At 44.8% G+C, this 69,180-nt stretch overlaps 6 protein-coding genes and 2 long non-coding RNA genes across 13 annotated transcripts in view; 1 reads left to right on the top strand and 7 right to left on the bottom strand.

Annotated features, from left to right (window-relative positions):
* Positions 1-9,008: 9,008 nt before the first annotated feature.
* On the bottom strand, positions 9,009-17,159 carry noc3l (NOC3-like DNA replication regulator). The gene is made up of 21 exons (XM_030339896.1): positions 16,993-17,159; positions 16,496-16,700; positions 16,268-16,400; positions 15,819-15,976; positions 15,322-15,381; positions 14,995-15,125; positions 14,655-14,816; positions 14,418-14,511; positions 13,885-14,060; positions 13,541-13,669; positions 12,778-12,909; positions 12,553-12,633; positions 11,968-12,068; positions 11,768-11,840; positions 11,611-11,674; positions 11,252-11,323; positions 10,969-11,150; positions 10,433-10,561; positions 10,082-10,179; positions 9,725-9,809; positions 9,009-9,370 (listed from the first exon to the last, which is right to left on the bottom strand). The coding sequence occupies exons 1-21, from the start codon at positions 16,999-17,001 to the stop codon at positions 9,236-9,238; spliced, it is 2,409 nt and encodes an 802-aa protein (XP_030195756.1). The 5' UTR covers positions 17,002-17,159; the 3' UTR covers positions 9,009-9,235.
* A 65-nt stretch (positions 17,160-17,224) lies between these two features.
* LOC115530985 (TBC1 domain family member 12) lies at positions 17,225-32,827 on the bottom strand. Of its 2 annotated transcripts, XM_030339893.1 has the most exons (15): positions 31,065-32,827; positions 28,824-28,938; positions 26,594-26,650; positions 25,029-25,159; positions 24,297-24,379; positions 23,800-23,917; positions 23,396-23,502; positions 23,054-23,134; positions 22,684-22,775; positions 22,400-22,471; positions 22,000-22,128; positions 21,684-21,793; positions 20,931-21,088; positions 20,501-20,604; positions 17,225-19,486 (listed from the first exon to the last, which is right to left on the bottom strand). In XM_030339893.1, the coding sequence occupies exons 1-15, from the start codon at positions 32,519-32,521 to the stop codon at positions 19,418-19,420; spliced, it is 2,883 nt and encodes a 960-aa protein (XP_030195753.1). In that variant the 5' UTR covers positions 32,522-32,827; the 3' UTR covers positions 17,225-19,417. The 2 variants fall into 2 exon arrangements, with proteins under 2 accessions (XP_030195753.1, XP_030195755.1); XM_030339895.1 differs by lacking the exon at positions 26,594-26,650 and having other exon boundaries at positions 31,065-32,826.
* Positions 32,828-33,727: 900 nt separating this feature from the next.
* Positions 33,728-35,265, top strand: drd6b (dopamine receptor D6b). Its single transcript, XM_030340953.1, has one exon. It carries the CDS (start codon positions 33,728-33,730, stop codon positions 35,144-35,146), a length of 1,419 nt encoding a protein of 472 aa, XP_030196813.1. The 3' UTR covers positions 35,147-35,265.
* Positions 35,266-38,988: 3,723 nt separating this feature from the next.
* LOC115530987 (uncharacterized) lies at positions 38,989-41,847 on the bottom strand. Of its 3 annotated transcripts, none has more exons than XM_030339899.1 (4): positions 41,763-41,847; positions 41,570-41,666; positions 40,026-41,278; positions 38,989-39,955 (listed from the first exon to the last, which is right to left on the bottom strand). In XM_030339899.1, exon 3 carries the CDS (start codon positions 41,142-41,144, stop codon positions 40,035-40,037), a length of 1,110 nt encoding a protein of 369 aa, XP_030195759.1. In that variant the 5' UTR covers positions 41,145-41,278; positions 41,570-41,666; positions 41,763-41,847; the 3' UTR covers positions 38,989-39,955; positions 40,026-40,034. The 3 variants fall into 3 exon arrangements, with proteins under 3 accessions (XP_030195759.1, XP_030195757.1, XP_030195758.1); XM_030339897.1 differs by having other exon boundaries at positions 39,301-39,955; positions 41,605-41,666; XM_030339898.1 differs by having other exon boundaries at positions 39,878-39,955; positions 40,031-41,278; positions 41,605-41,666.
* A 1,606-nt stretch (positions 41,848-43,453) lies between these two features.
* LOC115530666 (uncharacterized) lies at positions 43,454-44,563 on the bottom strand. The gene is made up of 4 exons (XR_003973760.1): positions 44,453-44,563; positions 44,299-44,360; positions 43,615-44,109; positions 43,454-43,544 (listed from the first exon to the last, which is right to left on the bottom strand). It is a non-coding gene; the product is annotated as an uncharacterized LOC115530666 (long non-coding RNA).
* A 2,155-nt stretch (positions 44,564-46,718) lies between these two features.
* LOC115530664 (uncharacterized) lies at positions 46,719-48,838 on the bottom strand. Of its 2 annotated transcripts, none has more exons than XM_030339356.1 (4): positions 48,698-48,838; positions 48,505-48,601; positions 47,010-48,211; positions 46,719-46,939 (listed from the first exon to the last, which is right to left on the bottom strand). In XM_030339356.1, exon 3 carries the CDS (start codon positions 48,075-48,077, stop codon positions 47,019-47,021), a length of 1,059 nt encoding a protein of 352 aa, XP_030195216.1. In that variant the 5' UTR covers positions 48,078-48,211; positions 48,505-48,601; positions 48,698-48,838; the 3' UTR covers positions 46,719-46,939; positions 47,010-47,018. The 2 variants fall into 2 exon arrangements, with proteins under 2 accessions (XP_030195216.1, XP_030195215.1); XM_030339355.1 differs by having other exon boundaries at positions 46,723-46,939; positions 48,540-48,601; positions 48,698-48,834.
* A 1,550-nt stretch (positions 48,839-50,388) lies between these two features.
* Positions 50,389-51,503, bottom strand: LOC115530665 (uncharacterized). Its single transcript, XR_003973759.1, has 4 exons — positions 51,393-51,503; positions 51,239-51,300; positions 50,550-51,044; positions 50,389-50,479 (listed from the first exon to the last, which is right to left on the bottom strand). It is a non-coding gene; the product is annotated as an uncharacterized LOC115530665 (long non-coding RNA).
* A 3,457-nt stretch (positions 51,504-54,960) lies between these two features.
* Positions 54,961-69,180, bottom strand: part of LOC115531075 (poly [ADP-ribose] polymerase tankyrase-2) — a 23,154-nt gene continuing 8,934 nt past the window's right edge. The window contains exons 13-29 of one of the 2 annotated variants that reach the window (XM_030340094.1): positions 69,080-69,158; positions 68,456-68,627; positions 67,780-67,859; positions 67,298-67,443; positions 66,851-67,016; positions 66,221-66,440; positions 65,963-66,072; positions 62,953-63,141; positions 62,206-62,629; positions 60,749-60,819; positions 60,350-60,470; positions 60,059-60,156; positions 59,597-59,671; positions 59,301-59,406; positions 58,723-58,909; positions 58,458-58,614; positions 54,961-57,001 (exon numbers count right to left, since the gene is read on the bottom strand). In XM_030340094.1, coding sequence (XP_030195954.1) covers positions 56,939-57,001; positions 58,458-58,614; positions 58,723-58,909; positions 59,301-59,406; positions 59,597-59,671; positions 60,059-60,156; positions 60,350-60,470; positions 60,749-60,819; positions 62,206-62,629; positions 62,953-63,141; positions 65,963-66,072; positions 66,221-66,440; positions 66,851-67,016; positions 67,298-67,443; positions 67,780-67,859; positions 68,456-68,627; positions 69,080-69,158 — 2,464 coding nt within the window. In that variant the 3' untranslated portion in view covers positions 54,961-56,938. Of the gene's footprint in view, positions 57,002-58,457; positions 58,615-58,722; positions 58,910-59,300; positions 59,407-59,596; positions 59,672-60,058; positions 60,157-60,349; positions 60,471-60,748; positions 60,820-62,181; positions 62,630-62,952; positions 63,142-65,962; positions 66,073-66,220; positions 66,441-66,850; positions 67,017-67,297; positions 67,444-67,779; positions 67,860-68,455; positions 68,628-69,079; positions 69,159-69,180 lie in introns of both variants that reach the window. The other variant, XM_030340093.1, reaches the window with a different exon arrangement.

The following is a 69,180-nucleotide window of genomic DNA, read 5'->3' on the forward strand; positions in this document are numbered from 1 at the left end:
TGGTGCATTGATAAGTTCGGAGGTTAACACTCTAAACAGCTCATGTTAGGATCCTCGCAAAAATGTAGACAGGGGTACCACTGTTGTTTTTTATTGGTCGTCATGAAAAAAAACATAAGGGGTAACACTGTTGTTTTTTATTGGTCGTCATGAAAAAAAACATAAGGGAAATAATAGAAATACACACATACATTTTAATGTCATGTATATCCTCTTTATTGATGATTGATTATTGTGTATTGTCATTGCCTCAGTGGTGCAGTGGAGTGCACTCTGCCTAACCCCCTGGAGACCGCAGCTCAAATTCTGTGGAAGACACTATCTTTAATTTAAAACGAAATGCTATCATGTCTATTGCATTGTCATATATTATCTCAGACATTTTTAAATTACAAGTCTCAGTGCGAAGTGGAGAGAGCTGTGAGTTAACCCCCTGGAGACCGGAGTTCAAGTCCGGTTGATGTCGTCTTTTGGAAGACTCTTATCTCTGTTTCATGCGAATTATAAAGTCAAGTTTAACCATTGTGTTGACCTTATTTGGCGTCATGTTGGTGCATTGATAAGTTTGGAAGTTAATACTCTAAACAGCTCAGGTTCGGATCACCTCAAAAACAGAGACAGGGGTACCACTGTCTATTTTTATTGGTCAACATGGAAAAAACATGAGGGGTATGTCTGTCGTTTTTTATCGGCCGTCATGAAATAAACATAAGGGGTAACACTGTCGATATTTATCAAATAAAACATAGGGGGTAACACTGTTATTTTTCTTTGGTCGTCATGAAAAAAAACATAAGGGGTAACACTGTTGTTTTTTATTGGTCGTCATGAAAAAAAACACAAGGGGTAAAACAGTTGTTTTTTATTGGTAGTCATGGAAAAAAAAACATAAGGGATAACACTGTTATCATTTATTGGTCGTCATGAAAAAAAACATAAGGGGTAACACTGTTGTTTTTTATTGGTCATCATGAAAAAAAATCATAAGGGGTAACACTGTCGATATTTATCGAATAAAACATGGGGGGTAACACTGTTATTTTTCTTTGGTCGTCATGAAATAAAACATGGGGGGTAACACTGTTGTTTTTTATTGGTCGTCATGAAAAAAAACATAAGGGGTAACACTGTTATTTTTTATTGGTCGTCATGAAAAAAAACATAAGGGGTAACAATGTTGTTTTTTATTGGTCGTCATGAAAAAAAACATAAGGGAAATAATAGAAATACACACATACATTTTAATGTCATGTATATCCTCTTTATTGATGATTGATTATTGTGTATTGTCATTGCCTCAGTGGTGCAGTGGAGTGCACTCTGCCTAACCCCCGGAGACCGCAGCTCAAATTCTGTGGAAAACACTATCTTTAATTTAAAACGAAATGCTATCATGTCTATTGCATTGTCATATATTATCTCAGACATTTTTAAATTACAAGTCTCAGTGCGAAGTGGAGAGAGCTGTGAGTTAACCCCCTGGAGACCGGAGTTCAAGTCCGGTTGATGTCCTCTTTTGGAAGACTCTTATCTCTGTTTCATGCGAATTATAAAGTCAAGTTTAACCATTGTGCTGACTTTATTCGGTGTCATGTTGGTGCATTGATAAGTTTGGAAGTTAATACTCTAAACAGCTCAGGTTCTGATCACCGCAAAAACGGAGACAGGGGTACCACTGTCTATTTTTATTGGTCAACATGGAAAAAACATGAGGGGTATGTCTGTCGTTTTTTATCGGCCGTCATGAAATAAACATAAGGGGTAACACTGTCGATATTTATCAAATAAAACATAGGGGGTAACACTGTTATTTCTCTTTGGTCATCATGAAAAAAAACATAAGGGGTAACACTGTTGTTTTTTATTGGTCGTCATGAAAAAAAACACAAGGGGTAAAACAGTTGTTTTTTAGTCATGAAAAAAAACATAAGGGATAACACTGTTGTTTTTTATTTGTCGTCATGAAAAAAATCATGAGGGGTAACATTGTCGATATTTATCGAATAAAACATGGGGGGTAACACTGTTATTTTTCTTTGGTCGTCATGAAAAAAAACATAAGGGGTAACACTGTTGTTTTTTATTGGTCGTCATGAAAAAAAACATAAGGGGTAACACTGTTATTTTTTATTGGTCGTCATGAAAAAAAACATAAGGGGTAACACTGTTGTTTTTTATTGGTCGTCATGAAAAAAAACATGAGGGGTAACAGTGTTGTTTTTTATTGGTCGTCATGAAAAAAAACATAAGGGAAATAATAGAAATACACACATACATTTTAATGTCATGTATATCCTCTTTATTGATGATTGATTATTGTGTATTGTCATTGCCTCAGTGGTGCAGTGGAGTGCACTCTGCCTAACCCCCTGGAGACCGCGGCTCAAGTTCTGTGGAAAACACAATATCTATAATTTAAAACGAAATGCTATCATGTCTATTGCATTGTCATATATTATCTCAGACATATTTAAATTACAAGTCTCAGTGGGAAGTGGAGAGAGCTGTGAGTTAACCCCCTGGAGACCGGAGTTCAAGTCTGGTTGATGTCCTCATTTGGAAGACTCTTATCTCTGTTTCATGTGAATTATAAAGTCAAGTTTGACCATTGTGTTAACTTTATTCGCTGTCATGTTGGTGCATTGATAAGTTTGGAAGTTAATACTCTAAACAGCTCAGGTTCGGATCACCGCAAAAACGTAGACAGCGGTACCACTGTCAATTTTTATTGGTCAACATGGAAAAAACATGAGGGGTAACTCTGTCATTTTTTATCGGCCGTCATGAAATAAACATAAGGGGTAACACTGTCGATATTTATCAAATAAAACATAGGGGGTAACACTGTTATTTTTCTTTGGTCGTCATGAAAAAAAACATAAGGGGTAACACTGTTGTTTTTTATTGGTCGTCATGAAAAAAAACACAAGGGGTAAAACTGTTGTTTTTTATTGGTAGTCATGAAAAAAAACATAAGGGATAACACTGTTATTTTTTATTGGTCGTCATGAAAAAAAACATAAGGGGTAACACTGTTGTTTTTTATTGGTCGTCATGAAAAAAAACATAAGGGGTAACACTGTTGTTTTTTATTGGTCGTCATGAAAAAAAACATGAAGGGTAACACTGTTGTCTTTGTCAAATAAAATATAAGGGGTAACACTGTCGTTTTTTATTGGTCGTCATGAAAAAAAACATAAGGGAAATAATAGAAATACACACATACATTTTAATGTCATGTATATCCTCTTCATTGATGATTGATTATTGTGTATTGTCATTGCCTCAGAGGTGCAGTGGAATGCACTCTATCTAACCCACTGGAGACCGCGGCTCAATTTCTGTGGAAAACACAATATTTTTAATTTAAAACAAAATGCTATCATGTCTACTGCACTGTCATATATAACCTCCGACATAATTGAATTATTAATCTCAGTGGGAAGTGGAAAGAGCTGTGAGCTAACCCACTGGAGACTGGGGTTCAAGGCCGGTTGATGTCTTCTGTTGGAAGACTCTTATCTCTATTTCATGCGAATTATAAAATCAAGTATAACCTTTGTGATGACCTTCTCCGGTAACTTGATGGTGCATTGTTAAGTTCGGAGGTTAACACTCGAAACAGCTTATGTTCGGATCCCCGCAATAATGTTGACAGGGGTACCACTGTCGTTATTTATTGGTCAACATGGAAAAAACATGAAGTAACTCTGTCGTTGTATATCATCAGTCATGAAATAAATATAAGGGGTAACACTGTCGATATTTATCAAATGAAACATAGGGGGTGACACTGTTGTTTTTCCTTGGACGTCACACCCAGAATTACATCTGGAAGCTTACACCACAATTACATCTGAATCCTTACTCCAGAATTACATCTGGATCCTTAGTCCAGATCCTTAAGTATGCCCAGGTTTCTGCTTTTTAGGTCCTACCGAGGTCCTATTCAGATAGAAGAGAGCTTTGAATAATTCTAGCATTTCCAATAATTTGGAAAATGCTTTCAATTGGACCGAGGCCAGATCGATCTGCAGAAATAAAAGAGAATATGAACTTTAGATCAGGATGCATTCAGGCGGCTACTACATGGATACCGTTATGGTTTATCTTGACCACACCTCAACCCTGGTGGTTGTGTGCTCAGAATATGAACACCTGTCTGCATGGGCTCAAAAGTGAGATATAGAATAAGATATTTCAACCATCTTGTTGAAGTCTTGTCAATGTCTCTCCTTGTAGCTGTTAAAGTAAAATATGTAAGAATACTTTATGGTGGCTGAGATCAAATCTTTGACAGCAGTGAACATTAGTGTGTCACTGCATGAATAGTCTGAACATTAGCAAAAATTACTTGACCAGGGCTGGCCATCTTTGAAAAAAATACCAGGCAGAAGTTCTGGCTAATACGGGAAAGACCGAAAATTGGTCCAAAAATAATTTGGGTGGAGAAAGTTATTTAAATAGCCATGAAAATAAAACGTTTTGGCACAGAAAAATGCTTTTGGGTCCCATACTTTGGTCTGCTTTAACACTTAAACAGTCAGCCGACATAAATCTCTCCCCCCCCCCCATGTGCTCAACCGCATTTCTGCTGAGGCAGCACAACTTTAGCACCCTTTTCTTCACTATGCGTGGCTATTTCTGCAACGTATAACCAGGAAAACAAAAGGTTAGTCTCTTGAAGAACCCAGGGGGAGCCAACGGGATGAGCGGTGTGGTCTGTCCGCCGTCATTCAGCCTCATACTTATGGTTACGACGCTGCAATTATTGGGTACACTTTGACACAATTCGCCAATTACCCCCTCAACACTGGGCTGCCACTTAACTCTGCTGTGGGAGATTGGGTTTTGAAGCCACACTGCAGGGCTTTCTGCTCAATCAGAAATGATTCTCTCGGGGGGAAACATGAAGGCGTAGAGCTCTCTCTGGCATCGTAGCGCTCTGACTACCGGGAAGGCAGTGATGCCTTTGACACACATCAGTCACCCGAACATGTGGGTGAATGGATGGATGGATGACGGGGGGTTGGAAGGAGGGATGGATGGATGAAAGGATGAAATGATGGGTGGGATAATGGATCAAATTGGTTGATGTATGGAAAGGTGAGTGGGTGGATTGGTGGTTTGTTGGGTCGATAGACAGATGGATGATGGATGGATGACAGGTGGATGGATGAAAAGAATGGGGGGCCGGATAGGTGAATGGATTTATATATTGATGGATGTGCACAGTTCTACATCTACATTCAATAACATGCCTTATGTAAAGCCAAACTTAGGAAGTCTGAAGTGTACATTTCAGTTGGGTTTCTGAGCCTCTTTTCCTCCGTAGTGCCAGCGATCGTCTGCCGCATAAACAGCGTAATTAAAGAGCTCAGTACTCAGGTGACTGAGTGAGACCCCTCAGCCTCGGGTCCCTATTTACACAGATAGCGCGACACAAAGACAGACCACTCGGAAACACAGAACCCGATACCCGCTCTGGAGTCGGCCAGGTGTGACTGATGGCCAGGTTGCCATAGCAACCATCAATCAACCGACAGGTAGAATGTAAACACTATGGGACGAGAGCAAACCGGGAAAGGAGCGAGGTGATGGACCGGAATAGACAGCAATGGAACGAGAACAACTCAGGATTATAGAACAATAAAGACTCAAATCTAAAAGTGGAATTTAAATCTCTATGTTTGTACTACTGGTCAGCCAGAAAACTAAAATGCACTGTAATTCACTGTCACTCAATTTTCTCTGGCACAAATCATCTCTGGTTGTCTGTGTATATGTGTGTGTGTGTGTGTGTGTGTGTGTGTGTGTGTGTGTGTGTGTGTGTGTGTGTGTGTGTGTGTGTGTGTGTGTGTGTGTGTGTGTGTGTGTGTGTGTGCGCGTGTGTGTGCATGTGTGAGGGAGAGTGTGTGTTTGTATATGTGTATGCAGGCTATGTTTTGTGTGTGTGTATGGTGGAGGATTGTATAGTTGTGAGCCTGTGTGGGAACTTAAAGGCTAGGAGGGTATACATTACCAAAACATCAAAGACAGAGGAAGGAGAGACCTTACATACACTTAAGTGTTCAACCTGCCAAACAGACAAAGTGCGGGCTGGATACAGACAGAGAGAAACACAGCGCGGGAGGAACCAAAAGAGAAATAAGACTCAAGGCGAGATAAATAATTGAAGATGAACAGAGGCAGAATTAGAGCCTTAGAAAGGTGTTTTTTAAAGTAATTATTGTTATGGGCTTTTTTTACCTGTGTATTTGCAGCATTTTCCCCCACTCGCTCATGTCCCCTCATCTGCTTACCTTAAACCTCAGACAACTCAGCTTTGAAGGCGATGGATTTGCTCAGCTGTGCCTGAACTCCCTATGAGGGGCCTTGTGGCCCCTGATAAAAAAAGAAGGGGCCGACCTGGTGATGGTGGTGAGGGGTGTTGGTTATTTTTCTTAGGTGGTGTAGGTATTTAACAAGACTGAATGGACCCCAGCATGGACCCCAGCGGGACTCCAGGTGCTCACTTTGATACGCGAGGGCACCCCCCCACCCTCTGCTGGCGAACCCATAATGTCCCATTAGCCCGGGACAAAGGCCTCCCTAGGGTCTAGACAACGCCTTGGGGAGGGCGTTTGGATAAAGTCAATCTCATCCGCATTTTTACGGCTGGCCTCGTCGCATTCGGCGCCGGAGGCTTTGATGTGGGGGCGATGACGACGTGACGATGTGTCTCTATCTCCCCCGTCTTTCAGCTGTCTGAGGGACTCTCATTCTCTCTGTCTGTCGCTCGCTCTCTCTCTCTCCTTCTTATCTGTCTTCCTGTTTACCCTGTCGCCACTTCGGCTTTTGAAACAGAGATGGACACAGAGGGAAGAGGAGGGGCACGGGGTCAGACTATGTATTTAAATCTCTAGCTCACTGATTATTGCAGGCAAAGGCTCATTAAGACTATGATTATTCCATTCATTTTATTGAATTACTGAGCTCATAGCAGTTGGACTTCCTGAAGCAATACAGCTGTGCTGGGGCACATTCATATTTAATAATCCTGATTGATCATTTTAATTGTGCATGTCATTCTAAATAGGATCATTAAAATAAATCTCCCACTATGATTACCATTTAACAACTGTAAGTAGGATGCATCACATCTTTCAGAGTGGATGTGTATGTCCAGTATGGTGAGGTTCAACTTGTGAGTTTAACTAATATTATCTCGGAGAATGTAGGAACGGAGCCAAGTTCTGCTGGGCTTCGAAGTAGACAGCCTACAGCTTGGACAGTAGGTCGAAATCAATTCTTCGATTTGCATTGTGATTCCATCTTTCACATTGAAGTCTGAAACCTCCTCCAACACATTCAGTGGAGAGAACAGGGTACCTGATGGTTACATGTTTTTAAGCTAAATGTATTAAATGATAATAATAATAATAATAATAATGAGCGAACAGCCATCCGGGGAGGCCCAATGTGGGCTTCCTGCACTCCACATAAATTGTGTGAACACAGGTCACACAAGGTATCCACTGTACACACCCATGGGTCCTCATGAAAAACATATCGACTTTGTTGATACGCTGTAAAACCAAAATTTGAATCCACATCGTGTGTCGCCTTGTGGGGTTTGAGCGCAGTCCCCAAAAGACAGCAGCTCTCATGGTGGTCAAAGGACAGAAAAGGTCAGCAGGATCAAACAATGGGCTTGGTTCCCAATTGGCACAAGGAAGTCAATTTGCAAAGTTATATTGTAACAGATGTTAAAGTGAGGCCAGGAGAGACAATTGTGATTGTTTGATCACACACACTGAAATTGTCCTTTAACCAATACACCCAGAGTGCGGCCAACTCATGGATGTAAACAACCAGGTATTAGTGGGCTTGCTCCACAGAGAGGTGTGTTTATGCATGTTGGGGGAACACACACCGTGTGTGTGTTTGCCTAACTCTTCTGGTGAACACATATCTTGGCACGTAAATATATGGCCTGTATAAAAACTCTGCGGCTGTAGGTTTGTTTTCCTACACAGTCTAATGACATGAAGATGACGACTTGCCGGCTTGTTGACGTCGCCATGAAGGCCAGGTTGGCGGACCGAGATGTGGGTGTGAGCCTGTCAGCATGTATTTTCTTTCCATTGAACTCTTTCCACGCTAAGACAAACAAATAGCTATTTATACATGTTTGCCATGTTTAGTCTGCCGGGCGAATGAATATTCAGCCTTGTAACTCTGCGTTTGAGAGAGCCCAACTCTGGTGTACTTTGGGAAGAAACCCTTGGCCTCAGACTGAATTTGGCATCAACACAGGGTGTTCATTAACCTAATGCCCATTAGTGTGGTTAACAAGTGATGTATGGTGCATCTCAGTGATGATGACAGCTGTTTCAGATGTCGGCCAGCTGCCTCCCACTCGGGTAGAAAATGAACGGTCGCTGGTGGTACAGCCTGGTCTGGCCCATTAGACATGTGTACAAAGACGCAGACTTGGCTTTGACTTTTGGCTTGTGCGTCAACGTGGCAGCCATATTAGAAAGGCAGACTGGCCTGTAAACAAATACAAGAAAACGGGGGAGCTACCACTGTTCTGTATAAATAGCACTAGAAGGGTGACAATTATCAGACAAAATGACTCATTGGAATCAATTGACAAATGAAAAAGCTACCGTGCTTTTCATCCCCAAAACACAGTTCCACTGTTTACTTGTATGTGTTTACATGCCTCTCCAACATGGCAGTGACATTCACCTGTGCAGCATCGGGTTGACATTAAATGCAGCGTTCAGCGTGCAGATCTATGATATAAACAAATGTTGACATAGGATCACTAAAACCATACCCTATACTGGCTGATTTTTTGTTTTTTTACCAATTCTAAACATAGGTACCATAGGTCTGCATCGCTAAAACGATTTAGATTGTAATAACTGATGCACTACAACCTCAAATAAACAAATGTTTATTTGAGGTTAAACATATGGTGACAACTCATTTTAAAACAGAATTTGAGACAATAAAAATTCAGTTCATAGGAAAACTCTTTTATTTGATAACTATATTTGTTTACAGGATTAGGATTCATAAAAAACAGACATTTCTGGAGTTCTTTCTTGGGTAGTTGAGCTGAAGACATCCAAACCCTATGGTAATCAGTCTTTGCCATGCGCATCTTCTCAGGCCATACTGCTGTGGATTAGTCGACGTATGCGTGTATGCGCAGATTTGTGGGCGTGTGTGTACGGCCTCGTTACGTCGAGGTCTGTGTCAAGGCCTGAGAGAAGTCCAGTGAGGTGTCGTCGTCTTCGTCGGGAACAGACAGAACCTTGTCCACCTGTTTCTTCAGCTCTTGGTCCAACAAGCAATGTCCTATTGTGAAGTGATCCTGTGGCGCAGAAAACCTCATAAGAATCAGTCTCAAGTAGCACTGCTTGACACTCAGCCACTAGAGGGCGCAGTAGTTGGCCAGGCCCATAGAGCGTGACCATACGAAAACAAAGTCTGAATACATCCAGGACGTCGTCCCTTTATGTTACGTTTAATTCATATTATAAATTAAAGATATGGAAAGTTGTGCCCATAAACAGTGCCACAGGTCATCACATACAACTACGGTTTAGAGACGGGAAAACACAAGACCAATATTTGTTTTTAGCGAGAGAAAAAGACAGCACGATGTGAGGGACATACGAGTATCTTTTAAATTAATGAGAAACTAAAGTGGACATTTGCATCTTACCCTTTTCTTGGTGGTGGGCGCGCCGACGGGAGGGTTAAAGGTCATGTCTCTGAAACTGTAGTCTGCGAACAGCTGCCCGGGTGATCTGCGAAGGAAACGCAGCATTTAGCCAAAGCAACTTACAGTGAAGACGTATGCATGGCATTTAAGCAGCAGGTACGGGTTGGGGCATATTGCTCATGGATGCCTACAGGTAGACTGTGGACATGGGGGATGACTCCAGAGACCTTCCACTGGGAGTCGCAAACCCTTAACCACGACAGTGTTTTGGTTTAAAAGTGTAAATGGTTGTTGTGCCAATGTTGTTATAATTAGCAGGTCACGTAATGTTTTGGTTCCGAGTGAGTGAGTGAGTACCTCCTGCTGAGGTTCACACCGAGGGCTCCGGAACCGTCGCTGGGGGCCCCATGGCTGAGATGGGCTGCAAACTTCCTCACAATGGGCTGGTAATGACGCTGGAACACATAAACACACCCATCATCAACAGATAAAAACACACAAAGCCAATCTTCCACTGGGGTCACAACACATACTTTGTCAACATTGTCCTATCGCATTATTTTGAAACGTGCTAATATATACAGTTAAACATCATCTCATATTTCCATCAAAATACATTTTAAGGAAATATAAAGGTCGGTAGACATTTCTCATCTCACCATTACAGATTGTTTGTGGGCATGCATCAGTGTGTGTGTGATGACCTACCATTAGTGTGGGTAGTTCCCACAGGCTTGTGTTCTGGGGGTTGCAATACTCTGGTTCGTCCAGCTCGGGGAGGTACACCCCGCTGCCCTGGCCGTCGTTATCCAGGAGCAGGTCACACTTCGGGAAGGCCTGCACAGATTTCCCATAAAATCTTCCATCATTTTGGGTTGAAAGGAACACTTTATCTTACAGTCTATGATTGCTTGAAAACAGATCAGGGTGTTTTCTATTCAAAACCGCTGAACCTGCTGTCGTGCTTTTTCACTACAGCCATAACCCTTGAGAGGATTGGAAGTCACGAATGTCTAAACAATTAAACCAACCCACAGTTCAATCCACCATGAGATGTTTACTCACACACTAATTCTGTCTGTGAAGAAAGTGGTTGGTAGAAAAAAAGCCAAGACTGCAGTGAAAAACATACCTAGTGCGTGTTTCACTGCGGAGAAGAAAAAGGCAGCTAAACCCCAAACGTTCCAGAACACGTCTGACAAATCAAAAGAGGGAGAAGTTCCCCGTGAAGTTCTAGTACTCACGTGAAAGACGGCGCGGCTGGCGGCCATGATGCCTATGCTGGCGTTGGGAAGCACGTGCATACTGAGCGTGCACAGCCGCTTGACGAACGCCATCGCCCTCTGCAGGGTCACCTGCTTCCTGCGCTTGGTCAGCATCACGTCCAGGCACTGCAGCACGATGATGATGTCATCATTCGGCGCCCCTGAGGAGAGAGAGAGAGAGAGAGAGAGAGAGTTAAGTATCGGACTACAGATACATAATGCAGTTCATGCTGCCGTTTTAAATGGTCTGACGGTAAGTCACCTGCGTGGAGACAGAGGAGGGTCTTGTACAGATGAGTGTAGAACTTCAGCGGGTCGATGTTAAGGACGTCTCCTAAGAAAGAAATGTAAAAAATAATAATTGATTACCGTTGTTGGAATAGCGTTTCATAGGAAGAGAGACGACAAACAGGAGAACATGGTGACAATGTCTCACTTCTGCTTGGTAGAAAACCATACATTCATCTTTGTTGGCGGCAGAATCTTTAGCATTTCAACCCTTTGTAACAAAAACACATTTGTACAATATCGCCTCAAAGCTCGCAATAGTCATACATTTTGCATGATCCAATCAAATCATGAGGTTATTATTTGGAATCCTGTTAAACGTCGGACACTAACCTTGTCCAGAGAGGATGTTGAAGGCGGTCTGTATGCAGTGGAGGCTCTCTCGATTGGTCAGATCCTACAGAGGGACAATCACATCAGCCAAAACGGTTAAGGAGCTGAATGACGCCATGGATACTGTGTGGGGAATGCAGTGCTGGGATACACTCACCCCTGATCGGATGAGGTTCTGCAGAACGTTCAGCAGGTCGTCAAAGAACTCCAAATTGATTAGATGAGCAAATCTAAAGACAAATGCAGCCTCATTAAATGGATGCAAAACGATCGCGATAGAGTTTTCCAACCTCAAGGAGGTTAGCTGTCTGAGAGAAAGAGAAAGCGAGAGCGAGAGCGAGAGAGTGTGTGTCTTACTTGGCCAGTCCCTCCAGAACTGCGGGCAGCAGCACAGACTTCTGGGCCTTCTTGAGGATCCTGAAGTAGATCAGGAAAACGATGTCGAGAGTCTCTGTGTGCTGGTGTAGAGAAAAAATAAATAAATGGAGTCAGCAAAACATTATATACATGTGCATCAAGGGGTTTTGAGGAATAGGAAAAATACCAACCGGTTAGCCAATAGGGAAACAGAATACATGTTCTTATTGTTAGACATTATTTAACTAGTCGTGTGCCATCGTTTCATATGGAGGTAGTGGAATAGAGGCCTCTACGTCCCTTAGAATCGGATGGACTGTCGCTCTATCCCGTTAGCATAGCCAAACATCTGTATGGAGTCAGATGAGCAGCAGTAAAACAGGAACTGAAGACATCTAAAATATGTATTTGATGCATTTTTTTGAACATATTTGACCCAACATTCTGCTTAAAATAGCGTCAAAAAATATAAATGAAACCGTTATTTGATTTACTCTCCCTTAAATCGATTCAGTTTTTGTGGAAATAGGCAAGAAAAGCCAACTGTGGTATAATGGCGTGTTAGCAATAGGCTGTACATCCTACCAGTTTGATCTTCTTGTCTTTGTTGTCTGAAGCCTCAGCCTCCAGCAGCTCCTTCTCCAACTTCTCCTCGGCTTTCTTCCACTGGGGTAAGAAAACACACACACACACACATTCTGTCCAAAGAATTCCCGAAATATGCAAACATACATTCATAGTGATAAATATACACAAACGATGCTTAAAGATCATGTACCTCACACACACAAACACACAACAAACACACACCTTTCTCTGCATCCTGGAGAGGCTCTTTCTCCTCTCCTTGTTGTTCATGAACCTCTTCTTTGGCGCGGTTTCGTCCGTGTCTCTCTTCAGGTCCACCTCCCTGATCCTCAGCCACATCAGGGTCTTCAGCAGCTGGGGGGGGGGGGGGAGAGACGTGGAGAGGTTGAGGACAAAGCATGAAGAATGTAGGATCAAACAAGAACCCATCTGACCCGTCTTCAAGTTTTGAGCATGTAGCTGAGCCACAGTGGTTCGGACCTACAAGCGTCCTGGGAGGAACTACATGACCAATGGGATGGACAAATGGTCCAACCACTAACATGAAAAGTATGTTTTGAAAGTGCTTCCCAACAGTTTAAAGGCCAACATTCCAGATGGCTTTTTGTAATAAACCAGCAGGCGCACCAGGTTATAAAATAATGCCCCTTGAAATTAAATTAGTTTGATCAGAATCTTGGTAAAGGATTTAAAGTCGCAATGTCAATAATGTTAGCAATAAAATCAAATCCAATAAATTACATATTCTACAAATGTAAACACTGCCCAGGCCGTACCTAAACTCTCTTTGTTTAAAATAATCAAACTATCGAGACTCCTAAAGTCCCGCGACTCAGTGGGTGGATGAACTTGATTCATCCTCCCAAAAAGAAAGAAATAAAAAACAGTTTTGGTTTGAGAGTTTTTTTAACTCTTTAATCTCGTGCTAGTCCTTTCTAGTCCTGGACCCTCATTGGCTACAGGTGTGGGTGCTCTCCCTGCTCACCTCTGGCCTGACGTTGAAGTGGCGGCCCTTGATCATCCCGGAGAGGACCTTGACGGCCCCCAGAGAGGCGTAGCCCAGCCGGTCCTCCCTGAAGAGCGTCTTCATGGCCTCGCAGCACATGTCTGACACCTGGGCCGTACACACATCGTCAATCACTCAAGAACCACAACGAAAAGTTAACACTTTTTATTGAGTGATAACCAAGGTATCAATAACAAAACATGGATATATTTTAACATGGCACAAAATTAAAAGACAATATTATATCCTATAAAACGAACATCACCTTCTAAATTATTAAATATAACGATGCAGCAGGAGACACACACAGACACACACGTTACCTTTCTTGACGAGTCGTTCATCAGCGGCACCAGCATGACGATGATGTTGTTGTGGAAGTTGAAGTGCGGCAGCGCCACCAGCAGCTCACACACGCAGCGGATGGCCACCTCGGCCAGGCCGCGGTACGCCTGCAGGGCCACCGCCTGTGAGCGCTTCAGCTTCTTCTGCTTCCAGTCTGGAGCGGGACGGGACGGGACAGAGACAGAGACAGAATCAGAGAGGGGAAGAGGGGGGGACAGGGGGAGAGAGAGCAGAGACAGAGAGACCGAGTCAGAGAGGGGGATGAGGGAGTAGAGAGAGCGGGAGAGGAGACAGAGTCAGAAAGGGAAAGAGCAAGAGAGAAAGGAAGAGAAAAGAGGGAAGAGGGAGCGAGAGAGAGAGAGACAGAAACAGAATGAGACGGGGTACAATCGGAATGCGGTAGGTCAGAGCCTCTAGCTCTGAAGTTGCAATATAGTTCTCAATTTACGTTCCTGTTACATGGAAGTCCTTGGAGGTACGGAAGGTAAGTTGAAGTCAACCAGGTACACACCTTTGATGGTTTGCTCCAGGTTCTCCAGGTAGAACTTGTACTGACTGACCAGACCCTCCTCAAACTCCCTCAACTGCTGGGTATCCCTTTTCACCTGGAGACCAGAACACGCACATAGGATCACATGATGCAATACAGAGTTCCTACTCGTTTAAGCTTATCAGGGATGGAAAACAACTTGTTTAAATGCAAACACAAAGTAATTCATAATTGAGTGAATGTAGCGGTGGGCGTTACCTTGGCGTTCTTCTCCTCCTCGGTGAGGGGTCTGATCCGGAAGGCGGGAACGATGTCCTTGAAGATCTCCATGAGCGACACCATCACCAGCTTACGCACCGTCACCGCCACCAAAGAGTCCGTCTCCATCAGCATGCCACGCAGCTCTTTCAACTTCTTGATCTGAACACGGACGGAGCGACGCCATCGGTACAGCCAATGTTAGGGGCTATGGACTCAAGTTCATTGTGCTTTATTGAATGTGTTATAATTTGACAAATATGGGGGAAGGTTACTCTGGGAAAAACAACTGGATACATTTCTGTTGTGAGCACAGAGCCGCAGAAAAGGTAAACTTTACATTGTTGTTAGGGTCTGAGATGATGGCCGACCCCAGCATAGCGATACAAAGCTTCTTCTCCGTCAGTTTCTTGGCTCTGAGAGTCTCCCGCTCCTCTGCTGTCAGTGGTAAGGCCTCTTCTAGCTCCTCCTCTGGTGGAGTGGGACACATTGCAGCCATTAATAATGATCACCAGGGGCCACCCCATTGATACAGGAGTACAATGTTTTCATGCACACACTTTGGCAGTATTGGCTAATACATTATAGAGCATTGTATGAGTGCATTGTTCCCATGGTTGTGTTAGGAGTGCACTTAACACAAACTAAGTCCACTAGGAGTCCATACCGTTTGCTGATAGTTCAGCGTCCTCATAATCCTCTTCATCGTCTTCCACTTTTTGTTCAACTAAAGAAACAAAAACACAAGAAGGGGAAATTTCTCGCCCAATCAACACATGCCACAACACTTCAACACACCATAAAATACAACGGTTTAGGGTAAAGGAGGGTTATCGTCATCAAATTGTGTCATTTAATATTATCCGGTAATTTGCTTTTCATATACTTAAAAAAAGGAGAATGTGGAGCGCAGTTTCATATTCGTGAAGCCAAGGTAGTACCAGTATTACTTGGCTTTGCTGTAGTTACTATGACTAAGTGTTCTCTTTACGATCAGTAATTGCATGCATCTGTACAATGTATATGTAGGTCTACCAGCGCAATGACACGACACTAACAAATCTGAGCAACACTGGGATCAACATATTTCACAGAGAAGACACCGAGCGAATACTAACGACCAACCCCTGCCGGTAACCCGACCAGCGCTGGACCTCCTCTCACCTGGCTTCTCCATGCTCTGCGGTATGATCCTGCTCTTGTCTTTGATGGGCAGCAGGTGGATGACCTCCTTCTGCTCCTCCTTCCTCATCTTCCTGGGATGTTTCTCGTAGCTCTCCGCACTCTGTTCCCCCTTCCTCTTCTTGCTGTGGATCGGCTCGCTGCCACACCAAACAACAACAGGTTAAACCATCGCCGGGCAACAACCCAATAGTCAGCACAATACTGAAAAGTCCAAAGGGGAAATGTAATGTGGGGAGGAGAAACTGAAGTAGACCATGTACAGGCTCTGCAGAAGGCCATGATATTTTCCCTATTCGGTCCCAGACAGCACAGTCATTGCCTTTCAACTGATTCATGTTTATCTATAAAAGGTGTACCCAGAAGCTCATTCCCACCATTAGATGCACTGACAAAATGAGAAGAGGGGTGAGGGGGTTGTCAAGCGTTACCTTGATGACAGGTCCCTGGTAACAAAGGATGCCTTTCGGGCCATGGCTTTAATCTGCTCCAGGTCTTCATCCTCCATCATGTCTGTAGGAAGGCTCTCCAGAAACTCCTCATCTTCATCTTCCAACTCCTCCTCTGTCGTCACACATTGACACATTTGTTATTATATACTTCAACTGTGAGTTTGTATGTGAACCTGTCAACACATTCACCCTCCATCCCTCGCTCACCCGGCCTCTTCTTGTAGACCTCCAGCGGCCGTGGAGCCCGTGAGGCGGAATCCTTGAGCGCATTCCTCAACTTCCTCTGCTCTTTGCGGTGTTTCTTGTCGGCGTTTTCAGCTTTGAACCGTCGGTTCTTCGTCTTGTTTTCGATTTTCACACTGCTGGTCTTCAGAAGACGCCGAAAGGTCGGCTTCCTTTTCTTTGACTTCGGCTTGGGGAGCGAACGAGAAACACAGACACAAAACGTTGCCGTGATGCTTGATAGAGATCTAACTAAAGACCCGAACGGGCAATAACCTTAAGTAGTTTAACTTTAGACGTAAGCACAATAGGCTAGTATTTAGAATAGTTTCAAGGAATGCGATGTTCGTACGGATAAAGCATGTTCAGATCGTATATAGAAAGATTATCAACAGTACGTACTCTAAATTATAGAACCATAAAAACGTATTTTAAAAAGTAACCGTTACTTTGTCGCATGAGTTAGATGGGCAATAACTTACCGGCCCCATGGTGGAAGATGAATACTATATCCGATATGAATCTATCGTTTTGGAAACGGAATTAAATGAAATGTATATGCATACACTAGCCAGGAACAGTACCCGGTTGTCAACACACGTGTAATCCTGAAGCAAACCAAACCGGAAGTAAATAGAACATGCCCATGCTCCCGAAATAGCGCCACCTTGGGGTCTGGCGGTGAGGTGCAAGTTCACAGTTATAAGGCAGTTGTAAAATGCTCTTATTGTTCATTTATTCACAGGATTCTTAATTTCAGTTGTTGAACATTGTAACAAGGGTAAATCAATTTACAAAGTATGTACATCTACTTTTCGTGTACCCGAATAGTTATTCTTGTGAAAACTATACAGAAGTCAAAGAATAGGAAAAGAGAAGCTGGAGATACATTTTACAGCCATACAATATAATACAATAAACATCATATTTCATCCACTCGATGAAGATACTATACTAGCTGCGGAGGAATATTTTGCATATTAGCATGGCAAATTCATGATCAATGGTGTTTCCCGATAAACATATTAAAACGAAATGTTTGGACAAATATTTGTTTTAAAGGTATTACAGATATTTAGAATATGTGTTATGAAATTGTCCCATGTGAAAATGTTACAAAATTATTTAGAAAATTCTTAAAAAGGTCTGTAACAGATAAACACATTTTGACAAGTTTTTCAAAACAGTACATATTGTGAAAATGTTGCATGTGAAAATGTAACAATATTATTTCAAATATGCAGAGATATTTATACTCAGGTCTCTAAGACTTGTTTCATTGCACTTAAATTTCCATTAAATCAGTCATATATATATATATATGGTCATATAACTTTTGTTGTTGAGAAATTGTCCTCAATTCTAATAACTAATGTAACTTTAATCATATTTCAGAATTTATATAAACAAATATATAATGAAAACAAAACACCTTTTACCTAAGAAACACTAGACATTTTAAAACATTTCAAGGCCCTATTTTAAGAGCATTATAACTCTTGGTCCAAGATACACTTAAGTGTAGAATCCATTTTTGGAGTGCACTTCCACACAAATACAGTACACCCTATACTGTATTTATGATGGAATATTTCACAGGTTTAAACTGCAGGAGATCCTGCCTCGACATTCCCCTCTCAAGTGCTACACAACGATCACATGACCACCATGAAATTGGAACCAGAAAGCTGTGACCTAATTGTGGCAGACATACTGGAAACAGACACACAAGGTTCCCTTTAAACAGGTGGAGTAAAGCAACAAAGTCCAGCTGGCTGATTGAAGTCATACTTGGTTTCAATCTATTGGATGACGTAAAACAATGGATTTGCTATATGATCATTTTACCCACATAGTGTCAAATGGTGTTGAGGTCGTATCTTACCAAATACATTTTTTTAGATATTCAATTAAGACAAAGGATTATAATTTGATCCTTCTGGGTTAGATTTGATCAAGCCAGCAGGAAAAAACCATTGTATAGCCCATTTGCAGCTTTTATAGGAGTTGGAGTGGAAACATGGATTGATCTTATCATTGCACAAAGAGTTCAGTTGAGGATGTGACATGGATCAGACTTGGATGGTTTCATATTTCAAATATCAAAATAAAAAACATTATGTTGAGCAACAAATAGGACTGATGTCACATTTCGAACAAGTGAACAATACTATCACTGAAAGACTTTGTCCATATTGCCCCGGTCTTAAGGAATGTTAAAACACCCACAAAAACACATAAACACAAACAAAGTGACAGAGCTATCATTTAGGTATCCTATGGGGATAGAATTACCTTAACTTCAACAATACTATCTTAAACAATGCACTTCATGCTTAGACTTTTCATTAAGATATGCCTAAACACTTGTATTAACATTGCTCAGTCCATACACAGCTTTTCCACTGCAATGTCAGTTATGTGGTTTAGCTGTCACTGTTAGTGTACATCTTCCACTATAACCGTTCACTTTGTTTCTTCTTCTCTATATTTTGTTATTTTATTGTCCAAAATGTTGCTTGGTGGAAAACATGATTTAGGCAACACATAATTGACACACAAACCATTTAGATCCGTCTCTACTAGCTATGATATTATTAAAACTTCATTAGTAATAATGATTTTTTTTTCCATTCAAGTCTGTAATTAAATGTAATTTCACTTAATATCTCCTCCCTTATGCCTCCACTCATGCCAGCATCATTATCGTCTCATACCAGAGGATGACCATCAAAACTCTACCCTCCTCCTACTATCAAACTTGAAAGAATCGAAGAATCTCATTTCTTTTTAAAATTGAACCAGGAGTTCTGATCAAGATGGCCGACTCTTCCCTCAACCAAACCTGGAAGACGTTAAAAAGGGTTATCGATAACAGGCAGGTCTCATTGTGAATGAGGTCAGAGGTCAGCTTCTCTGCATCATGCCCCCACTCTTCTCTGTCTCTTTAGGATCCTTCATCAATGAGGTGAACACCTGTGGGGAGAGCCAGACACAGACAGAGACAGAGAAAGGGGGAAAGAAAGAGAGAGAGAGAGAAAGAGAAAGAGAAAGAGAAAGAGAAAGAGAAAGAGAGAGAGACATGTTTCAACAATTAGCATGAGTTTATGTCTTATTTATTTTTATTGAGAACCTTCTGATATGATGATGTATGAAGGCTTGAGAAAGAGAAATACATTTCTAATTAATAATATAATCTCAAACAAATCACACACAGGAGGCCATTTGTCTGTGTGACAGGCAGAGCAGAGGGTTTTGACTACAAAACAGCAATCACAGAATGAGACACCAGAGGGCGCTGTGGGTACTGGGAATGAATCCATGTGCGTTTACTGAGGTTTACTCTCATCTAAACTCATGTTTGGATGGTAATAAACATTGGAAAGGCCAAGAGAGAGAGATCATGAGAAAGGAAACTTCAAACTGCCACTGTGTTTTCTAAATAAACATCGTCTCATTCTTTATGATATGACGTTTACTCCTTGTGTCACAACTGCTGGTTGAAATGAGATATGGCCCTTTAGGAATCAGCTTATGACTTCCTCAAGGCTTATTTTACCGTCACCTAGCTACCATATGCTCCATATTTTAAATGCTGGCTGCATGTGTGTGTAGTACACATTGTCCCATGAGACAATATGTACAAAACAGTGGTGCTGTTTCAGAGCACCACTGTAGTTAGGAAAGTAGTCCTCTGTTTAGGTTATAGACAGACTGTATGTAAATATCGTCTCTCCAACTATGTGCTTCCTACCCTATAATCCAGGAATTGGACTCTGAAATCTGGGTCACTACAGCAGACGTGGTTGTAGGCGGCCCAGCAAATCTCAGTGTTTGCTTAAGACTGCTTGAAGCTTGGAAGGTTAGGTTGCAGACCACTCCGCTAAATAAACATGACCTTTCCAGAAAGAAAACAACTCCAAAGGCTCTTGGCCCTCGGTGGACTGGTTTGAGAGTTCCATTTTAGACCGAGCGGACACAGGAATTTACCTGGTTCCACTTCCTGTTGCCGCTCAGCATGGGCGTCGCTGCGATGCAGGAGAACAGCCTATCAGAGAGAAGGTCTTCATCAGGGAGGCGGGCCAGGAACTGAGCTGGAACGGAAGAGAATAACAGAGAAGGTCAGTATAGACCAAATGAGAAGTCAGAGCTATCTATTCATTTAGCAGACACTTTTACCCAAAGCTTGTAACAGTGAATACCGATATATTAGGGATCAGTTAGGGTTGAGCTACTTGCTCAAGTATGCCTTCAGGCAGGCTGTGAGGATCAAACCCACATATTATTCCTGGTGATCCAACCCCCTGGCCACTATACCATCCAAAGTGATTCCCACAGGGGGCTAGCTGAAGAGCACGTTAGCAGCCAAGACCGCAAGAGAAAGACTGAAGGAGAGGGGGGAGAAGTCTTGAGTGCAGACCTATGTGGATGAAGTCCATCTGGAGCAGGATGTCCTGGTAGAGGCGGAGGATGCCCAGGCCCACCCGGAAGAGGAACTCCTCCCCGTCCCGGCAGAAGACGTCCCAGACCCGGCAAGCCACGTCTAGGGGGAAGGGCTTGGTGTACAGGGAGAAGATCCTGGGGGGGGGGGGGGGGGGGCCGGAGGGAGAGCAGATGGAGAGGGGAGAGTGGGGGATTTCTTTAACAAAATATTAAATCACAGCGTTTTGAGCTTCGCTTTCTTCTCATCTAGCGGGCCTGGTGTGTCAACCAAATGAAGCTCTCCACAGGTTCTTGTCATCTTTATGTTGTCCTTCTAAAAATAAACACGTCGGTTCCCTTGTTTAACACTTTATATTACAGTTTAACACGAGACGCGCTAGATGAATAAAGTTGGGTTGATTGAAAGCTACTTCAAACAGTCTATGATTGTATGGATGAAACGGGTGGAGGAGGTGGAGGCAGAAGTGATTGAGGACACAGCCATTTCTAATTGTGAAGGATCTAATGTAACCCTGTTGAAGAGCTTCGTTAAAGCTCAATCCTCGTATAGCAGAAATCCACATAGATGCTTTAAAGAAAAAAATCCTGAATCTATTACAAATTATCGTACAGTTTCTCACGTTGCCGATTGCCCCACACAGTGGAGCGGAACATAGAATAATAATTTAGAGAACAGTGTACTTGTGCCTTCACTTTCTCTTTCCCTTCTCAAAGATTATTGAACGCTCACCAGTCGATGAGGTAGAGGTCAGGGGTCAGGTTCGAGGAGAGGAAGTGGTTGAAAAGACGAGGCAGGTTCTCCTCAAAGAACACCTCAAACGCCCCAAAGTACTTCAGCATCTGCCGGGGGGATTCAAACACGAGAACAGAAGAAGAAGACGGAGGCAAATAAATGAGATGGAAAGAGGAGGGGAGGTGAAATGGGATTTGTGCGATTTTCCTTTTAGGGCAACTATTTTTTGTGTCATTTGTTGTGTCCATTATAATGTATGTGTATGCTTGTGTTCGTGCTTGTGTGTGTATGCTACTTGTGTGTGTGTGCCCACCAGCTCGTGATCCACTCTGAAGAAGGTCATCTGACACGGCTTGTTGATGAGGTTGGCGAAGGAGATGAATGCGTCAGCCTCTTCCATGTTCAGTATGAGCACAGCCGCTATGAAGGACATGCCCTGGACCTAGTGAGAGAGACAGAGAGAGAATACATAGAGAACACAGAGAGCGACACAGAGGGAATACACACACACAGAGACAAGACACAGAGAAAGTCATAGAGAGTAAGAGTACGAGAAATAGAGAAGAAAAACAAAAAGAAGCAGGAAGAGAAAAGAGGAAGGGAGCAGAGGGTTATCACACTAGAATGAATTGAAACACCTTAAATAAACTCAATTTATACAGTCTGTGTGTGTGTGTGTGTGGTGCGTGTGTTTGTGTGAGTGTGAGACTCACGTATCCGATGTCGGGCCTGTAACAGGTGTAGGCTCCCAGAATGCTGTGCAGCAGGTTATGATAAGGCCCATCCTGTGTCGGAAAGCAGAACGGCGTGACATTGAAGACAATTTACTCCAGTGGCTGAGTTGATCCACATAGGGTAAAGGTTACTAGTAAAACAATTAGTAGTAACCTTTGAGTGAGTGAGACACACACACACACACACACACACACACACACACACGCACACACACACACACACACACACGCACACACACACACACACACACACAGTGTGATACCTTCTGGAAGATGTAGAGTGAAGGGAAGGTTCTGGAGATGTCCAGCTTGATGAGCTCCAGGCTGGACTCTCGGTCCGCCAGCGACGCTCCGTCTGCACCCCAGAGACACGGACACGCTTTCATTTGACAGAACAACAACCAGGTCAACGCCTTCACTTTCAAAAAAACAAGAACCAAGCCCTTTATTTTACAAAGTAAGAACTTTAGCCTGAGAGCATGTTCTCCAGACACGGGTTGGAGAATCAAATCACAATAAGTGTTGAACGTAACAATGCACCATTGTATTCACGTAAAGGAGGTCTGTCTTCAAAGAGTTTCATTCATCTTTAGATTATTTTGATTAAAAATAAAGGCGGGCAGGTTGGAATACCGTCTGCGTCGCTCTCCGAAGGGCTCTCATCGAAGGTCCTCCACTTCTCCATCGCCCTGGACAGGAAGATCTCATACAGCTCTGAGGAGAGGAGGAGGGGAAACACAAAGGATGTCGGAGGGGGGTTCATTATAGTGTTCAAATAGAGGAATTGGAGAAAGTGTACATGTGTGTTTCCTGTGTGTGTGTGTGTGTGTGTGTGTGTGTGTGTGTGTGTGTGTGTGTGTGTGTGTGTGTGTGTGTGTGTGTGTGTGTGTGTGTGTGTGTGTGTGTGTGTGTGTGTGTGTGTGTGTGTGTGTGTGTGTTTGCTTCCTGTGTGTCTGTGTCTTCCTGTGTGTGTACCTGGGGTGATGTTGAGCTCGTTGCCGATGGCCAGGCTCCAGACTCGGCCCCTGACGTTTGGAGGGAGGCCCTGCCACCACAGGTCCCTGGCCCTGCGGCTGGCCCTCCTGCAATACACACACACACAGTTACAAAATACACTCAACACACACACTGCGGTTACAAACACACTCAACAGCGGTTCCAATGCACACACACTGCAGTTACAGCACTCACTCAATAGACATATTGCTGTTTTCATACACCTAATCATAGACATCAAAAATACTCATATACAAACAAACACACGCACACAGGGGTGGGCAAACACTTACACACACCCAAGCATGAACAAATACAATAAAAACCACACACACACACACACACACACACACACACACACACACACACAGCGTGGTGCCTACATGGAGTCCCAGTGGGGCAGGATGTCGTTGTTCCAGACCACCATGGCGTTGGCGATGCTCTCCTCCTGCTTCAACCTCTCCCTCACCTGCTTCTGCCTCTTCTGGGCCTCCTTGAGCTCTGGACAGACACAACACTCAGAGCGTGACCCACCTCCCCCGTCTTCCTTTACTCCGTTGTGTGTAGCAAGGAGCCCGCTTTGGGCGTTTGTCCCCTCTTCTCAAAGTATAACATTGGCATTCTGTATGATGTGTATCCTAGACTATCCTCATTGACTGTCGAGAGCTACCCTCATGCTGTCTTTAGATTTTGAACTTTTATAAGACAGGGAAAAAAAGAAAAAAAATGGAATAAAGTATTAATTATTAAAAACTGCCTCTGTACAAAGGGTACAGAGAGGTGATAAGGCGCTGGAGGTGCTGGAGGCGGTGGCATCACGTCAGACCCATGACATCCAGGAGATCAGTTGACCCTCGGGGGGGGGGGCGCCTCTCCTTACCTCTCTTTTTGGCCTCGGCCACAATCTCGTTGTACTGCTGCCGGTGTCTCTGGGCCTCCTCCAGGGACTTGGCCGGCAGGTTCCTGCACAGGAAGGCCCAGTTTCCTCACATGTATATACAAAACAAGGCAACCGGGGATCCAGTATGGCGGCAGCGAGGTGTGCTCACTATACAGCCACAGAGCCGCTGCCTGAAGGGGCCGGTGGGTTTGCTTTGGCGACCGTATGCACATCCAGGGTTAACAGTGGGAGATATCCCAGGGCTCTTACTGAAAACCAACGTGAAAGGTGAAGGCGAAATTTTGGCAGTTGAACTCCTACACAGTGATGATATTGTTGATGGTATTGCTGCTTTTTCTGTGTTATATTCTATTTTAGATACTTTATTTTGTTTTAACATTGATAGTGGTTTGTTTTCTGGTTTTTAATGTATGTTTCATAGTTGGTGGGAGCCTATAGTATCGTGAGTTTCAATGGCCATTCACAGCCTTGGATGAATAAAAGATGTTGACTTCTGCAGGGTCCAGCAATGATTAGGAAAAACACTTTAACCTTTCTCAAAGTTAGCATGAATTCATCAAATCATCTACGAGAAGGAAGGATATAAGTGTTGAAGAAGCAGAGAAAGAGCAGCAGTTTGAATGAAGTGTGGGACGCTGTACGACATGAGTAATCAACATGCAGATGCGAGTGATGCAGATGTGGGTGAACCCAGCGTGGGTCTTGACTCACGCGGGTCGGTCCTCCAGGATCAAGGCAGTGGTGGACAGAGGCTCAAACTCCAGGTTCTTCCTACTGCGCCCCATGGCATGCTGGGTAGGGGAGGAGCCTGCCGACGCCCTGCCTTGCCGCACTTCATATTCCTGCAACAACATCACACAGCTGAATCACCACGGTAACACCGGAAAACACTGCCAACACACACACACGCAGAGAACACCGCGTGAGAATGATGGATTTGGAATAAGAGTGTGTGTGTGTGTGTGTGTGTGTGTGTGTGTGTGTGTGTGTGTGTGTGTGTTTTTATATTTGAGCATGTGTTTGCCAGATTAGATATGCATGCACGTCTTGAGGCTATGACTTGCGCGTGCGTGTGTGTGTGTGTGTGTGTGTGTGTGTGTGTGTGTGTGTGTGTGTGTGTGTGTGTGTGTGTGTGTGTGTGTGTGTGTGTGTGTGTGTGTGTGTGTGTGTGTGTGTGTCAAAGGAGTGATCATATGAGGTCCTTCAGGCAGTCACAAGGAACCAGAGGATCTAGTGGTGGAGTCACGGTGGATGGAGGGATGACTCTCAGTAAGAGCCCACAGAGACCACCTCAGAGTGGTTTGGCTGTGTGAGATGGTGATAGGGATGGTGGCGGTGATGGTCATGATGTGGAGGGTAATGATGGTGGTGCTGCTGCTGCAATAGCCACAATGATGTCAGTGCAAGACTTCCTAGTTGTTCTGAGTCATTTCAGAAAACCTCACCCACTATATACAATCAATGTTTCTATTTGGAAGAAATTCAAAGGGAGGTGCTGACCTAAACAGCTTCCGAAACAAAGTATTTAGATCTGCTGTATATTAAATAGTAAAGTAATACCGTCTTTCGGTATTAAACATTGTAAAAATCCAAACTAAAAACCAAACAAACAAGGTTCCCAACCCATTATTTTGGATAGAGACTACATTTCCCATCAGCCTCTGTTGTTTTACGGTGGGGATGTTGTGGAGTACCTTCATTTTGACGAGGAGAGTGAGATGCATAGAAGTGGTTTCGGGAAGTGCAGGGAGGAAGTGCGATGATTTAGGCTGTGAGATGTAACGTTGGTCCAGAATAACAGGATATTTGGTTTGGTCTCATAGTGGCCATGGAGGCTCAGTTGACCTTCCTGGTCTGTAGTAGATCTTTTCCTCTATCAGATTCTAACTGTGTTTTGTTTCAGCATTTAGAATAGTGGTTGAAAAACCAACTTTTTATTTTTATGTATTTTACTGATCATCATTGACTTGTGACGATAGCACGGAACCATTTGAACATCAGGTATGAAACAGCTCTGAAACCTCACTGGGATTTACAGCTTCAGCGTGATGAATGATGGATGAATGAAGGTGGGCTGAACAAACAGTGAAACCACAAAGAAATACAAAGAAATACAATTCAAAAGTCCAAAAGAGCTCATTGATGAGACAAGGCTTAGGAGAAAGAACATCCAAGCGATGAGGAGGACAGTGAAGAACGAAAGATCGGAGGAATGGGGAGGAATAGGGAGGAAGAATGGTGGTTGGAATGAGAAGGAGAGAAGGAAAGAGCCGTACCCCGGAGGTCAAGAGATCAGGAGTGGACACAGAGGTCATGCCCCCTGGGTGGCTTTCCTGGAGGAACAAACGACAGATTGGAACTACAGATTTATATTTCAATACAAGTATAGGAATGGGAACGTAGGGCACAAGATTGGAGTGCCAGCGAAACACAATCCGATTGTTCTTCCCTTTTCAATGATAATAGAAACAGAAAGCTGATGCAACAGATCAACACATGCAGAATGGTGAGTTGAACCTTGAGCTTAGAGGCTCTGCAGCTTGTAATATGAAACATAGAAACACACAAAAATACTTTGTATGGGTTTTAAGATTAACACATTATAATACAATAGAAACATTTGAACCCTCACCAAAAAGTCCCCTTTGTGAGACACAAACTGCCAATGTTAACATATGCTCAAGTAATCCTGGGAATAATTTCCAAAGAAATAATAATAAAGAGATAAAATAACTGTTTCCTTTCAGAAAGCACATATGTGGCTTCATCTCCATGGAAAGAAAGAACATAAGAAGAGAAGGGCAAAAGCACGGAAGAATGGAGCAACAAAGGAAAGAAAGGACGAAAGAAACAAAGAACGTAAGAACAACAACAATGTAGGCCTATATAGTCAGAAACGTTGGCTTTGACTCTGGATCTCAGACCAGATTTCAATCTAGGATCCGGTCCAAGTCATTGACGAAATCTGTCTCTGGGTCAGAGAACAGCCAACCGGGCTCTGTGGGCTCGCATCCAGTTACCATCTGGACCAGAGTGTCTGAACAGATGCTGGAGCAGACAGGCCAAAGTTTGTGCTGCCAAAACCTGGCTGACGTGGTTGTAAATCCGTCTCACTCCCTCTCCCTCTCTCCTTCTTCCCCCGTCATTCTCTCACTCCCTTTTCCTTTGTCTTTACCCCTCTTCTATCATCTCTCAACTCATCTCTCTCCTTCACTCCCCCTCCCTTTTCCTTTGTCCCTCCTCCTCACCTCTCTTCCCCTCTCCCTCCTTCTTGTATTATCTCTCCATTTTCCTCTCTCCTTTGATCTCCCTCCCACTCCTTCCTGTCTCGCTTTAGGTGAAGTCCTGAATACGAATCACTGTGTAATTTCAGACACTATCATCCAGGAGGTCAAACTGGAACTACCTTCCGGAATGCCCTTTTATCGTCAAGGTGCTAAAAAACACTCCCTGCCCAAACATCACAAGTAGGATCCCATCCTCTCATTGTGCTCTGCACGTTTAATGATGCAGAGAGAATCTGGTAGGCTGATTCAACCCTCTGATGGCTAGTGGCTCCTGCCCAGTGACATCGCTAATACCCATATGAAACACTGGATGACTGGAACCTGACTGTTACAGTGTAACGGTAAGCGAGTTGAGCTGGAAGACCAGTTAATAATAGCATAGCTCTCCAACAATAAATAACTCCGTTATGTACCTAAAGCCTGTCCAATGCTAGCCAACCAGGTCTCACAGGGATAAGGGTAGCATTGCCTAGCAGTCAGAGAGACCGAAAGAGATAGAGTTTAAACACCTGCTCTCTGTTCATCTCTTTGAAATGCTAAGAATTTGGAACAGTTTGCAAGCTAGTTAAACTAGCGATATGCCAGTAATGTAAACACTGTGGTGGACGTAGGCTGAATGTTTGCCTAACATTCACTGAAGCAGCGATCTGATACTGAAATAGAAGCAGGAATACAACATATAACCAGGGATAATTCATTCAAGCGTTGAGGCCTGTGAGTACAGGCACGTATGTAAGCCTTGGTCCATTAACAAATTGTAATGTATCATTATAATAATCATCAGGGAATTTAACAGTGCATTGTTATGACAGATCATATCCCTATTCATTAAGTCATTACGCATCACCAACCACAATCACTGCTCGTTTTGTCACCATATGACAGCACTTTCACTATTTCACATTAAATGACAGTTCTTATAGCCAGGCACCAGGCAGAATTAATGCAAATCAAGGGGGGGGGGGGGCTGTCATTTTGTGTGTCCCTCGCTATGCATAATCCATTCATCACTCTGATCCACAAACACAAAGGCGTCATCACTTTAGTATGTGAACGACTCCTCTCTTCAACCACAAGGCTCTCTAAGAGCCCCCCCCCCCCCCCACGATCAAGAATCTTGTGTGGGGGGCCGGAGAACCTGAGCCGGAGCTGTTCGGGGTTGCGTTTGTGAAACCTAAGTGTGAAGGTCAGGTGACGGCGGCGCTCCGAGACGACGTACCTGCTGGATGGTCCGGGCGTTCTTGGTGGGGCTCTCCTTGAGAGGGACTTTACCAAACAGCTTCCAGCCCGGGGCACTCTGGCTGGAGGGCCGCTGCTTCCTGGAGAAGAGGCCCCTGGGGGCAAGACATGGAAACAAACAATGTTGAATTTGAAAGACATGGTGGGTTTCTATAATGAGGCCGTCTTCTGTTATCTTTGATACATCCCCTAGTTTTGTCCCGTGCCAGTATTCTTGTGACTAATGTGACTTGGACTTTCGTCGCACTACAGAAGTGAAATATGCTTCTAATGACTTTCCATCTTCTTTAACAGGATTAGCTTGTGGTTTATTATTAGTTGGTGAGGAAAAAACGTGACACGATGACGAATCAGTCTGCACAAACTATGTTAACATGTGTGTGTGTGTGTGTGTGTGTGCTTCCATCAGCATTATAAAGTGATGAGTGGGTTTATTGGGCAATGAAGGACGTCTGCATGTTTGTGAGTCATGTCTTTGTGATCCAAAGGACCAATATACTGCACGTTGGCAGGAACTTTGTGTGTCTGTCTGTCTGTCTGCACATATTTGCCTTGTGTGTGCATGCATGTCTTTCTGCATGCATAAGTGTGTGTGTGTCTGATATGCATGTGTGTGCGAATGCATGTGTACATGCATATACTTGCATGTCTGGGTGAACGTTTTCTATGCAGGTATACGTTTGTGGTGAATACTAGTGTGTGTGCATATTTGTAAGTGTGCGTGTGCATATGATTGTGCATGTGCGTATTTGTGTGTGTGTGTGTGTGTGTGTGTGTGTGTGTTCATGCTTATGTGTATGTGTGTATCTGCATATGTGCATGCGTGCGTGCGTATCTGCATAGTGCATACGTATGTGTGTGCATACGTGTGTGTGTGTGTGTGTGTGTGTGTGTGTGTGTGTGTGTGTGTGTGTGTGTGTGTGTGTGTGTGTGTGTGTGTGTGTGTGTGTGTGTGTACATGAGTGAGTTCTCCATCGCCACGGTTACCGTAACAGGGAAGGGTTTCTGGTTTAACCCAGGGCTTTGTGTTCTGCTGCCCGGGCCCAGTGCGCTAAATGTTGAATGAGGGCCAGTCTTCAGCCTTGCACCCCAGACTGCTGCCCAGCAAGGCTGGTGTTACACACACCCCCCCCCCCCCCACCTCTCAGATACCTAGACCCAGCCTGAAGGACTGCAGAGAACCCTTCCTCACCGCTTACCCACCCACCCACCCGCACGCACACACACACACCCCAGGCCGCTGCAATGAGGAGGCTGCAGGAAGCTAGCTCATGATGGTAAGCAGCATAGTATGTGTTTGAAGGTACTTTGGCTCTTGGTGGATGATCAATCCAAAACGCTGCGATTTTTCACCCAATGAGCCAAATCCAATCCCAACAACCCCGGTCGAAGTGAGTCTGTATAATTACTGTGTCACAGCTCCATGATTTGTAGCAGCTCAATGAAAAGTGCTCCACTGTTTATCTATTGTTGTCATCAGTTTCTCATTCACTCTGTTCTTCCAGTAAATCTTGCTCAGTGTTATCATTTATTCTCTCTCTCTCCCTGTGTGTGCGTGTGTGTGTGTGTGTGTGTGCGTGCGTGCGTGCGTGCATGCGTGCGTGCGTTTGTGAGAGTGTAGTTGTGTGTGCGCCTGCCTGCCTGCACCAACAATAGCCTTCTGTGTATTCACAATGTCTCCACACAGTGAGTACAGACCGTCACATTAATCCATGCCGTGTAATCTTGGAGTGAATCACATCCTCATAGGCATTTCCCAGTTATGATATCATGTGTCCTTGTCAGATACATCTGCCTGTCAGGCAGTAATTGGAATACTCTCTCTGTGTGTGTCAACATTCTTGTGTTACTTTCTCTACAGTATGTTTTTCCATCTTGCCTTGGTTTAAGGACTTAGCATGGGCATATTTTGGGCTAAGGATGGCAGAGAAATTGGACGGCGGATCTGACCTTAGCCCTACTTCTGATTGATAAAAAGAAGTAAACAAACCATCAACTTCAAGATGTACCATGTGTCCCGAACCCTAAATAAATGATATAAGATATATTTGCAAGCCCTTGGCAAAGTGGAATCGCAATTGGATGTGAGCTCTTTACTGTGTTTGTGTTCGAAATATAAACAAAATGACAAACCACGGAACCTATCCCACCTTATCAGGTGAAGTCGTCAACGGAAACTCTCTCGTCACTTTGACCACACTCCGAAAATAACAGTTTTTACCTGCCAAAGTAGTCGGCCAGCCCGGGCCTCCTGGACTGGAGGGTGGCGTCCGTGTTTGTCTCCCCCGCCCCGGGCTCCTCGCTCTTGGCCAGCTCCCCCGGGGCGCTTTGTCTCCGGCTGGAGGCGTAAGTGTTCCGGGGCCCCAGGGTGACGCCGGGCCCCAGACGCTCGTTCTCCTCCGATTCGTAGTCAAAGGTGTCTTCAGGCTCAGCCTCGTCGGGGTCTGCCTCCGGTCTGGACCCGGGGCTGACGGGGGCAGACTCACAGCTCGTACTACAGGAGAGGAAGTCCGGGGCTGGGGAGCCGCAGTAGGAAAGTCGCAGGCCCGAGGAGGCCTCCAATGCCTCTGCTTCTACAAGGTCCTCCCTCTCTTCCTTGGACTGTTGTGGGCTAGGGGTACCCAGGGGCACAGCGGCCCCTGAGGGCCCTATGGGAGTGTCTTGGGTGGAGCTAGGCGGCAGTGTTCTTACAGTAGAGGCCAGAGAGGTTCCAGAAAAGTTATCCTGTGAGTTCGTCTGAGAGGGGAGAGGGCTCTCAACTACAATTACCGTAGGAAATAAGGAGGTAGACTTCTCTCCCGAATGAAAAGCTAGGTTCGAATCCCCATCGACTCCCCCCATATAGCAACCGTCAACTGTCGCCAATGCACCGTTTGGGAGCTCAGCATCCGTCCCCGCAACAACTTCACCTCCGTCCTGCGTTAGATTAAGGTCTGCAGGTTGGCAGCTACCGTTTGACAACGAGCCCTGCTCCATGTGGGACCCTTCGCCATGGCTCGTGCTTATGCAACACTTGAACTCTAACTCCTTTGCGTTTGCAGGCATACCTTGAAAGTTCAATACATTCTGATTCTCCGTGCAGGAATCTCCATCTGTCTTATCTGCCAGATTAGTTTGAGTCTCCCTAACGTCTTCATGGGACGAATGGGAGGAATTGTGAATTGTGTGAGGCGTTTTACCCGGGCTATCGGCGTGTCTGCTTGTGTCAGCAGCAGCAGGATCAGAACAGGAGGCTGTGTGCCCATCCATACACGTGCCCGCCATCACCCCGGGGTGGGAGTGGGGTGCGATGCAGCTCCCTTGCCCACGGCAATCGCTCAAGACGACCTCAGAGCCGGTCTTACGGTTATAAGTGCATGCGGGGGACATTTCTGCCCCTGTGGCTAAATCCAGCATTGTTGCCCCGGTGCAAACACATTGAATTACAGCATTGCATCCAGACGGGCACGCCCCGTGCTGTACATCCACGGGGTCACCAGAAAGGGTTGACCCGTGAGGATTCCGGTCGCCGGTTCGATTCTGGGAGATCTCGTCTGCTAAGCGGTGGTTGTCACAGTAATGACCGGAGAGCACAGCAGACGGCTCGTTATTACCTGTAGGCGGCCGGCAGCTGCAGCACGATCCCTCTTTGTCGTTTGTAATCTCTGGTTGAGAAGAGCCGTCCCCGGTCGTGTCCATGTCAGTTACCCCCAGATCTCACATCCTTTACATCCGATCACAGGAGACCCAACGCGAAACGCCGCTCCGGCTCGAGCAACATCCGAAGGCTCCGCGTCATCTTGGAAAACTACCGTTCTACGAAAGCACCACGAGATCACTCAGTGACACATTGTGTCGCGGTCCGTTTATCATTCACAAATCTGCTGACCAGAGACCGAAACGTTATCTCGGTCTTGGTATAATATTATCATTCTTGACAGGCGTTCTCTCCTCTGTCAGTGGAGAGTGGCCATTTTGACATTCCAGTGACGTAGCCGGGAAAGCGGGGATAGTCTGCAGGAGGGTGTTAGAGAGTCTGGGACCAAGCGCCCTCTGCTGGCGTCATGGCTGCAACTGCGGGCTGCGGGTTCATCCATGGTCATTGGTAGATCGAAGCTTCCAATCGTACAGTAGGCGGTGCCCAGCTCCGTCACTTACCAATCGTTGAGCTAAAATGACGATGAACAGTAGCTCTGATTGGTTGGGAACCGAGTGAGGAGCCGGCCGTAACGCCCACTGTACGTTCGGACCCTTGGATCTGATCAACTGCTTTCAGGAAGGCATGGATTTAAAAAAAAAAGTAAAGTAGGCTGTAGCGGTGAGATTTGAACGCATCGATGCGACACATCGTTTGAGCCTTAACCAAAGAGTCGAGTCAATATGTTATTAATGAGTTTTTGGGGCTGACAATTAATAAAAAGTATCTCTTATTTTTATTGGAACTTTTAGGTAGGATTTCAACTCCCCCACTTCGCGTATAGGGCAGGCTGTGCAGAACTCTCTTCAGCACCTCGGACAGCGCGCACAAGTGCAACACATCCGCTAAAGAGAAAATAACCTTAATGCTTTTATGAAGTTCTACATTGAATTGTGAGACTGAAACTTATAATTCAAACCAAACGCAGGGTGTGCAGTTGACGGTGTAACAGGTTGTGCGTCGCTATGCTTCGAATTATGAGCGCGAGGCGATGGGCGCGCAGAGCGCTACCAATCCTCCACAGACACGAGACCACTGACGCGTCGCGGCTGCTCGGACGCGTTCAACTGATCCGCCGGCCTCTAAGAACTGGATACAGACCGCTGGCTTTGGTTTTTATAGAGTTGCGTTTGGCTTGGATGTTACAAGGACACGTGCACTTCCACAAAGACTAAACTTAGTGAATGCACGCAATTGGGAGACGGTCAATGGAGAGTTTTCACAACGACAGCCAAGACCACCATCAGCACCAGCACCAACACCATCACCAAGTCGTCACCACAGAAACCGACCCCGAGGCAGACCAGGACGGAGCGGCGGGCGGCGGGGGGGTCGGCAGCGTCCGCGCGCTCACCGGCTGCGTCCTGTTCGTCCTGATCGTGTCCACGCTGCTGGGCAACACGCTTGTGTGCGCCGCCGTCATCAAGTTCCGTCACCTCCGCTCCAAAGTCACCAACTTCTTCGTGATCTCCCTCGCCGTGTCGGACCTGTTCGTGGCCGTGCTGGTGATGCCCTGGAAGGCGGTCTCCGAGGTGGCCGGCTGCTGGACCTTCGGCCGCTTCTGCGACACCTGGATCGCCTTTGACATCATGTGCTCCACGGCGTCCATCCTCAACCTGTGCATCATCAGCATGGACCGCTACTGGGCCATCTCCAGCCCGTTCCGCTACGAGCGCAAGATGACCCAGAGGTTCGCCTTCGTGATGATCGGCGTGGCGTGGACCCTCTCCGTACTCATCTCCTTCATCCCCGTGCAGCTCAACTGGCACAAGGCGGCGGTGGACAACGATACCGCGGAGGACAACAACGCGGAGGACTGCAACGCGAGCCTCAACCGCACTTACGCCATCTCCTCCTCGTTGATTAGCTTCTACATCCCGGTGGTGATCATGGTGGGGACCTACACGCGCATTTTCCGGATCGCCCAGACCCAGATCCGGAGGATATCGTCGTTGGAGAGAGCGGCGGGCCACAGCGCGCAAAACAACAACCACGTGGAGAGTTCCCTCAAGACGTCGTTCAAGAAGGAGACCAAAGTTTTGAAGACCCTCTCCATCATCATGGGCGTGTTTGTGTTCTGCTGGCTGCCCTTTTTCGTGCTCAACTGCGTGGTGCCCTTCTGCGACCTCAACACCCTGGGCGACCCGCTGTGCGTCAGTGACACCACCTTCAACATCTTCGTGTGGTTCGGCTGGGCCAACTCTTCGCTCAACCCCGTTATCTACGCGTTCAACGCCGACTTCAGGAAGGCCTTCTCCACCATCCTGGGCTGCAACAAATACTGCTCGAGCTCCACGGTGGAGGCGGTGGATTTCAGCAACGAGCTGGTGTCCTATCACCACGACACCACCCTCCAGAAGGAGGCCACCCTGCCCGGCGGCGGTGGCGGTGGAGGAGGCGGCGGCGCGCAGAGGCTCCCGTGCATCGGCGCGCATGACGCGGAGGACTTGGAGGAGTGCTTCGATAAGGTGTCCGTGGTATCGGACCCCTCACGGAACCGGGGACGTATGCTGCTGCCGGCCATCCTGCAGTTTGAGTGCGAAGCGGAGATTTCGTTGCACCTGATGCCGTTCAATTCCTCTGGACACGTGGAATGTTATGCCCTCCCGGGTCAAACCCAGGACTAGTCCCGCAGGACGCCAGGATCAACCAGTCTCGGGTCTTATCGAGGACTTTAGTGGCCGGCTGCACTTGACTCTTTAATGCGGGGTTTTATTGGGAGCGCGAGGGAGATCCTGTAGATTGATGAGGGTGAGATACATTTTGAGTTTTTTTATTATAATGTTCGAGTATAATAGCAAAACATAAAATGGAAAACATTTTTTTGTTAATATCATAATAATGATAATAACAATCATTATTATTATTATTATTATTATTATTATTATTATTAGGTAATTTCTTGGAACTTTAATAGTTAATTAGGCCTACAACTAAATCTGACTTGTTGAATCATCGAATTTCACAGCAATATTCGTGCACAGTCAACAGAACGAAAATTCTTATTTTTTCAACTATTGCACCAACACGAATTCCACCACAGGGTCATATAGGTGAATACATTCTTCCTATATTCTCTTGGGAAGGTCGCGCCTCATGGTGTGCGCTTCCCTTCGTGAATATTTCTTGTCAGCAATGGACGATGTCAAACATACAAATATTTCTCCACCAAATGTAGGACGTAGTGGAAAGTAAAGAAAGCTTTTAAAAATTGCGTAGAGCTCCAGTTTATTAAAACGCAAGGACTGTGATAGCACTTTGGTTCAGCCTATTGCATTAAGTTAGGTAGTATTGAGCAGGGGCACATGCCTCGCATACTGATTGCCGGAGAGGGCGAGATACACAAACAAGAGAAGAGACATTTTTGGGCGAAGCATTCAAGATCTGACACGTCGCAATTGCATTTTTGGCAAAAAAAGAAATCCTCAAAAGTGATTTGTCAATCCGTAACATTTAATAAATACATCCTTAATATCAAGACGATTGTTGAATATTATATAAATGTTGTATTTATTTTGTACATTAGCCCGGGCTAATGTAGGAAAATAATTATCTTTGATGTATTTTTTCTGTGGCTTGAGCAGTTGCCAGTGTTGAAGCTCTGCTGTACAGGAGTCTGCAGCCACACACAGTGTCTGTGCGTGTGTGAGCGTGTGTGTTTGAGCGAGTGTGTTTGAGCGTGTGAGCGTGTGTGTTTGAGCGAGTGTGTGTGAGCGTGTGTTAGCGTGTGCGCGAGCGTGTGTGTGTGTGAGCGAATGTGTGAGAGCGTGTGTGTGTGTGTGTGTGTGAGTGAGCGAGTGTGTGCGAGCGAGTGTGTGCATGCGTGCGTGCATGAGCGAGTGTGTGCGTGCGCGACTGCGTGTGAGCAAGTGAGTGTGTCAGCCACATGAAATGGCCCCACTGCCACCGGCGACGACTCCCCCTACCCCTCCACCGGCAGACACCGCCGCCCAGGGTCCGGTTCATTGACCAGGGTCCAGGTGGTGGGGGTCGCCCCGGAGAGCAGAGGCACACTTTGAAATGCAACCGGTTGCCAGACAACCGGCCCACCGAGACAGGCTCAGGACCCGCCCCACAATGCCGGAGATATTGGTGCTGAAGCAAAGGACGAAAACAAACCAGAAGACACAATGAAAGAAAGAAAGGAAAGGGAACAGAAACGGTTAATCTGGCCTCCGGATACAGACTCATCAGTTGGATTTAACAGAGCGGGAGGTGATAGCCCTCATCTCTCATAGCGCTTATGCGCACACTTTAGCATGCACATCAAGGTTGAAGGACTGACACCATTCCTAATGAAACCATCTGCCGCCCCTCGGCCACACATAATTCAGCTCCTTCTTCTTGAGGTTGAGCCCTTTGTCAAATGCCAGCTGCGTCAGAACACGCCGGCTGATGACTGCTGTAGTAAAAAGTGTTGCGTATCCTCTATTCTTTCATTGTCAACGGGTTTATTCACACAGCCACCCCACAAGCAGGCAAGATTTGCTTGACTTCTGCTGAATTGATCGACTGAGGACCTGAAGGCGTTTGGCCTTGCTCAAGGACATTGGCAAGGGAGACAATTTGTATTACATGATTGGATTGGTATCACCAAAAACGTTTCATGTCTAAATAGCCATTTCCTTTCTTTTCACAGAACAAAGGATTAGCGAAGCGATCACAAATCATGCATACGGAAAGACATTTACTTTCACATAAACAAGTGTGTGTGTGTGTGTGTGTGTGTGTGTGTGTGTGTGTGTGTGTGTGTGTGTGTGTGTGTGTGTGTGTGTGTGTGTGTGTGTGTGTGTGTGTGTGTGTGTGTGGCAAGCAAACAAACACAGCTCTTCACTCACTGAACATGAATCCATAATACTTTGAAAGTCACGCATGTGCACTCGCAGTAGCTACATCAGGCATGGCCAAGCAGCTGTGAGACCTGCTCTTTTTTACTTGCTTTGATACCGACCCAGGTTACCAAGCAGTGCTGGAGCAGACAATAGGCTGCAGTCATACATGCTGGCTGTTAAGGGGCCAGCTGAGCATATCAGTAGCCTCCGCCTGTTTTTTGAACACTGAAAAAGGTTTCCTGGCGGCAGTATGGCATGGAGGTCAGAAATAAGCCATAGAAAGACAGAGTTACGTCAATAGAGATAGGTAGACGTGGCTTGTGTAGCTACAGATATTGACACACACACATGCGCACACACATACACCTTTCTGTAATCATGATAATTATTGAATTATTGATAGTATTTGTGTTGCTTCAGCTCTAGTCTTAGTCATCCAGACCGAGCCAAGGGCTCTGAATCCATCAACAACAGTAATGTGTGGCAAAGAAACTGCAGTGGATTCAGCCACCAACACCAAATGTGCAGCAAATATAACGTTCAATGGGGTGCCAAAGCTACCCATCATAGGTGTTGAAATCTAGTGGGCAGTCTAGTTAATCTACGTAGGACCTCCACTATGAAAGCATTCTACTGACAAGGAAATCATATCAAGATCCACAGTGTAGGGCCGGTCTCCATTTTGGAGCAGGAGGGGGTTACAGGTGCCTTTTCTGGAGGACACTACTGGAGGACAACTACTCCCCTACATCGACAATTTAGTGTAACAGTCGGGACTCGAACTGGCCGCCCTCCGGTTACCAGTCTATCTCCTTAACCAGTAGCCCACGGATGTGAAATGAGGTGAATTAAACAATGCATATAGCAGGTCATGAGTACGCACAAAGATGTACCCCCTTTATTTAGTCTATGATAAACTGGTCCAGGAATATACAGTGCGACAAAGGGGTTATAAAATAAGTCCAAGAAGACTAAGCGGTAACACAACTATAAGGATTTCCCGCTTCCTTTCAGTATACATGACAAGAATAAGCAACCACCTTATTTACGGCTAACAAGAGTAGAATAAGTAACTTACGAGACTAGACATGTAATGTCCCATAAGCATGCTTTATCTTTACACCCACTCCCCATATTAAGATCAATACCTTATCTCTACCAAAAAAAGAATGCTAATCATTTAGCTTGGCAATGTAGAGGTCGGATCCAGAATCAATACTTCATCAATACCAATACACATTCCCTAAGCTTAGCAATGTAACCATCAGATCCAGAATCAATACTTCATCCAAACCAAAATATGAATATATATATTCACTCAGGTGTGCAATGTAGTAATCACTGAATCAATATTGCAATACTATGATAAAATGCCTCAACAGCACTCCCAAAGGACACTCCTCTCTGCAATCATTATTTAAAATCTGCCACATATTAGATAATGGTGGTGATTTCCTCAATAAAACCTCAATAAAACTCAGACTGCAATATGACATTACCGAGTCTTGAGATTGACAAAATAGGCCAAATTTTTTTAACTACCTCCATGGATTATATTGATCAATATCCTCCAGCCTATATTTATTAGACAGTCTTCACAAATGTAGACCATCAGCAATCATAAAAAACGTTGTGACAACTGGAGGTAGATTAGGAAGAATCTCTTGAGGTAAAAAGTATTTTATTGGCATGGCCGGAATGGTGAAGATGCCACACCTATAGGGTTAGATTTTCACCCGTGATTCAGTGAAATCGAATGTCTTTCTGAAAAGGCCAAGAGGTTATGCTGTGGACCTCGAACGCAGTTTCCTGACAAATTCATTGTCTTTTACCCCCTATAGAATGATCCGTTTAACTCATCTCTATTTATGGATCCACAGCCATGTGTCACTTTCTGATCTCCTGACCGACCTTCCTGGTCATTTGATCAGAGAACAGAGTTATGGTCCCAAGAGTATGTTCGGAACCAGATCTTATTTCATAATTTAAAGTCTATGAAAAATACAAGTCAACTCGGGCTCATTGTAATCATACAATTACCCATTTTACGTCTTCCTGCATCTACGCTAGGGAGGTGCCCAGAAAAGCCACAGGTGGCGTGCAGCAATTAACATTTTAATTATAGTTTGATAGGTTCAGCTCAACCTAAACCTTTGATAGGTTTAGACCAACAAAAACTACTGCAACACTACATTAATGCCAGTCTTGAAAAAGAGGCAGAATTTTCTAAAAAGGTCAATGATAGCCATAGGGTAATGTGCCCAGACAACCAAATTTGTGGAACCCTCCCTACAATACTTTCCAACCAATATTTGCTAGCAACACTTGTCATACATTGACTATCAGCGAACGTAAAACCATGGTGAACCACATGGGGGGGCGGGGGGTCCTCGAACAGTAGCAAACAGAACAAAAGATTACCACAGGTATTCCTTAAAGGAGATATATAAGGGAACTACAAAGTATATACTAGTGACCATAAGGGCACAATGAAGAGTCCTGCATGGTAGAGTTACGACCACAAACTTTGTGTTGAATTACTTTACTGAAAACCCGGCAAGAAATGTTTGTAGGGCGTTTCCAAGGGAAATGCTCAGAGTTCACCTAGAAGAGATGGAGAAAAGATTAAGCATTGAAGGGTCAAAATGGTGAATCTTTTGATTGTACTACTTACATTACATGATCACTTGATAGAGCTTGGCATCTGGTAGTTGTCCCAGTCTTCAGGATAAATCCCAAATGCCTCAGGACCTTGGTTGAGGGAGTATTGGTCTGAGGTGGCACTCAGTCTGGACCGTTGGTAGCCACTCCCGATCTGGATAATGAAGCTGGGTGGATAAGGCTCACTGACGCCTGATGGAAGCTCCTGCATGTCAGAGTGTTCAGAACCGTCACCCAAAGGCTCAATGACTCCTTGTTGAAGCTCCTGCATGTCAAAGACTTCAGAACCATCACCCAAAGGCTCAATGACTCCTTGTTGAAGCTCCTGCATGTCAGAGCCTTCAGAACCATCACCCAAAGGCTCAATGACTCCTTGTTGAAGCTCCTGCATGTCAGAGACTTCAGACCCGTCATCCTGCTGGTAAAAGGCTGCCAACGCAGAGTCATATTCATTGCTCGGTGAATAGCCTTCCATGTTCCAGGCGGTCAGGTAGTTCGATAGGTCTTTTGCCTCAAGCTCAGGAACCTCCCAAACACCTGCTCCACCAGAGCCCTGTTTGGACATGGAGGAAGCTTGGCTAAGAGCATGGCACCTCTTCTGTTCCCTGGGCTCACTGACGCCTTGTTGAGGCTCCTGCAGGTCAGAGACTTCAAACTGAGGCAGAAGAGCTTCAAAGCCTTCACCCTGCTGGTAGAAGGCGGACACCTCAGAGTCAACTTCATTGCTCGGTGAATAGGCTTGTCTGGTCCAGTCGGAGAGTTCTTGAGAGGTCCCCGAGCTCAGTTGATGAGCACCGGCTACAACTGCAGACACTCCCTTTCCCTGTGGTGCCTCTTGGTTGGGCGCACCTGCTCCACCGGAGCCCTGTTGCAAGGGATTTAATGGCAGTATGGAGCCTTCTTTGGACATCGAGACCGAGGGGGAGGCTTTGGCGGGAGACTTCTTGAGGGCCCTGGGCTCAATGAGATGTCCCTCGTTTTCTGGCACATCTTCGCTGGGACCACCAGAAGAAGCTCTCTGGTCCACCAACCCGGTCATGGACAGTTCCTGAGGTTTGGTGAAATATTCAAGGGGTTTATCAGGGTCCTGAAGCGCAAGATAATATGAAGGTATGGAGCCCTGCTTGTACATGCCAGAGGCCCAAAGGGACAAAGCTTGGTCAAGAGAACCAGATTTCCTGCTTGATGCTCTCGGCGCCCTGGGCTCTTCGAGATATTCAAGGCTAGACGAGTCTTGGTTCAGTTCATCTTCCCTGGATGATGAGCCTGTGAATCCGAGGGACAGATGCGATTTTGTTAAGATGACTTTGAAGTTGCAACTGAAATGCTACCATAAATAAAAAATTGAAAAAAATTATTGTTCCTACTAGCCATTTTAATTAGAAAATGAAATGTTTGATCTTAATAGAAACAGTTCAATGGCAGCGTAATGGGTGTCGCAGGAGGAGAAATAGCCGTCATTGTACAAGAATTGAACCTACCAAGACAAAACATTTAGTAAAAACTAAGGGCAATTTGATGCTGCATTAAACAGATCTTGGATCAAGAACCACCCACATGTTTCAACACAGATTCAACAGTGAATTCCATACCACTTCTAGCTAATGGAGCAGAAGTCCCACTGCTAAACAGGAAAAGGCAAATCCAATAAACCCTGAAACAGAAATTCAAACAACTCCAGTTATGGCTTCAACAGATACTACCAACATTTAAAAAACTCATTGACAGCATAAACAGGGATTAGACACACCTTAAAAGGCTGACAAGGGCCATGTCAAAAAAAAAGATTGCCACAGAATAACACAAGTACTAAATACAAACCCCCAGCTAGACAGTGGAGTGCTAGTTCTACTCTAGATTGTCCTTATATTGGTTTTTAAAAAAACACCTTGTTAATGCTTATTGAGGACAGCTGGTATATGAACAACCAGAAAGGGCCCTCCCTCGAATTAGAGTCTTACATGAACTCAATATATGTTTTTCATCCAAATAGGCAGACACTGAAATTGATCTAAGATTTAATTTTAAGATGCCAAATTAGGTTATGCCGGTTGTGGTTGGATGATGGCTGGTTTAGGCAGCCTCACCTGGCCGCAAGGGTGATCTCCTGCATGGCACACCAGTGTCATGTAGCATTGTCCTACGAATTCTACAATAAAGTGGTTTAAAACTTAATCCTGATGGAGGAGCCCAGAAGAGCAGACTATGTGGCCATTGTTGAGCCTCATTTACATGTATGGGGCAAGGAAGGCTCTGCGTTAGCGCGTCCATTGTTTTCTTTCGGGCAGAGCTCTTAGCCAACTATGCGGTGGACTACCTTTGGCGTCGTGCACCGTGCAAAATTGGCAGAAATGTATGCTAGCACAGAGCTTCTTTTGCGCCCAAAATTCAAATTATTCCAAATTTAACTATTTTTGCACACTGAGATATCAGCTGTATGTGACAGAGCAAGATGACCGAATGGATGAAAATCAAGTACTCTGTCTGAGTTGCTGAACCACAGCCCTAAAAATTTATCAAATTACAAAAACAATTACGAACAGTGAACTCTGAGCAGTAATATGGGGCCGGTTTGTGAATAGGGATATCATTTATGATGTAGCTAAATGAAAGATAGCTATATGTCACTATGGGGTTGCTACACCAGGCAGTCAGCCTAGAAAATTAGCTTGGAAAAAACATTGAAGCTCTGCAATAATATATTGGTCTGTCATTCCATCTTCATAAACCCCTACTGATGAAGTGTACCTGCATTGCGGAATGGGGCTGAAAGCACCATCCTTTAGTTTTTGCCATGATCATGTAGGGTCAAATGGGCTTTACTTTTTTCCAGGACAGATGACTTTTACCAGCCAAGTATTGGACCTCAACACAATTCAAAAGACTACACAGCATTAACAGCTCTTGAGAATGTAGCAAACAAATGAAAAGGGGTTCAGAAAACCTTTGAGGATTTCAGCCTACATGGATTGACTGCGCAGAGTCTCCATCCTAGAATTCTAAGCAAGTCTTCATGATCAAAAATAAAATTGGCATGGAGGTGGTTCAAGCAGCATTCCTTGAAGCCAAATCAAATTAAACCATCTGGGCAGAATTGTAAATCAGTCACGATTGAAGGGTCCGAATCACCCACGTCCTTGAGTCTGCAGCGTGATGATGCCACGCCTTTAGGGTCCAATATATCTCAGAAGCACACAACTTTATATGACGTCGTCTTGTCCACTCTTTTTAAGCATAACCTGTCAGAACTGGTGTTGGTACTACAAATTGAGGCACCAATACAGGCTTAAATATCCTACGATTATTAAATGATGTCACTCAAGCAAGATGATTTACAGAGTTAACAGTAGCAATCAGAACATAAGATGACTACAGGGTATTCCTTAAGGTTGATAGAAGGGTGTAGTGACTGCAAGTGCACAATAATGAGTACTACATGGATGAGTTACATCTCACTTTATGTGTTGAACAATATTGAAAACAGGCAAGACATTTTTGCAGGACGTTGCCGAGGGAAAGGTTTTCCGCCCACCTAGAAGAGATTGAGAAATGATTAAGCAATGAAGGGTCAAAAAGTTGAAACTTTGGATTGTACAACTTACATTTCAAAATCTGATCCTTGGTAGAGCTTGACATCTAGAAGTCTTCAGGATTAATACCATATTCCTCAAGACCTTTGATGAGGGAGTATTCGTCTGCGATGCCACTCAGTCTGGACCGTTTGTATCCACTGCTGGTCTGGACAATGAAACTTGGTGAATAAGGCTCACTAACTTCTTGTGGAAGCTCCTGCATGTCAGAGCCTTCAAACCCGTCAGCCTGCTGGTAAACAGCTGCCATCTCAGACTCTCCTCCCATGTTCCAGCCGGTCTGGTCCTGAGATTGAGTGTTTCCTCCGCTTGAAGCAAAAGACCAATCTCCAACATTAGATACTCCCTTTCCTTGTGGTGCATCTGCCTCACTGGATCCCTGTTGGGACATGGAGGCCGAGGAGGAAGCTTGGGCGAGAGCAGACATCTTGTTTGCCCTTGGCTCAATGAGGTATCCAAGGTTGGACCAGTATTGGTCCAGAGCATCGTCACTAGATGATGGATAGCCTGTGGAGCCAAGAGACTGTTGGGACTTGTGGAAAGAGGCAATTTTGTGTTCTCAGTAGCATAAACCATGCAAGTTTGATTCAGGTACCCGTACAAGAATCAAACTACTCATCACCTAGTACCATAAAGAGAAAATGTAGCCGCTACCGGGTTCCGGTGTTTTAACAAAAGGTTCAGTGAAATACATACCATATCTTGCAAGTGGAACCCCCATCCCACTGCTAATCAAGAAGATGCTAATCAAGTAAACACTGTAACAGACACAGGGTTTTTGTCAAAACTTTTCAAAAACAAAAAGACACTTCCTAATATCATACCAATTATCAACTATGCTTAAACATACCTTAAAGAGGAGACAACTGCCATGGTAGACGATATTTACAACAGCTTAACACACGCTGTAACTATGACCGACCAGCTTACAGACAGGAGAGACCTGGTACTATGCTTGCTTTGCTAGATTGTCTTTATATTGGTTTTGAAAAACACCTCATTAATGCTTATGGAGGACAGCTGGTATCTCCACAATCAAAAAACACCTTCCTCCAATGAGGGCTTGACAGGAAGTCCCAAGATGTTTTGCATTTAAATATGTAGACACTGAATAAATATCGACATCAGCTGTCATTTTAAAGATATTCATTATAAAGTTTGATAAATAGGTTATCTTTCAAATTCAAGCAACTTGAATCATTGAAATCAGATACATTTCAACATTCTCAAGAGCACCAAGAGGTTATGCTGCGGATGTTGGGGATCGAACCCAGTTCCCTGACCACTTCACTATCTTTTCCTGTCTTTTTTTTTCTATCGCATCAGTATTGATCATCTGTTTCTTATGGATCTACAGCCATGTGACACTCTGTGATCCCTTGCCCGTCAACGTCCTTAGAAGCCATTCACAACACAGCCACGAGAGCCCTACTGTGATCGGATGACACTGCCTCAACCGAGGGATGCATTGTTGGGTTGTTTGTTTGATGGTTATGATCGTAATGGGGACAATGTTGAAAAAGAAGGTAAACCCCAGGTAAACCCCAGTAAACCCCACAAATCAAACGAGAGCAGTGGCTGTGGGAATTTATACGACAATGTGATTTACTCGTGTGCATTTCTCTCCTTTCCGGCAGTAGTCAGGAAGTTGAGACTTCAGACGTGGTTATAATGACACAGATAACCTTTTAGTGAATATTCTGTCCCACCTATTTCAATTAGCTTCTCTCGTCTATCTTCCCCTTTCTCTCGCTTATAGTCACTCATAGAGACGCAAACGCCCTCTCTTCCTCTGTCTTTCTCTTCATCTGTGTGTGTATGAGACTCTCAGTGTTTGTCTCAGCCTCAGCATGTTGCACAAACATTAAAATCTAAAATCGGAGAAAGAAAGAAAGAAAGTGGTACAAAAGTGGGCCAATGTTAACTGCAAAATCAACAGTAACCATACCACATACCAAATGACCTATATAGGCCTATGCAATACATATGAAAAGCTTGAGCCTACATACGACAGTCTCTTTTGACAGTGTAACGCAGATTCAGTGTTTCTCCTTTTAAAAGCCTGATGGACCCCTGGCGAGGGGAGGGGCCCTCTGACAATCCTTCATGTCCCTGCTCAGAAACCCGAGGCAAAGCTGGTCTCAGTGGGGAGAGACTTAATGGTCTGGTACCAGACTTGTATACCACAAGCACTTCCTGAAGCCTACCTGCTGACGGCGCTTACCTGCTGCCTGCCTCTGGAGGAACCAACCTTGCAGAGCAGATGGTCCCGCGATACAGAGTGCGACTATGAATGTGAATATATAAGCCTGCACTGAAGGCCTATATTTATTAGACAGTCTTCACAAATGTAGACCATCAGCAATCATAAAAAACGTTGTGACAACTGGAGGGAGATTAGGAAGAATCTCTTGAGGTAAAAAGTATTTTATTGGCATGGCCAGAATGGTGAATGATGCCACACCTATAGGGTTAGATTTTCACCCAACGCGATTCAGTGAAATCGAATGTCATTCTGAAAAGGCCAAGAGGTTATGCTGCGGACCTCGAACGCAGTTCGAACGCAGTTCCCTGACAAATTCATTGTCTTTTACCCCCTATAGAATGATCCGTTTAACTCATCTCTATTTATGGATCCACAGCCATGTGTCACTTTCTGATCTCCTGACCGACCTTCCTGGTCATTTGATCAGAGAACAGAGTTATGGTCCCAAGAGTATGTTCGGAACCAGACCTTATTTCATAATTTAAAGTCTATGAAAAATACAAGTCAACTCCTGCTCATTGTAATCATACAATTAACCAGTTTACATCTTCCTGCATCTAGGCTAGGGAGGTGCCCAGAAAAGCCACAGGTGGCGTGCAGCAATTAACATTTTAATTATAGTTTGATAGGTTCAGCTCAACCAACAAAACGTTTTAGACCTCAACCCAAACTACTGCAGCACTACATTAATGCCAGTCTTGAAAGGGTAATGTGCCCAGACAACCAAATTTGTGGAACCCTCCCTACAATACTTTCCAACCAATAATTGCTAGCAACACTTTGTCATACATTGACCATCAGCGAACGTAAAACCATGGTGAACCACATGGGGGGGGCGGGGGGTCCTCGAACAGTAGCAAACAGAACAAAAGATTACCACAGGTATTCCTTAAAGGAGATATACCGAGATATAGCAGGGAACTAAAAAAGTATATACTAGTGACCATAAGGGCACAATGACAAGTCCTGCATGGTAGAGTTACGACCTCAAACTTTGTGTTGAATGACTTTATTGAAAACCCGGCAAGAAATGTTTGTAGGGCGTTTCCAAGGGAAATGATCAGAGTTCACCTAGAAGAGATGGAGAAAAGATTAAGCATTGAAGGGTCAAAATGTTGAATCTTTTGATTGTACTACTTACATTACATGATCACTTGATAGAGCTTGGCAACTGGTAGTTGTCCCAGTCTTCAGGATAAATCCCAAATGCCTCAGGACCTTGGTTGAGGGAGTATTTGTCTGAGGTGGCACTCAGTCTGGACCGTTGGTAGCCACTCCCGATCTGGATAATGAAGCTGGGTGGATAAGGCTCACTGACGCCTGATGGAAGCTCCTGCATGTCAGAGTGGTTAGAACCGTCACCCAAAGGCTCAATGACTCCTTGTTGAAGCTCCTGCATGTCAAAGACTTCAGAACCATCACCCAAAGGCTCAATGACTCCTTGTTGAAGCTCCTGCATGTCAGAGACTTCAGACCCGTCACCCTGCTGGTAGAAGGCTGCCATCGCAGAGTCATATTCATTGCTCGGTGAATAGCCTTCCATGTTCCAGGCGGTCAGGTAGTTCGATTGTTCTTTTGCCTCAAGCTCAGGAACCTCCCAAACACCTGCTCCACCAGAGCCCTGTTTGGACATGGAGGAAGAGGCGGAAGCTTGGCTAAGAGAATGGCACCTCTTCTGTTCCCTGGGCTCACTGACGCCTTGTTGAGGCTCCTCCAGGTCAGAGACTTCAAACTGAGGCAGCAGAGCTTCAAAGCCGTCACCCTGCTGGTAGAAGGCGGACACCTCAGAGTCAACTTCATTGCTCGGTGAATAGGCTTGTCTGGTCCAGTCAGAGAGTTCTTGAGAGGTCCCTGAGCTCAGTTGATGAGCACCGGCTACAACTGCAGACACTCCCTTTCCCTGTGGTGCCTCTTGGTTGGGCGCACCTGCTCCACCGGAGCCCTGTTGCAAGGGATTTAATGGCAGTATGGAGCCTTCTTTGGACATCGAGACCGAGGGGGAGGCTTTGGCGGGAGACGTCTTGAGGGCCCTGGGCTCAATGAGATGTCCCTCGTTTTCTGGCACATCTTCGCTGAGACCACCAGAAGAAGCTCTCTGGTCCACCAACCCGGTGATGGACAGTTCCTGAGGTTTGGTGAAATATTCAAGGGGTTTATCAGGGTCCTGGAGCGCAAGATAATATGAAGGTATGGAGCCCTGCTTGTACATGCCAGAGGCCCAAAGGGACAAAGCTTGGTCAAGAGAACCAGATTTCCTGCTTGATGCTCTCGGCGCCCTGGGCTCTTCGAGATATTCAAGGCTAGACGAGTCTTGGTTCAGTTCATCTTCCCTGGATGATGAGCCTGTGAATCCGAGGGACAGGTGCGAATTTGTTAAGATGACTTTGAAGTTGCAACTGAAATGCTACCATAAATAAAAAATTGAAAAAAAAACTATTGTTCCTACTAGCCATTTTAATTAGAAAATGAAATGTTTGATCTTAATAGAAACAGTTCAATGGCAGCGTAATGGGTGTCGCAGGAAGAGCAATAGCTGTCATTGTACAAGAATTGAACCTACCAAGACAAAACATTTAGTAAAAACTAAGTGCAATTTGATGCTGCATTAAACAGATCTTGGGTCAAGAACCACCCACATGTTTCAACACAGATTCAACAGTGAATTCCATACCACTTCTATTTAATGGAGCAGAAGTCCCACTGCTAAACAGGAAAAGGCAAATCCAATAAACCCTGAAACAGAAATTCAAACATCTCCAGTTATGGCTTCAACAGATACTACCAAAATTTAAAAATCTCATTGACAGCATAAACAGGGATTAGACACACCTTAAAAGGCTGACAAGGGCCATGGCAAAAAAAAGATTGCAGCAGAATAACACAAGTACTAAATACAAACCCCCAGCTAGACAGTGGAGTGCTAGTCCTACTCTAGATGGTCCTTATATTGTTTTTTAAAAAAACACCTTGTTAATGCTTATTGAGGACAGCTGGAACATGAACAACCAGAAAGGGCCCTCCCTCGGATTAGAGTCTTACATGAACTCAATATATGTTTTGCATCCAAATAGGCAGACACTGAAATTGATCTAAGATTTAATTTTAAGATGCCAAATTAGGTTATGCCGGTTGTGGTTGGATGATGGCTGGTTTAGGCAGCCTCACCTGGCCGCAAGGGTGATCTCCTGCATGGCACACCAGTGTCATGTAGCATTGTCCTACGAATTCTACAATAAAGTGGTTTAAAACTTAATCCTGATGGAGGAGCCCAGAAGAGCAGACTAGGCGGCCATTGTTGAGCCTCATTTACATGAATGGGGCAAGGAAGGCTCTGCGTTAGCGCGGCCATTGTTTTCTTTTGGGCAGAGCTCTTGGCCAACTATGCGGTGCACTACCATTGGCGTCGTGCACCGTGCAAAATTGGCAGAAATGTATGCTAGCGCAGAGCTTCGTTTGCGCCCAAAATTCAATTATTCCAAATGTAACTATTTTTGCACACAATGAGATCAGCTGTATGTGACAGAGCAAGATGACCGAATGGATGAAAATCAAGTACTCTGTGTCTGAGTTGCTGAACCACAACCCTAAAAATATATCAAATTACAAAAACAATTACGAACAGTGAACTCTGAGCAGTAATATGGGGCCGGTTTGTGAATAGGGATATCATTTATGATGTAGCTAAATGAAAGATAGCTATACGTCACTATGGGGTTGCTACGCCAGGCAGTCAGCCTAGAAAATTAGCTTGGAAAAAACATTGAAGCTCTGCAATAATATATTGGTCTGTCATTTCATCTTCATAAACCCCTACTGATGAAGTGTACCTGCATTGCTGAATGGGGCTGAAAGCACCATCCTTTAGTTTTTGCCATGATCATGTAGGCTCAAATGGGCTTTACTTTTTTCGAGGTAAGATGACTTTTACCAGCTAAGTATTGGACCTCAACACAATTCGAAAGACTACACAGCATTAACGGCTCTTGAGAATGTAGCAAACAAATGAAAAGGGGTTCAGAAAACCTTTGAGGATTTCAGCCTACATGGATTAACTGCGCAGAGTCTCCATCCTAGAATTCTAAGCAAGTCTTCATGATCAAAAAAAAAAATTGGCATGGAGGTGGTTCAAGCAGCATTCCTTGAAGCCAAGTCAAATTAAACCATCTGGGCAGAATTGTAATTTAGCCACGATTGAAGGGTCCCAATCACCCACGTCCTCGAGTCTGCAGCGTGATGATGCCACACCTTTAGGGTCCAATATATCTCAGAAGCATACAACTTTATATGGCGTCGTCTTGTCCACTCTTTTTAAGCATAACCTGTCAGAACTGGTGTTCGTACTACAAATTGAGGCACCAATACAGGCTTAAATATCCTACGATTATTAAATTATGTCACTCATGCAAGATGATTGTCAGAGTTAACAGTAGCAATCAGAACATAAGATGACTACAGGTATTCCTTAAGGTTGATAGAAGGGTGTAGTGACTGCAAGTGCACAACAGTGAGTACTGCATGGATGAGTTTCATCTCACTTTATGTGTTGAACAATATTGAAAACAGGCAAGACATTTTTGCAGGACGTTGCCGAGGGAAAGGTTTTCCGCCGACCTAGAAGAGATTGAGAAATGATTAAGCATTGAAGGGTCAAAAAGTTGAATCTTTGGATTGTACAACTTACATTTCAAAATCTGATCCTTGGTAGAGCTTGACATCTAGAAGTCTTCAGGATTAATACCATATTCCTCAAGACCTTTGATGAGGGAGTATTCGTCTGCGGTGCCACTCAGTCTGGACCGTTTGTATCCACTGCTGGTCTGGACAATGAAACTTGGTGAATAAGGCTCACTAACTTCTTGTGGAAGCTCCTGCATGTCAGAGCCTTCAAACCCGTCAGCCTGCTGGTAAACAGCTGCCATCTCAGACTCTCCTCCCATGTTCCAGCCGGTCTGGTCCTGAGATTGAGCGTTTCCTCCGCTTGAAGCAAAAGACCAATCTCCAACTTTAGATACTCCCTTTCCTTGTGGTGCATCTGCCTCACTGGATCCCTGTTGGGACATGGAGGCCGAGGAGGAAGCTTGGGCGAGAGCAGACATCTTGTTTGCCCTTGGCTCAATGAGGTATCCAAGGTTGGACCAGTATTGGTCCAGAGCATCGTCACTAGATGATGGATAGCCTGTGGAGCCAAGAGATTGTTGGGACTTGTGGAAAGAGGCAATTTTGTGTTCTCAGTAGCATAAACCATGCAAGTTTGAGTCATCCAGGTACCCGTACAAGAATCAAACTACTCATCACCTAGTACCATAAAGAGAAAAATGTAGTCGCTACCGGGTTCAGGGGTTTTAACAAAAGGTTCAGTGAAATACATACCATATCTTGCAAGTGGAACCCCCATCCCACTGCTAATCAAGAAGATGCTAATCAAGTAAACACTGTAACAGACACAGGGTTTTTGTCAAAACTTTTCAAAAACAAAAAGACACTTCCTAATATCATACCAATTATCAACTATGCTTAAACATACCTTAAAGAGGAGACAACTGCCATGGTAGACGATATTTACAACAGCTTAACACAAGCTGTAACTATGACCGACCAGCTTACAGACAGGAGAGACCTGGTACTATGCTTGCTTTGCTAGATTGTCGTTATATTGGTTTTGAAAAACACCTCATTAATGCTTATGGAGGACAGCTGGTATCTGCACAATCAAAAAACACCTTCCTCCAATGAGGGCTTGACAGGAAGTCCCAAGATGTTTTGCATTTAAATATGTAGACACTGAATAAATATTGACATCAGCTGTCATTTTAAAGATATTCATTATAAAGTTTGATAAATAGGTTATCTTTCAAATTCAAGCAACTTGAATCATTGAAATCAGATACATTTCAACATTCTCAAGAGCACCAAGAGGTTATGCTGCGGATGTTGGGGATCGAACCCAGTTCCCTGACCACTTCACTATCTTTTCCTGTCTTTTTTTTTCTATCGCATCAGTATTGATCATCTGTTTCTTATGGATCTACAGCCATGTGACACTCTGTGATCCCTTGCCCGTCAACGTCCTTAGAAGCCATTCACAACACAGCCACGAGAGCCCTACTGTGATCGGATGACACTGCCTCAACCGAGGGATGCATTGTTGGGTTGTTTGTTTGATGGTTATGATCGTAATGGGGACAATGTTGAAAAAGAAGGTAAGCCCCAGGTAAACCCCAGTAAACCCCACAAATCAAACGAGAGCAGTGGCTGTGGGAATTTATACGACAATGTGATTTACTCGTGTGCATATCTCTCCTTTCCGGCAGTAGTCAGGAAGTTGAGACTTCAGACGTGGTTATAATGACACAGATAACCTTTTAGTGAATATTCTGTCCCACCTATTTCCATTAGCTTCTCTCGTCTATCTTCCCCTTTCTCTCGCTTATAGTCACTCATAGAGACGCAAACGCCCTCTCTTCCTCTGTCTTTCTCTTCATCTGTGTGTGTATGAGACTCTCAGTGTTTGTCTCAGCCTCAGCATGTTGCACAAACATTAAAATCTAAAATCGGAGAAAGAAAGAAAGAAAGTGGTACAAAAGTGGGCCAATGTTAACTGCAAAATCAACAGTAACCATACCACATACCAAATGACCTATATAGGCCTATGCAATACATATGAAAAGCTTAAGCCTACATACGACAGTCTCTTTTGACAGTGTAACGCAGATTCAGTGTTTCTCCTTTTAAAAGCCTGATGGATCCCTGGCGAGGGGAGGGGCCCTCTGACAATCCTTCATGTCCCTGCTCAGAAACCAGAGGCAAAGCTGGTCTCAGTGGGGAGAGACTTAATGGTCTGGTACCAGACTTGTATACCACAAGCACTTCCTGAAGCCTACCTGCTGACGGCGCTTACCTGCTGCCTGCCTCTGGAGGAACCAACCTTGCAGAGCAGATGGTCCCGCGATACAGAGTGCGACTATGAATGTGAATATATAAGCCTGCACTGGAGGCATTTTAAGTAGCCTGATTATTATATATCTAGTGATATTTTTGCAGCATTTTACAACATTCCCTATGTGTACAAGTAACAGCAGAGGGAGAGATAATGGGTGAATGGGTGGCCAGGATAGACAAGGTAGGAGGACTAGAGAAGGGAATGAAATGGTGGATCACAAAGCAGACCCAAAAACATTACCAAAAATATCTTAAAGGGTTAAAGGGGGACGAGTGAAACATAATGAGCATTTTGAAAGGGTTTCCAGAAAAATGGAAAGTGGCATATAGGAAGAGAATACTGAGAGACAATGGGAGAGGATAGAAAAAAGAGGAGAGGGCAGAGAGGAAAAAGAGAAACACTCACTGCAGCTAAAAGCTTCGAGTGTGGGGCCCTTGTCATGCAAACGATTTTCTGATTCCCTTGACAATATTCCCTTCCTGTTATCCTCAATGGGCCGAGCACATTTGAACATCTATATATGTAAATGAAGTTACGTAGGCACCCATGTGCTGTCATTAACTAAACCTTAAACCTTAATCATAAAATGTAAAAGATATGGGTTAACTGGTTTAACCTGTAGGCCTACTTAAATTATGTTAAAAACGAGGCTTCGTTTTAGAGGGGTTATACACGGAGCGATTTCTGACCGTTCCCTGGTAAAGAGGTCTAATTGCTCCATAATTGTATCCACTCAAGACACAAAAAGGTTTGAGCATGAAGTGGTTTAGCGCAAAACCAATCCCACCATAGTGCCTCCCGGTAGAACAGTCAAGCATATCGGACGCAGATCCAACCCACACCGTGGCTTATTTAAAAGGTTTAGACGTGGAAAAAAAATAATAACCTTCTCAACCCTTTTATTGACATACGCGATGTGATGCAGTAGAAAACACCATGTAGGTTCAAGCTCCTTTTCTTTTGAGAGGAATGGTAACAACATTTTGCCATCCTACTGGTCTCAAAAAAACGTATGCATGAAGAAAAGGCCTGGATGTTGATCTCGGCATGTAGCTCAGGAGTAGAGCGGGTTGGCAGTGTCAAGGTGTCCCTGAGCAAGAAACCTTACCCTAACTGCTCCCAAAGAGCTGGCTGTCGCCTTGCATGGCTGACACCGCTGTCGGTGTGTGAATACATGAATAGTTGAATGTAAGGCAATATTTTAAAGCGCTTTGAGTGGCTAGAAAAGTGGTTAGAAAAGTGCTATAGAAATGCAGTCCATTTAGCATTTATCTCCATGCTAAAATATCTTTAAATAACATCCATTGCACCCTTTCAAAATCTGTGAACTGAAGTTGCATTTTGTAAGATTGAGCCCCTCCAAATAAGTAAACTGGACTTTCAGAGAGAAATCTCAAAAACTGTTTTCAGTCACCTCTAACTGGCTGTGCAACTGTGAGAAGCGTAGCTAGCGTAGCTGTTAACAAAGAGAGAGATGCGGGCTGGTTGGCATTTCTTATTTCTATAATATATCATATCATATCATGTCCTAGGATGTGATTTTATTGATAGCTTTATTGAATTCACTATGGAGCAGCATTGACTACAGCTATGTCAAGGCACATTTAAGCTATGAGATAGTTGAAATTTCACACATTGTAGCTTTAATATAATTTACTTATTTAGCAGATGCTTCTATTCAAAGAGACTTACAGTGAATTCATATTATTTTTATTAATTAGCAGGTAGGGTTGGACATTGGTGATCAAACCCAGGACCTAGCTACCTTAGGCCCGCTCCCATATATAAAGGTGTCATCATTGTTTTTTATTAATGGGTTAAATAATCGGCATACTATCTCCCCTTTTTCCTACATGGTTTGGAGCAGTTGACCAAATACAATATTTTTGGTATGAATGCAAACCGCTGAATGAATGACCACAACTTCATTACCATTATACAAGGTCAGTTCCTAATGTTGCCGTATCGATTTAAGGTCAAATAAACGAATGCTTATTAATTTTCTTTCCCCAAAATGGCCAGCGGTGTATGCAGGATGGAGGGGATGACATGTTGTCAAAGGACTGGATGCTGAAGTATAACCAGCATCGATAACCATCGTTATCCGAGCAGACTCGGATAACGCAAAAACAAGAGTCGGAAAACAACCATCTTTAGGAGATACAGAGACATGTGTTTATTTCAAATGACAACAGCCCTGTACAATTCAGGTACATTGCATTTATATTCATTCATAGATTTGGTCCTTTAAACTCTGGTGCATCACCAAATATAATGGGTATGTTGTTAGCTGAATAGAAGTGGTACATGTGCATACACTCTGCTTTAAATTACACATGGGCTACCTTCATAGTCCTGGGATTGTCTTCTGACCTGAAGTCTGAGGGAATAGGTTATGAAATATGAAATAATAAAAGAAAATATCTCAAATATGTTGATCTTATTAAATTACACATAAATACAATCCCTTTCATGTAACTTTCCTTTTTGTAACATAGTTAAATTATTAACATTGAATATACCTCTTGTTAATCCAACCAAGAGTTTACTGCTGATCTGCACAGCAGAGGTTCAACAAGGGTTGGACTCCAGCCATATTCTGATTCGTAGTTTGCCTTCACTAAAGGTAGCGTTGCCAGATTTGACAAGAAACAGAATACACATCTCTCGAAAAACAAAATCAAGCATTATCCTTAAGGGTTAGTGCTCGATCTTAGAACCTGACACTATGGTCCTTTCCCATTAACTCATATTAGACTTCATTTAGTTTGAATTAGTTACGTTTACAGAAACTGCTTATTCTCGAACATTTAAATCAGGACACAGAATAAGGCACACACATGACCTGTAGTTTGAGCATATTTTGAGGTGCGGCATAGCTTTCTTGTTAGATCTGGCAACCCCGTCTTTGACACCGTATTGATCATATCAAAACAAAGTTAGACCACCTTTAGACCCTTCCAGGCCCCTTTAGGCACCACAGAAACAACACAATATACCACAATGCACTGCAAACCAAACACACACTGTACCATGCATTGGAGTAGTCATTTCAACTGACACACCACAGCACCAGACCCGGCTCAAACCCAATCAGAGTAGTTTAAGGATGCTACATTCCTTTTCATTTTGCATTGTATACCTATATACATGTAGATAGATACATACAGCACTCATTTAAAAACATCTTACCGGCAAATAAATATGGGTGCTTCACCAGCAAGGATTTTAATTGGACCTTAATGTTGGGCAGAGAGCAAACTGAGGCTGGAGGCAGAGCATATAAGTAATATGCTTATCAATTATATTGATAGGTGTAGGCTATCCTGCTACGTCAAGAGGCTATCGGAGCGGCATCCTATTACTAATAATGTCTTGCTCAGGCAAATCATGTAAACAGCCATCGGCTTTACCAAGTCACCAACGTTGTACAAAAACAATTATCTGATGGACACATTCTCCTTACAAATACTGAGAGAGCACCATGCAAGTACAAAGAAAGGATAGTTCAATAAATAAGGAACAAAAGCCAAGAATTCTCTAGAAACCATTATTTTTATGCAATCGTTGGTCAAACTGAGCAACTAGTCCTCTAGAATTTGTCCTTTGTCCCCCCAAGTATTTGTCGTTATAAAAAAAAATACACGTGATAGAAACCACAACAGAAGCAACGCGATAACGTCAAATCAAAACACGTCGTTGGAATGTCTTGCGTTCACGAGTTACGTACAATAACTATGTACACTTGATTAAGTAAACCACACAGAACAGCAGTAGCACAGTGCTTTCACAACACAGCCCTTTTTGTGTCTCAGCACAAGTCAACCCGTGGAGCTGCTGAAAATAACCCAGCCTGCTGTGAGCACCCATTAAACACCCATTAGACACTCACGCGATAAATAAATATAAATATAAATAAGTAGTTAGAAACAAGTAGACATTATAAAGATACGGATTTCACATCGCCCATTGGTAACAAACCTCATGTGTTTTATACATTGTATAAATAAAGGTTTCATGTTTGTACGCATGCAGTTAGTGAAGCCGCGGTTCCGCGTTGTTCTTCTTTACTTCCCTTTCCTGTCCTCCCGCCTCCCGTTCTCTTCCTACTTCCTGTTTGGTCTCGTCCGTCATCCGTCTGCAGGTGTGTCGGGTTTCGTGATCTGATAGGTGATCAGGTACTCGGGGTAGGCCTGCGGGAGGGAGGGAGGGAGGAGATACTTTAAAGCATTACAGCCTTCGTTACTTAGTATAGTATTAATTGAGAGATATGCACACGAGAACGCTACACCCTCAGTGTAGCCTGTTGTTTATTAGCGACTGTATAAGTGTCACTTATAAACAATAAAACAAATAAAAATGGAATGAACGCACATCTAACCTGATTGCCATTAAGGTCAATCAATGTGAAACCGGTTTTGCTGTCTGTTTAATCTGTATCCCATTTACACCAAACATATATTCCGACGCCAAGCTACACGTGGCGTGTCAGAAATCTTGCTTGCTTCTGAAAGGCGAGGCTGATTTGTGTCAGACGGTAATTAACCACACAGCACGCTGCTGGTGTCTCCGCGAGCCGTGGGTTTAAAAGGGTCTCAGGGTGATGCTTTTGCCGGCCGCCCTCGGCAATCAACCCTGAAGCAGACGGAGAGGAGACTAGGCCGCTCCGAACGCGGCGCAGAACGACCTGCCAAGCCGGCACGGTGGACCGCACCATGGCAACGCCATTGATTACTGGAGTGGACATCCACTCGTCCGAGCGCTCTCAAGGGCTTGGCGTGGGACTCAAGACATTATCCGTTCTGCGAAACACAGGGTTGTTCATGAGCCATCACATCGAGTAATTATTTTTTCAGTGGGTTTAGTTCTGTTTTTAGGACGCAACATACATTGAGAGATTATCTCTGCAGGAATTATCCAGCCTTGCCCGAGGAGAAAATATGATGTTAAAATCATCATTCGGAGTCATTACAATCAGCCTTCAGTGAGTGATGACAGGTGTTTATGTACCGCATGAACAACCCGGGTGCATGACTAGGGCTTGAAACGGATGAGAAGACATGCCATTATTCTCTGACTGGGATCAGATGTTACGGGAAAAAACAATAAACAACGGTTTACAAAGGAAGTGTGATATTGCATTATTGTATATTATGTTTAGTTCATTTCACAACATTTTCTACCTTCAAGGTTTAAATAGCTCATGTAGGGGGGAATGGAAGACTTTTGTGATGCTCAACAATCAAGAAAAACATCTTGTGTAAATATGCTCAATTCCTTAAATAAAGTCCAGGAAAACTACCCAAAAACTGAAATTCCAGAGCTTAATTTGTTTGTAATAGAGTAAGCTACTCATTTATTATTAATGTGAATCATTTTTTCATAATTGAAACCACTTATTTCAAGTGGTTTTAAAATACCTATCCCTCCATGTATCAGAACCGCTGTAATATCCAACATCAAGTATAGAACTTGCAGTTTCTACCGACACAAAAAATAATAGACAAAATAAAGACCGGCATTCCTCAGGGCTCAATGCCAAGTCCTGTTCATATTTTCTAAGGGTGGAAATATAATTCAGCCATGAGGCCAAATTCCTCCACCTCCCTGTCCCGTGCCTATAATTAGATTACAAACTACATTGATTACCTGCTCGCCTCTGTAGATGACGTACTCCGCCAAAGCCAGGCCGTTTACGCTTGGACGCCCCGTAACAGAATGATGACCTGGCGGAGAGTGGGCCATTTTCATTGCACTGAACTGGAGGAAGGACTTTCCCAGAGTCACCCTGCAGAACAACAGATGCCTGGGAGCCACAGGAACAAGAAGAAAATAACTTGCGTCAGGCACACTTTTGTAAGTGGATGACCGAGAACGCACCAAGAGCAAGAGACACACAGGGGGATTTAGTCACCTTTGGCAGATGTAGCAGGACCTGTCTTTATGCAGGGGGCAGCCCGTTCCTCCTCCGATACCGTACACATACTGGTTGCTCTTGGACGAGTTCTCTGCGAAGTAGATCCCGGCGCCGAACATGCCCCCGATGTAGGCGTGGCGCTCGTCAAAGCCCTTGTGGATGATGGCGTTGACAAACGGAGAACCTGTGGATCGGGGAACCGCAAGGGGTTATGAGTCCGCCCCGGAGAGGTCATTTCCAAGGACACCATCCTGGCTGTAGTATGGTTGTCGGCGAAGCCAGTCTTTATACTTTGCATGTTTCCATCACCATGGTGTAATATCACGCTCATTTAATGATTTAGTACAGTACATTTGTTACTTAATGTACCTTTAAGTAAAATCATATACACTTGTGTGCTACATTGGAAACAAATTAACATAAGTGCACCAAAAGCATGGCACCGTTTCCTTAGCGTAAACAATAGCATGTATGGTAGCATCTAAGGTAGCGTTTTCAGTAGCATTTACAGTAGCATCTACAGTAGCATCTATGTTAGCGTCTCCAGTAGACTGAAGGATGGTTGGCCTACTGACCGTGGAAGAGCATGCGTTCGTTGGAGTGGTTGTGGTTTTCCTCCGACACCTCCTTCCTGCGGTGGGTGAATCGCTCCCACAGCTTCTTGTTGCAAACCTTCTGGATCTAGAAACGTGCATTTGTTAACATTTAAGTTGAGCTACACTCCTCAATAAAAAATTTGTATCATAGTTCCACTGATCAGGATTGATGTTTACCTTTAAACCATGTTATATCTTTAAAATACCGCAGAGGAATAAGCGTTTACTTTGCCGATGTTATATCTCCAAAATACTGTAAAATAATTAACGTTTACTTTGACGATGGTGTATCTCTGGAAGAGCCCTCCAGCATGTCCTCCGTCTCTGTGCTCCCTGACTGTGCTCTGCATCTACACACACACACGCACACGCACACACACACACACACACACACACAGCAGAGGAGAACAACGTGTTTAATTAATTATGCATCATTAACATTATTTACATTTCAACAAGCTCTTAAACTGGACATATCTGTAGTCAAAGCTGATCGATAGTTATTTTAATAATGTCATCAATCAAATAACGTCCAATAACTTTAATAATCTACAAATAAATAAAAAAATTCACAGTTGACTCACAGTTGCTACTTACTGGGAAGGCTCATTAAAACATTGTGAATTAAGGCTTAGCCAATGACATGCAAGAATTGCCATATATCCTGTCCTATAGCATGAACACTGTATCACAGAAAGCCAATCAGAATGAGAGCAGTGCAGTGGGCGGGCAGCTACCTCCGCCTCCACAGACTGGAACTCCTCGTCATCCGACGCCAGATCGATCAGGACTGTCCCGCTATTGGCCGTGTTCAGCGTCAGGTAGGGGTTAAGACCTGCCGCACACACACACACACACACACACACACACACACACACACACACACACACACACACACACACACACACACACACACACACACACACACACACACACACACACACACAGTATGAATGCATGTCAATTTGCATGGTTTTTCGTATGTGGGTATGCGTGTGTATCTGGTGTGTGCGTGTGAGTGTGCTCACTCTGTGGGCCGCTCACGATCCTCTCCACTCCTTTGATGATCTTGTGTCTGTGTCCGTAGGCGTTGATCCCGATCTCTTTCAGCTCCCTGTGACCCATCTCCACCAGCACGTCCACGCTGATCTGCACACACACACAAATATACACAAACAGTGGCAAGATTGCTTCTTTCAACGCAAACGCACATTTTATCAAAGGCTCCTCTTTCTCACTTCCAAAAAGCTTTTTTTATTCTAGTGTTTAGTTTTTCAATTATCAATTTGAAGTAATATTATTGACTTCATACCCACGCCTCTTGTGTGAAGCCAAGAATTTTAGACGAACATTTTGGAAGGCTGTTTTGATATTTAACTTCATTTTGATTCTGTATGTCAATGCACCAAATGCAAAAATCTTCTTACCTGCTCTCTGTCAAAGATGTCCAGCAAGTGCTCCAGACCAAGGTTGTGGAGGAACTGACCGATACTGATGTCTACACACACACACACACACACACACACACACACACACACACACGCACACACAGATTAATTATAAAACAACTAAAATACTGCCTTTCATCCACCCCTAAATTACCAGATCACAGATGAAAAGTACTCACTCATCATCCGCCTCACCAATCAATTGAAACCTCCTCAGCGGTGAATGCATCGTGTTTGTGTGTGATCCCTTCCCGCTTACCCCCCCGGTAATGCGTCAGCCACATGCTGCTTCGTGACACGCATCAAACGGTCGCATAATCGAATCATAAAGCAACTTTAATGGGATCAAATCTTTCAATTAACCGGATCAAAATATTTCATTACCGTTCACATCTGGTGTTTGTTTATGTGGAGACTTAAAAAGTAATAAGTGTAAAAGTGAAAGCTGCTTTGCACTCCCTTTTAAAGTACTGAGTGAGTGAACAGAGATACATTTAGTGTGATAAAGTGTTGATGTGATAAAGGATGACTTACACAACCCCCCCCTTATTCATTAAATAATAATTGATTGCCTTGAACCAAAAGTCGATCCAATCATCCATATTAATAAAGGCTCCAGAAACTGTGCCATCGCCTGCGCTAATAAAAGGAAAATAAACGTTTTAAATTTCAACGCAGCACTTTCTAGCAAGGCTGAGAGTGACTTTTAATAGAAGAACACAATTAAAATTGCTTCATCTGCTCCTTTCTGTCTTTCTCCGTTATCCAGAAAACCTTTTCAATCACTCTTATCTCTAAGCCTGAATAGGTGTTTAATGTATGATTGCATGAAGTGTCTAATTAAATTCAGACCTAATTCCTTTTTTATCTCCATTTCCTTTTGTTATCAGCCTGCGCCCACCTTTCTCTGTCACAGGATCACATAGAGGCCGCTCCGCTTGAGTCAACTTGTTACTGCTGATGAACTTACCGTCCGCCAACATTAAAACCTGTCTATTATCAACCCTCCTCAGATACCCCTGAAGACTGTCATACAGCACTGCTACACTCAGCCGTGTGTGTGTGTGTGTGTGTGTGTGTGTGTGTGTGTGTGTGTGTGTGTGTGTGTGTGTGTGTGTGTGTGTGTGTGTGTGTGTGTGTGTGTGTGTTACTAGCAGGTGTCTGTTAATAACAGGTGTATCTGGTGTTAATAACAGGTGTATCTGGTGTTAATAACAGGTGTATCTGGTGTTCATAACAGGTTTATCGAGTTTCGAAGTGCAGGTGTGTCAGGTGCCAAACATGGTGCCCCTTTGATTTATTTAATTCGTTTAGAAATCAGATTTGACTCTTAGGTCACAGAGAAAAGGAAATGACTTCAGATATAGTGTGAGCGAGGAGCACCCCCAACCTAAGAACCAACCTACTGATACCTTGTAGAAATAAAGAAGCGCTACCTCCTGCCTCTCTCTTCTCAGGGCCCAGCGCGCCCCCCTCCTCCCCCAGCAGCAGCGACGTCATCTCTGGGAACGAGGAGGCCGCTGACCCGGCCGCCGGCGAGGCAGTTGCCGTGACAACGCTGGCGGCCATGGGAGCATCTGGCCCGTGTGCGCCCCCTGGGGTGTCGGAGGAGGAGGTGGACGGTAGGGGAAGCAGAGGAGTGGGGCAGGAGATGGAGGCGGAGGCGATGCCGGGGGTGGTGATGGTGGTGGTGATGGAGGAGGGGAGAGAGGGAACCACGGCGACGGGAGGTCCAACCGGGGCGGGGGTGGCGGTTGGGGAAGGCATGGGGGCGGGGAGGCTGATGAGCTCGTGTTTGAAGCTCCCCGGGGCCGAGGAGGGGGGCATGGCTGCGGTGAGCAGAGCCCGCACATCATCCACCTGAGAGAGCGCGAGAGCGAGAGACAGAGAGAGACAGAGACAGAGACAGAGACAGAGACAGAGACAGAGAGAGAGAGAGAGAGAGAGAGACAGAGAGAGACAGAGACAGAGACAGAGACAGAGACAGAGACAGAGACAGAGACAGAGACAGAGACAGAGAGAGAGAAGAGGAGAAAGGGACGTAGATGGGAGTGAGGAAATCTGAAGACGTGTCAAAACTCAGATTCTAATAACAATCTCACTCAAACATCTCACAAGCTCAAAACCACTCAATCTAAGAACTGGTTAAAACAAAAACAAAACGACATAGTCCCTCCGGCTACCTGGACGAGGTCCAACGGGGAGTGACCTTCCTGGTTGCGGAGGGCGGGGTCTGCGCCGTGGACCAATAGGAGGGCGCAGAGCTGCGTGCGCCCCTTCTGGGCAGCCTCGTGCAGCGGCGTGAAGCACCACCTGTCCGTGGCGTTGACGCAGGCGTCGTACTTGATCAGCAGCGCCGCCACGTCCACGTGCTGGAGGGGGGGGGGGGGGGGGGAATGACAGGGGGGCCAAAAGACATGTTAAAGAAACGCTCGACAACTGGGCCTCAAACTGCTAGCACGCCGACCGGGTAGGTCGTGGGTTCACGGTTCACGGTCGCGCCTTAGCACACCGGGGTTCACCCTCCCTCTGGTCTGATAGTACCAGGCTACAGGGTTCACCCTCCCTCTGGTCTGATAGTACCAGGCTACAGGGTTCACCCTCCCTCTGGTCTGATAGTACCAGGCTACAGGGTTCACCCTCCCTCTGGTCTGATAGTACCAGGCTACAGGGTTCACCCTCCCTCTGGTCTGATAGTACCTGGCTACAGGGTTCACTCCTCTGGTCTGATAGTACCAGGCTACAGGGTTCACTCTCCCTCTGGTCTGATAGTACCAGGCTACAGGGTTCACTCCTCTGGTCTGATAGTACCAGGCTACAGGGTTCACCCTCCCTCTGGTCTGATAGTACCAGGCTACAGGGTTCACCCCTCTGGTCTGATAGTACCAGGCTACAGGGTTCACCCCTCTGGTCTGATAGTACCAGGCTACAGGGTTCACTCCTCTGGTCTGATAGTACCAGGCTACAGGGTTCACCCTCCCTCTGGTCTGATAGTACCAGGCTACAGGGTTCACCCTCCCTCTGGTCTGATAGTACCAGGCTACAGGGTTCACTCCTCTGGTCTGATAGTACCAGGCTACAGGGTTCACTCCTCTGGTCTGATAGTACCAGGCTACAGGGTTCACCCCTCTGGTCTGATAGTACCAGGCTACAGGGTTCACCCTCCCTCTGGTCTGATAGTACCAGGCTACAGGGTTCACCCCTCTGGTCTGATAGTACCAGGCTACAGGGTTCACCCTCCCTCTGGTCTGATAGTACCAGGCTACAGGGTTCACCCCTCTGGTCTGATAGTACCAGGCTACAGGGTTCACCCCTCTGGTCTGATAGTACCAGGCTACAGGGTTCACCCTCCCTCTGGTCTGATAGTACCAGGCTACAGGGTTCACTCCTCTGGTCTGATAGTACCAGGCTACAGGGTTCACTCCTCTGGTCTGATAGTACCAGGCTACAGGGTTCACCCCTCTGGTCTGATAGTACCAGGCTACAGGGTTCACCCTCCCTCTGGTCTGATAGTACCTGGCTACAGGGTTCACCCCTCTGGTCTGATAGTACCAGGCTACAGGGTTCACTCCTCTGGTCTGATATTACAATGTTGAAGGGTCGTTCCCTCCCTCTTTCATAAGCCACCTTTCTGTCTCGCTGCGCTGTTTGACCCATAAAAGAGGGAGCAATTAGAGGAGAGAAGATGGATGGATATAAAGCAAATGGGAGAAAAAGAGAGGCGATGGAACTAAATGAACAAAAAGTGAGCATTAAGAAGCCATGGATGGAGAGGGAGAGGACAAAAGATTTGTTCTGCAGAGAGATGAGACACATATAGAGGTGTGAAAGTGAAAGAGAGCGAGTGAGGGGGTGAGACAGACAGAGAAACAGACAGACAGACAGACAGAGAGACAGACAGAGAGAGAGACACGGAAGAGGGAGAAGAAGGGAGATGATTACAGAGGGTCCTCGTCAGTACCTTCAATCTGTAAACGGTCAGGACTTGAGTCCTGAAGAGTGGACCTCATCATTATCAAACAGACGCTCACAAATGAACACACACACACACACCCTCACAAATACACACTGAATGCTTATAGTAGGGTTTTTTCCTGTGTAGATAATATGTGTGTGAGGTAGTGTGTGTGTGTTTTTTCCTCCTCTTACTGTGTGTGTCTTTAAGCGAAGACCGATACAGCATAATACACCCTTCAGTTCTCCTCAATCAACTCCTCTAGCACGTGTGTGTGTGTGTGTGTGTGTGTGTGTGTGTGTGTGTGTGTGTGTGTGTGTGTGTGTGTGTGTGTGTGTGTGTGTGTGTGTGTGTGTGTGTGTGTGTGTGTGTGTGTGTGTGTGTACGGCCATCAGATCCCCTTCAGCAAGTAATAACAGGAATTGGTCAAAAAGTTTTGAGGGACATCCATTTGCATGTAAATCACATTGGGAGTCTGAGTGCGTGTGTCAATATGTGTTATATGTGCATTATTATTGCACATATTCTTTGTTGAATCTGTTAAAATAGGCTAAATAAACACAATAAAAGTATAGTATTATAAATGATATAAAAATGCAATAGAAATAACAACATAATAATAATTTAATAAGATATGATGATAATAATACCAATATAGAATTGCTAATATAGGCTACAATTATAATTATGGTTACATCCTGGTTTACATTGAATCCTAGACGATTTGAATGTTCGATAGAAAGACATTTAGTCGGCGTGGTCTTTAATAGTTAAATGGCCTTGCAGTGTTGTGTGTGTCACACCATCGGGGGTATGGGTTGGCAAACGAGTGATACCGAAGGACACCACAACCTTATACAATGTTGTCTTTGTGGGGTCGGGGGGGTTGACTCAGTCCTCTGAGTGCAAATTGCTGCGTTATGTTTTGCTTCAAAATAAATGTCCTTATTGCTTGTTTGATAACCACTTTTTCTTATGGAAGAGGCAGTATGCAATCTTTAAAAAAATATATATATGTAGAGCACCTCGACCGCAACAGAATATCCGGAAGAAACGTAACAAATAAGTGATAGAAATAAACAATAAATAATGAGTGATTATATGATTCAACAGCCAGTCGAGGTCGGGTCGGGCCTGACGAATCAGATTCTACCATTCAAATTCTTAGTCGAGGACCCCCATTTTGAGGGGGATGAGTTAGTGAATGGACGAGTGAGCGAGCAGCAGAGGGTACCCACCCCATAGGAGGCAGCGTTGTGCAGGGGGATGAGCCCCCCTCGGTCCTGAGCGTTCACCTCTGCCCCCTGCTGCAGCAGAAACTCCGCCACCTCCATGTTGTTGTAGCCAGCTGGAACAAACACACAATGTTTATAGACTACTGCATTTGTCCCTTCGAACAGTGTGTGTGTGTGTGTGTGTGTGTGTGTGTGTGTGTGTGTGTGTGTGTGTGTATGTGTATGTGTGTGTGTGTGTGTGTGTGTGTGTGTGTGTCCTACCAGCGAGGTGCAGCGGGGTGGAGTGCCTCCCCTGGGCGTCCCTACAGTTGACGTTGGCGGGGCTGCAGATCCGGCGGACCCTCCCAAGACAGCCCTTCTTGGCGGCGTCCAGCAGCGCTGCGTCCCCCCGCAGCAGGTCCTGGATGTCCGTGTCCCCCTCCCGCACCAGGTCCAGGGGGCTGTTCCCGTCGCGGTTCTTCCTGCTGGGGTCCGCTCCGTGCTGGGGGTCCGGGGAGGGGGGGGCGACAAGACGAGGGAGGGTGAGGGCATTCATCCGTGGGAAGATGTTCAATGATTCAGTAATAATTCAGAGCTATGCGTGTGTTCGTGTGTGTCTGTGTGTGTCACCTGCAGCCCCACACAGATCTGCATGTGTGTGTGACTGAGTGAGGGTGTCCGTGCGTGTGCACGTGTCAAATCAATCAGTTATAAGAAAGAACGAGGAAATGCAAACAGACCTGCCTGTATGTGTTGTGTGTGTTTGTTTACATTTGCACATGTGCGTTGTGCGTCAGTGTGTACATACATGCTTGCTCACCTGAAGCAGCAACCAGGTGTGTGTGTGTGTGTGTGTGTGTGTGTGTGTGTGTGTGTTTGTGTGTGTGTGTGTGCGCCCCCGTGCAGGCCCACCTGCAGCAGCAGCTTGCAGATGTCGTACTTCCCCTTGGCGGCGGCCTCGTGGAGGGGCGTGAACCTCCAGAGGTCGGGGGAGTCCACCGCAGCGCCGCGGCGCACCAGCCGCTGGGCCACCTCCAGGTGGCCGTAGGAGCAGGCGTTGTGCAGGGGGGCCAGGCCTCTGGGGGGGGGGGGGGGGGGGGGGGGGGGGGGGGGGGAAACGTTCTTGTTGCGATATTTCATCATGGAGTAAATAGCTGCCATTTAGTGCTGGTTTAACTCTCTCTAAATCCATCTCAAATCAATTAATTTCAACTGAGCCATAATGGAATATGAAGATGAATAATTAAACAAAGACGAAACAATGACTTTTTCTCTCTCTCCCTACATCTCTCGCCTTTTGAGTGCTATCCACACATGCCAAAGCCCCTCTCTCTCTCTCTCTCTCCCTCTCCCTCTCACCCTTTGTCCTTGGCGTGGACGTCGGCTCCGTGCTGCAGCAGCAGCTCCACCACGGCCAGCCGGTTGTAGCCCGCCGCAAAGTGCAGTGGAGTGGACTGTCTCCCCTCCACGTCCCGACAGTTCACATTCTGCAGAGTACACAGCCTCTGGGGGGGGAGAGAGAGAGAGAGACAGAGACAGAGACACAGACACAGAGTGAGAGTCACACACACAGATAGCAAAAGAGAAAAGGGGAGAGAGACAGAGACAAAGAGAGAGAGATAGAGATACGAGGGAGGTAGATGAAAGAAATGAAGAGAACACAGTCCATAGTCAAGGATGATGAAGATGTGAGGATTGATACTTAAAACAAATTTCCTCCTCCTTCAAATCAAACAATTGAACAATGACTGGTTATAACACATTTATCTTGTTCAATTCATTAACTCAAATCTCAAAGTTATCGACCCAGCCAACCGGAAGTTATATAAGTTATATTTTACCTTGACAGTTTCTACATCTCCTGATTTGGAGGCTTCTAGAAGCTGCCGGTCGGAGTCAGAGTTCCCCATCAGAGCTCCTTCTGGAAGTTGGATAACATGCAGACTGTTCAGCAACGATGTTACGAAATACTTCTATTTTTTTATCTGTTTTAAACTGTAATAATGAAAATGAACAGTCAGCCGCTACATCATCAGAAGTGTTATAATATTAAGATTGCAGAGATCACTTCTATTATTTCTCCTGTTTTATTCATCACTTCCATCACCTATGCATCTCCTGTGCCAATGTGTTCTTGGCAGTTACTTAGTTCTTAATTTAATTAAGAGTATTAAGGCTTCAACTGACACAGGGTCTGAAAATGGGATTCTGATAATTAAAATTCTGAATGAGATATCATCAAAAAAGAAGACAACCCACACATGAGTTTAAGAGTACCACATGCAAATATTTGAGAAGATTTTGAGAAAGTTATTTTCTTTTCTTGGAATTATAATTAAAAGTCAACACACACTGACTCATTCAGTCAAACACACCGATAAAAAGCATAAATGAAGATCCACACACACACACACACACACACCCAACCCATTCCATAAAAACACACAAATATATTAAGATGCGCACACACACACACACACACCACCAGGAGCCTCGGGGCTCCTGGTACCCCAGTACCTTGCAGGAGCTCCCTGACGGCATGGTGGGCCAGCTGAACGGGGGCCAGGCCCTGCAGGGAGGGCAGCCGGGGGTCGCCCCCGGAGCCCAGCAGCAGCCTGCAGGTCTGGAGGTGGCCGCACTGGGCGGCTCGGTGCAGCGCCGTCTGGCCCAGGCAGTCCACCGCATTCACCTGGGGGGGGGGAGAGATTATCAGAGTCTGGAACCGCTTCACTGTGGAAACGGGTCAATACTTATAAATCACTGCCTTAACAAATACAAAAAAACACATTAAATATCTACTGAACTAAAGGGGGGGGGGCACTATTTTCATTCAAGCTTTTCAGTTTAGTGTTCAGCAGCGGATATTACTCAATGATTATATTTTTTTCAGTGTAGCTACCTAGATAGCCAAGATAGAAATACCAGACATATTCCTCATCACAATAGCGTGACAATATTGATAATAACTCCATATACAGCATCAATAAATCCTTTTAGCATTTGTTATTCCGGCAAGGAGCCCGCTTCTTCAAAGCCATTTGTGCCTTCATTTATCGTTTGAAACCCCAACCAGTGGAGCCACGGTGAGGCGGCTGCCTGTGGGGGGGTCTGTCTCCACTATCACCAAGCGTTCCTGCTCACCTTGGCCTCGTGTTTGACCAGCAGCTCGATGACGTCATTGTGGGACTTCTCAGAGGCCAGGTGGAGAGGGGTCAGCATGCTAGGATAAGGGGAGCACAATG

Source organism: Gadus morhua, chromosome 18 (assembly GCF_902167405.1).
Source record: "Gadus morhua chromosome 18, gadMor3.0, whole genome shotgun sequence".
In the NCBI taxonomy this organism is placed as follows: Eukaryota; Metazoa; Chordata; class Actinopteri; order Gadiformes; family Gadidae; genus Gadus; species Gadus morhua.

Coding starts and splice junctions, on each gene's coding strand:
- noc3l (XM_030339896.1), bottom strand. Junction 16,401..16,495: donor GGTCTACAAGAAGAGGCCGG/GTGAGCGAGGGA, acceptor GTGTGACGACAG/AGGAGGAGTTGGAAGATGAA. Junction 10,562..10,968: donor CCAGCCGCGCCGTCTTTCAC/GTGAGTACTAGA, acceptor AAATCTGTGCAG/GCCTTCCCGAAGTGTGACCT.
- LOC115530985 (XM_030339893.1), bottom strand. CDS start 32,521: ATGGACACGACCGGGGACGGCTCTTCTCAACCAGAGATTACAAACGAC. Junction 28,939..31,064: donor CTGGCCGACTACTTTGGCAG/GTAAAAACTGTT, acceptor TCTTGCCCCCAG/GGGCCTCTTCTCCAGGAAGC. Junction 22,776..23,053: donor TTCGGAGAGCGACGCAGACG/GTATTCCAACCT, acceptor TCTGGGGTGCAG/ACGGAGCGTCGCTGGCGGAC.
- drd6b (XM_030340953.1), top strand. CDS start 33,728: ATGGAGAGTTTTCACAACGACAGCCAAGACCACCATCAGCACCAGCAC.
- LOC115530987 (XM_030339897.1), bottom strand. CDS start 41,785: ATGGCCCTTGTCAGCCTTTTAAG. Junction 41,667..41,762: donor GCCCTTGTCAGCCTTTTAAG/GTGTGTCTAATC, acceptor TTTCTGTTTCAG/GGTTTATTGGATTTGCCTTT. Junction 41,279..41,604: donor TGCTCCATTAGCTAGAAGTG/GTATGGAATTCA, acceptor TCGGATTCACAG/GCTCATCATCCAGGGAAGAT.
- LOC115530664 (XM_030339355.1), bottom strand. CDS start 48,720: ATGGCCCTTGTCAGCCTTTTAAG. Junction 48,602..48,697: donor GCCCTTGTCAGCCTTTTAAG/GTGTGTCTAATC, acceptor TTTCTGTTTCAG/GGTTTATTGGATTTGCCTTT. Junction 48,212..48,539: donor TGCTCCATTAAATAGAAGTG/GTATGGAATTCA, acceptor TCGGATTCACAG/GCTCATCATCCAGGGAAGAT.